Source organism: Dermacentor andersoni, chromosome 6 (assembly GCF_023375885.2).
Source record: "Dermacentor andersoni chromosome 6, qqDerAnde1_hic_scaffold, whole genome shotgun sequence".
Classification (NCBI taxonomy): Eukaryota; Metazoa; Arthropoda; class Arachnida; order Ixodida; family Ixodidae; genus Dermacentor; species Dermacentor andersoni.
Genome location: NC_092819.1, coordinates 133,115,378 through 133,187,466, shown reverse-complemented (window position 1 = coordinate 133,187,466; position 72,089 = coordinate 133,115,378). Strand labels below are relative to the sequence as shown.

General features: G+C 42.9%; 1 long non-coding RNA gene across 1 annotated transcript; it reads right to left on the bottom strand.

Annotated features, from left to right (window-relative positions):
* Positions 1-47,794: 47,794 nt before the first annotated feature.
* LOC140218807 (uncharacterized) lies at positions 47,795-60,357 on the bottom strand. The gene is made up of 2 exons (XR_011894998.1): positions 60,187-60,357; positions 47,795-49,404 (listed from the first exon to the last, which is right to left on the bottom strand). It is a non-coding gene; the product is annotated as an uncharacterized lncRNA (long non-coding RNA).
* Positions 60,358-72,089: the final 11,732 nt, after the last annotated feature.

Below are 72,089 nucleotides of genomic sequence, written 5' to 3'. Positions count from 1 at the left end.
TATGAATGGAACTCACTAACATTTAAGGCAGCATGCCCCATCCCAATGAGAATATCAATTTTACTTGAACGACTTTAAAAAATTTGCACTGGACTATCTTAAGTATATTATATGAGAAACCTCGGTAGGAATAGAGTTAAATTCCAGTCACAGCACTTAAAACATATAGCGTCACTTTTTTGGGATGATTTCAGTTTTGCAGATATATCTGTTAGCCGCGTTTACTGCAGACATCATCAGATGGAAGCGTTTCTACTGAAAACGATGGACGAGTGCATTGCAGCTGCCTACGTTACATATACGTCGAGTCTTGATATGGTAGTTTTATTCTGTCTGTCGTGATCGCAGCTAGAACAGCGAGCAGCTTGACAAGCTTGTCTCCGGTATTATTCAGTTGCCCACACACTAAGAAAAAAAAAAGAGTATCTCGTACTCTTTTCGGAGATTCTCGACTCGCCACAATACGACACACTTTGTGGGAGACACCCGAACTCTATTTCGGCAGACAGTCCCGAGACTATCTGTGCTCGATACAAGGTGGTTACGTGACTTCTCGCACCGTAGTCATGCACACTGTGTTGCAGTAGTCTCCTAACCCTCTCAAAAGGGCTACAAGACTAGTGCAGAGGGAGTCCGTTAACTATTCTACATGTGTCAGACGACTCAAGATTAAGAGTCACATGACCACTGCTGAAGGATTCGGGTAACTATTCTCGATGAGTCTGATGACTCCAGCGTTGTGTGTCAAGTTACCCTTAGTTCATGGTGCAGGACTCTTGCAAATAGAGTAAAATAACTAATCAATGTAAGTCTGTGTGGCACTTCTAACCTCTCGCTCACTTGCGTTAAATGCCTAGGATAAAACTGCATTCAGTTGCGCGCGTGTATTGACGCTTGTTGCTGCTGCTGCTGCTGCTGCTGCTGATGATGATGATGATGCCGATGATGGGAAGTGTTTAACGCCTGCTTCACCTCCGCCGCGGGTGAGCCGGGCATTGCATTATCTTCGGGATCGGCCCACGTATGAAAAATTGTCAGTCTCTGTCCACGGAGACGAGATCTGCCAGAACCTAGACATAAACAGCTTCGCTATAGAACAAAGTAATTGTTTCACCATAAAGGTGAAATGTTTAATGCGATAGCAACATGCTAGAGTATTACACGAAGTCCAAGAGTCGTAGCTGTAGTGGCACGTCGAAATGAAATGAACGCACGCTGCCTACCTAAAAACGACCTGTTGTGCTAGGGCTCCTCTGAAACCTGCCAGCGAACAATTTCATTAATCCTCAATAATAAAAGGCAATGTGTTTCTTGGTGACTTTACCACCATTTTCCCTATCGTGCTCGTTTATTGCCACTTTGCTTGGCCGATCCTGGATGAAGTGGATAGCTGCCACAACAGCACGCCTCCACCGCACGCGCAGCATCAGAAACGACAGCACAGTTCCACAATAAACAGACAGTCCGCTTTGGGTCGCTACACGCCACGCCCCATGATTCCGCTGTGGGAGCTAGTAACAATTTATGGCGCCGTCTATGATTTGGGCCCCAAGCAGCTGGCTCTCCTCGACAACAAGTTGAAGCGCCTTACCACAGATGTCGGCCTTCCTGCCCATATTATTCCGTGATACAGGGCGTCCGTGATGCCCTCTTCAGTTTCTGGATATGTTGATTCCCGAATAGTCGTCCGTGCTCGTGTCCATTAAAAAAGTGTTACGCTTTAAAATACCTTAATACTCTCAGAGGACCCTCGACCGGACGCCTGTCAGGTTCGGGTGACAAAGTGAATCTGCATAGGAAAGTGCGAGTAGACGCCTGAACCCTTATTGTTCAGCTGTTCCCGCCGAGGCTATTAGAAAAGTCAGCACAGCTCCTATAATTTACCAGTTCATCTATCATTTGCAACAGCTTGCAGAGATCACTGCCCGTGAAGGGGAACGTGCGCGTATTTCTGTTGGCGTTGACAGCGGATAAGCAGCAGGCGCTATGCGGCGCTTAACGGAACAGGCTAACGTGAGACTCTCGAAGAGCATGCTCGGTGCTCGTGCGCATGCTGTCACTACTTTCATAGCTGATCTGCGCGATATGGCGCTGACCGCCTTGTCGGTGGAGAAAAGAGAGTCGCGAAATTCATTTTGGTAACAGAGCACGGTACGTGCCAACCTAACGGCAACCATCAAAAAAAAAAAACGACAAAGGGAACGTCGAAATCTACACAAAGAAAAACTTCTGACGATATTTTATCTGATGATAAATCAAATTACTTACGCACTGCTGCTTCTACTTGTCAGGCTAAATCCGAGAACGATTCGAAGTTGCTTATAGCAGGATCAATGCTGTTCAATGAAGCTTCTCTGACTGGGAAGAAATAACATTGAAACGTCTGGTTGTGGTATGTGCATTCTACTAAAGTGTACGCATGTTTGTTACGTGTTTTGGAACCTCAGAGAATGAAACGAAAAAGCTGGATCAAGAACTTCAGGCGAGCGTGTTGGCTCTTGTAGATAGCGTTAGAAGATTAGTCGGTGAGTCAGCGAGTATATATTTATTGCGCATGCACCTCATGAGCATTCTTTCTATTGAGTATAATTTTGTTACGATAGTAATTGAATGAAGAAACCAGACCATGTTAGCCTATTCGACAACTGGCGTTACGAACGCCGTTGATTGTGCTAGTCACTCCTTTGATGGGGATGATAGCGTAAGGCTTCTTTTGAGGAATAATAATTTGCGTAACAATTGGTGCCGGTATTCGTAATATGTTTATCCCTCCTGAGATCGAAAGTCATTGAAACTCCTAAGTATTTATATTGTTAAACTTTAGTTAGCGGTATGCTGGTAATCTCATTCGTAAAATTACGTGGTCATGTTTTACAGCAAAGCTGTTTGTGGCTAGATTCTGGCGGATCTCGCTTCCGTGGACATAAACGAACAATTTTTATACGTTGGCCGATCTCGAAGATAGTGCAATACCGGACCCACCCGAGGGGAATGCGGGGAAGGTGGGGAAGGTTGTAAGCACTACCCGCACGTGGGCCGATCCCGACGATAGCGAAATACCGGGACGACCCGCGATGTAGGTGCAGTTCGCATTAAGAAACCCGAATTCCCAGCTTTGGTGTTTATCCGTCTTCACAGAGTGGAAAGGCAATGATCTTTTTTTTATGTTGCGGTCATGCTCGCAGATTTTTTTTACGTCAATTGACACTACGTGCGCATCATTGTTCTGTCTCCGCAAATGTAATGAGATAGAGAGCTAATTGTTATTTACACAGAGAACTCGTTGGCGGTATCGTATCTCTTCTTTTTTTGCATTTACACTTGAGGGGAGAGCAGCCTGCTTTTTTGAGGTAGAGAAATACAGTAAGTGTTGCGGTATCCTCAGTTTCTGGCTTTTCTTATGAGTGGCCCTCAAACAGTCTATAGTTGTATAGAATCTAGGTATAAGCACATTCTTAGTTCTCCAGTATTCCTAGCCAGTAGGACATCTGTGCGCTAAGAAATTCTTTTTTTTCCCAAGAGCTTACATGTGCGAACGTTACAAAGCGTTATATTATCGAGAGCAGGCGCATCCTCTCTTTCAGGGAAAGCAAGTCCTTGGTTCCGAATGTCAGAAAAGGCACTTCGGTGATACACGTAAATCCCTTTCCGTCTTGGAGTTAATCTACAACTCGTAGAAAGAGGCTTAAGATAATGTGTTTAGTATAGTTAGAAAATATTTTTTGAAACAAGTCATCTAACTTTTGCTTCTTGACTTTTCAATTTCAACAATAGTTTGACTTGCATCAAAGCGTTAGAAGCGAGAGCACAATTTCAGACACTTGAATATGTAAGATAGCTTGCACGCGAAGCTTAGTTTAGAATAGGAGCTCGTCAACAAGGTGTGCGATTTCGTTTAACAAATTCCTGCTTCACTAAAGTGTCATTCTTGCCAGAACATTGGGACTAAATAGCTAGTGGTGAGATTCACTCTTGTTTAAAAAAGTCAACGCGCATTTATACATGCCCATTAGTAAAGATGAATATGAACCAAGCGTAAAGCGCTTCCGTAGTACCACCCCACAACATTATCATATAAAGATAAAACGTGACTCCGGTATTTTTCACGGCTTCATTCACGAAGGCCTCCGCCGTCCCGTCCATAACGTCATCCCTCCATTGCCCACTCACTGACAGAATTTCCTATCCCGAGATGGAGAGCGATGAGGCTATCGTAAATTATAACCATTATGAGGGTACGCGTGCCCGGTGTCCACACAACGCCCTATATGCTAACACTCTGTACAAGAAACGTTACTTATAGCTTGTGTATGTACATAGGTCAGAAGACTTTTTTCTTTGTTGTACGATGAATAATTATTGTTTGGTATCTAAATTAAACATTCGAAGAAAATTTGTACGATGTAAAAGTCGCCCATAATGCATGGCTCAACAATAACGCTGAACGCTGTTCTTTGCTTTCGCCACAGATATTTAAAGCGATGGCGAATGCTTCTGGCGTCTTCATTTTCGTCGCTTCTGCAATTGGTAAGACGATTGTGTGAGCGATAAACCAGGCCTGGTTAAAAAGCATTCCATCAATGCCTGCAGAAATATACATTGTAACGTATGACCAATTTATTCAATTATATATGCATAAGCTTGAGATAAAGAGCAATGAGTAAATAAATTGCAACATTTGTAACGTTACCAATATTGCCTCCCTTATGCACTCTGCCTGTGCGAAAAAAAAATAACACTTCAGGAGGCAACAGCAAGCCTCAGCACGTTAATATCACCTCACATGCAAAAAAAAAAGAACGGTGCCCTATGGACGAAATTGTTCGTCTATATCCACGGAAACGAGATCCGTCAAAACCTAGCCATAAACAGCTTCACTGTAAAAAATATAACATCTCAATACTCAGTCGTCTTTCCTAATGAAGCCGAGATAGAAAATTAAGGAAGAGCTGCAAAGGAGAGCTTACTTTTTTATGGAAAATATTGAAACAAGTTGGTTTTTAGTCCACATTCGGGGAGTAATACATTTCTATGCTTGGTAAAGGCTGGTACTTTTGGAGAATAGGCTATCTTGCTCGTAAATTGTAGGCGCAAAGCAGGTATGTGAATCGTAAGTAATAGACAATTACTTCGCGTGTAATTTCATATAAGACAACAGTTTTCAAAGCGTTAAGTGCTTTAAAAAAAACACACAGCACATACACATTGAGGTCTCGTAGGACAAGCCGGACAATAGGTACAACGAAGACATTGCTCAACTTCCCGGCAATAGTAGTTCGCTCCTGCCTCTGCTAAGTTCATGAGAGCCTTCGGTAGATTTTAAGACATATCGCTTTTTCGCTCTGGCAGCCTGCGCCGTATAAATCTGTAATAAGACAAATTGTTGTTATAGAATGGTAGCTTAAACGCTAGATCGTCCAGCCCATGTTCACATCTTTTTACAACGATGTTGTTTATGGCTAGTATTCCATGCATCTTTCAAAAATTCAGTTCGCGAATTTGATGCAAAATCGGCTCCTTCTTTTCAAAAGCTTATACGTCTAATCCCTTGGATTTGTATACTTAGTAGACTAGTTATTAATAGTCTCCATTTTCAAGGTGAGTAGACTCTCGGGCAGATAAATGCTGTTGCTTGCTTACGGATGTTGGAGCGATTTTTCTTACGGTAGGCGGGATAATGGTTAGATGCAATTAGATAGAGTAACATACATACATACATACATACATACATACATACATACATACATACATACATACATACATACATACATACATACATACATACATACATACATACATACATACATACATACATACATACATGCATACATACATACATACATACATACATACATACATACATACATACATACATACATACATACATACATACATACATACATACATACATACATACATACATACATACATACATGTAGTTCAATACGGGGCTGACCAGCTGCGGAGGTGAAGCAGGCTTCATGCACTCCACCACTTGTGCTATTCTACTACTTAATAATAAATTCAATAAATCCATTAAGATACATTTTTTCAAGCTTATGGGTGTACTGGTGTACAGCTGCACACCACATGAACTAATTAGCAACGGGCATTGCAATATACGCAAAAGAGAAAATGCATGTAAACCATGCACCATTGACTCGGGAGAGCACAATGCCATCGGCTGTGGGGATGTATGTGGTGTAAAAAAACAAAAAAATGGGTTTGTGTTATCCACTTTGTAAATGTCTTGAGGCACACACAAGCGTGATATCGAGACACGTTGATGGCCACGCACTATGCATGGGTAAGCCCAGATGACACTACCCCTGTGATCATCGTTAGAGCCTTAGAAGAGGACATTTTAAAACCCGACAAGAAATTCTTCAATCTATTTGTGCTAAAAGAGTTTTTTTGAAGCGGGGTTCCAATCCAAGTTATTCAAGTACTCTACAACGGTCGTCTGTAGATTTAGCAATGGCCAAGGTTCTCTTTAAGGTTGTAACTGAAACAATCAGTGTATATCGCAATATTTACAAAGCTACCGTCACTATAATTATCAAATGATGGCAATATATACATTCACCCTTGCCTAAGCGTGCGCGATACGCTATACGTTCGTTGGTCATCTACATTCACAGAGTGGAATGGTTCCTAAATTTTTTACGGGCAGGTTTCTCTATGAGAAAAAGCCAGGTGTTTTATGCGCCAACACAGAGATCTCATTACGAGGCACGCCCTAGTGAGAAAGTACGCATGATATTGAGCAACTGAAGTTTTTAATAACATTCACCAAATTGAAGTAGACAGGGGCTTTTGTATTTCGCCCCGATCAAAATGCCGCCGTCACCGCAGCCAGGATCCAAACCGCTACTTCGAGCATCGCAACACAACGCTAACACCGAGCAAAACTATTCGTAATGCGGAACATCTTCTCACAAATAAAAAATTTTGAATAATATATAAATGAGCTACTTCCAAACGCGAAAGGTGCACTTAAAATATGCGACCTTTGCGCCATTCTCAACTCTTCGGAGGCTATGTTGAAGTAACGGCCGCATGTTTCGATGGTTACGCCCCTGTAAGTATGGTCAGCCTGTTTTGTACAGGCATGGCTATACAGCTTTACAGTGCCCGTACTTCACCTTCAAAACGAGCTGAATCTCAAGCCCGTCCTCTTTACTGAAAGTTTTGTCAGTGCAGTTACAAAATTCCATTATTGATTTAATATATTTCGACAAACGGTCGCGTTACGTACCAAGTTTTTCGTCGGGAGTAGGCAGGCGATATTAGTGTGCATGCCCGTCAACAGCGCAGCACCAAAACTTGCTCTTCTCGTCGAGATGTACGAGTGAGTTGTCCTCACTTATAGCAGTAACAGTATAGCCAGTCACCATCAGTGAACGTTTGCTAATGAAAAATGAATTGTGCGGAAATAATTGACCGGAACTGTTCATCCAGTCTCCATTGTGCATATCTTTCACAGAAATTGTCACTCTACGGAACACCTAAAATATTGTGAAGTCGTCTTGTTCCGAAGATTAAAAAAGCAAAAATGAATTTAGTTCTAGCACTGCCACATCTTCTGTCTTGAAATTTGGCATTAAAACCGAAAGGCTTGTACTCCCAGCAGTGCTATACTACTAAACATCGCATGTAATTTCCAATAAAAATTGTGTTATTGCCTAATGTTTCGATGCTTAATGTTTTGATGTTTTATGTGACCCATTAAATTCATATTGCGAATTTGAATAGCAATGATAAAACGCAGTTTTTTGAGCAGTTACGCCTGCATAAAGTGTTGGTAGACGTAGCGGTATCAAAACATCAGCATTAGTTGCTTAAAAAATATATTACTAGGTAAATAAAAGTTTCTTTTACCTGCAGGGACCGTTGGCAGTAATGCAACACAGGTAGCAAAATTTCGAACTCGACAGAGATTAACAAAGTGCAACGACATGACAATGGTGAATGTATACCCTTGAAAATAACAAAATTTTCTATGCCATTTCGCAGCTGCTCTGCTCCTGGGTGACCCTGTGAGCGCCACTGGAATTCCCTGACCATTTCCGCCTCCCCTCATGGGCCATTCCGATGTTCAGTCAAATGAAGACGCTTGAGACGAGCACATGAAACAACCGATGCGAATATAGGACTATACGGGATGACCTGGTTTGGGGAGGATTAATAGAACGAAATCCTTACATTTGTACCCCTGATTACGTAAGAATTCGGCCTGCACTATGTATGATAATAAGGCGATTCAGCAATAACTTGGTTCTTTACATATTCGGACAGACCAATATATCACAGCAGCTAGCTTCAACAAACACGCAGAGTCTATTTTGTGAAGGCATACCTCAAGTTCGTTCACCCGGAAAGGAAAGCTTTCTGGAATAAGGCTACGTGCTTTTCATCTAAGTCAAGTCAAAGATAAAACGAAGTTTCGAGGTGACCGCCAAAACGCTGTCGTTAGTGGCGTTCGGGTGGCTGCTTCAAGCCAATCCGAATTACAATAGACTTATGCAATATTATATGGTAGCGCCACTGACGCGCTTCCTGACGCAGTGGTTGTAGGCAGCGAGTAGCCTTGCTAAAGCCAGGAGAGAATAAAATTTCATTGGGCTCTAGAATAGGCTCACTTGGCCTCTTGTGTTTCCTATAGGCAAGTATCAGACCCACTGAAACTACATTCACTTGTGACTTAGTGACCACTCGTGTATCTATTAGGAGTGCGCTTATGGAGGACACGAGCACAACCTGTGATTGCCATGCTTTCTCAAATCGCGGTAGCTTCATGACCAGGAATCAGGAGGGATGGATAGATGGATGGATGGATGGATGGATGGGTGGATGGATGGATGTTGTGAGCGTCCCCTTTGGAACGGGGCGGTGGGTTGCACCACCAAGCTCTTCCTATTATACTGCCTAATGTCCTACCTAGGTTAAACAATAAAAAAAGAAGAAAACACTACGAACTTCCACAACCAAATTTTCTGATCCCCTATTGCAAACTGTGCTTTTGTACGTCTCCGTTTTTTGTGGTTTCCCTACTTTAATTCCACCAATCCTCCAATCGCCCCTTCCTAATCCCTATCGCGGACATGTTTACCTTTCCACTGCTCTCGCTGAACCCAAGGGCTTCAAGGAGGCCAATGGTGCCTAAATCGACCGCTGGGTGACGTCTGCACATTCTAATAAAACATGCTCCATAGTTTCCCTAGCTTTACCACAGCAAGTAAAGGCTTCTTCTTCGTTCTTATACCTCTCTTTATAGGTGCGTGTCCTAAGGCATCCTGATCTCGCTTCGAAAATTAATGAGCTTCCCTTTTAGTTATCATAAATTGTTTCTTTCCTGATTTCGTTTTTTTTTTTCAGTTAAGCAGTTACTCATGGCAGGTTTCTTTTCCATTGCCGCCACCCATAAGATTATTTCGGCCTCTCTGGGACATGGCCAAATAGCGCCTCTAGCCGACACATCTGGAAACATGCGCTATTTCTATGGGAGAGCGTTGTTTTCCACAAATAACTAATCATAGAAGCTATCTTTCAAAATATTCCCATGGAAATAAGCTCTGCGCGCCTATTTCGACATCTCAGGCAAGCGGTACCGTTACTTACGGCCGAAAACCCATTCCAAATTCGCGGCGAATTTTGAAGTATGCGAGTCTGTGTAAACGTTGAAATTTAGGAGGGTTTCTTGGATAGTAAAAAGCGATTCGAGCTGAAACAATCGCATTGCTTGGTAAATTCTCGGAGATTTATCAACTTCAATGACTGAGCGTTGAGCTGGTTGCAGCAGCAATTCTTGAAATGAGAAATAAGTAGTGCCAAAATCGCGGTTTCCTAAACAAGGTCGCGGAATTTATTTTGGTGTTAGATATAAACCTGGATTTTGCCTCAAGCAGCTGGTGGAAGTGAGAGCCGAGCTGACAGCCATGAAGGAATTTTAATTTGACAACGTCAGTCCTATGCGGACGGATGGCTTTGTTGCCCCCTTTCTTGCCTTTTTTTCCTTTGTGTGTGAAAGTTATATGTGCGATGTTATATAGAAACCGGCAGTAAATAAAAATAAAAATGAAGTCATAGCCGAGCGCTCTGAACAACGTCAGGTCAAAATCAGTCATACCGCGAGTGCGAGTTAGCAGGTTCGAAGCCAGCTTTCTCGCTGGCTTTTTCGCTTTGTCGCTGCTGAGTCTGGCAGTTTTCCGCCAGACGGCATATTACCAAATGCAGCTCATTTAGTTACGGTTCTTGTTTTCTTTCTGTCTAAATGCACGAACGTTTTGATAGAAAAGGATAGCTGGCTGCTTTCATGAACCTGCGAACGATCTTCCCAATTTCCTTTGCACCATCGGTGGCGCGAGTCTGACCGCGCATTACTAGCGCACGAAGCGGCAGACTGCGAAAGCAGCAACGCGACGATGCGAGACGGCACATTATCAAGTGTGCAGCCAGCTTTCGACTTCACTTGTCACATGCTGCCGATTTTTTTGGTGTGTGTGCAAGAGCACAGTATTGCAGACCACTCTGCCCCTAGGCACGTTTTGCGCTTTTGAAAAATGCAACCAGCTGTACCGAAACTCCTCTCATCATTGATTCCTCTTCTGGTTGCTATATGAAGGACAGCTTGGAAACCTGAAGACAGTCCAGTGAATATTTTTGCAGCGTGTCTAGCACCATTCAAATAGTTTGCACTCTCTTTGGCGCTATTGTAATGGAATTATCTTTGCAAATGTTGGTCATTTTGATTTATTCGACTCGATGATGTGTAGCAACTGGAAGTTTGTTTGCCTTTCCCCGCCACTCCCAACCACCCCATTGAGCTTCCCCTTGTATTTAGGCGGGGCCGCTGTGAAACTCACAATGCTACGCCCATCGAACCTCGGGTCGTCCTTGCGCATGATGCCTAAGCATGATCACCTCTAGGAATTCGAGGTCTTAATAACCTGGAAACAATGCTGACTAGAGTTTCTTAGCGTCGCCAAGACAAAAGAATTATGGCAGAACCCATCTTAATATTACTGTCGAAGTTCATGCGATCAGCATTCAGGCAATGTAGAGACAGCTGCGCCACACCGCATTGACTAAGATATCTTTCTTTAGAATGCGTATTGAACCTCCTGAGATTTCAAGTGATTCGGTTGTATGCGACATACACTTTATCCGCGACTGGCCCGCTTTGTTATCACCAACGCTCGCCTACCTTATCTCACGACGGTAGGCCGAGAACCACACGTCTATTGCGCATGCACTCATGACCATAGAATTACGAAGAAATAATGACCGCGATAGAACGACGAAGGTATTATGAGTACGAAGACATGACGACGATGGAAAGTTTCTGAAGTGATGAAAATAAGCAACCACGACACAATTACAATGCCATGGGCACGTTACAAGTGCTAGCCGGCGCCCTGTCTTTCGGACCCCTAGCGCCATCTGACGAATAGTTGCTCAAATGTGGTAGGAATACTCACGGCGTCAGCAGCTTGCGCTGCGGGTTTGGCGCCCTGTCAAACGGTTGTGATCGCGCGAAGCAGCGTTCCGATAATAATTCTAGCCGGGTTTTGGGAATCACAAGATCTTGCCAGCTTTTTTCAAGGAACGAACTTCGAGAAAGGAAGTCGTCAATTTGAAGCGGGGCACGTGTACGACGTGAGGGAATTGCTGAACTCGCACGGATCGGAAGTGACTGCTAGGTGTATTCCGCAAACGAAATTTAAATCACCGCATCAGCGAGATGCGTGAAGCTCAGCGTAAGTTACGTCGTTATATACGTTGTGGACGCATGAAATTATAGGTGACATTGATTCTTGCAGATCGGCGACAGGACACAAATCGTAGCGGGGAGCTGCGATTGCCCTGCCGACATTGTAGGGAAGAGCAAGCACGCCGCGGTAGTTGCCCTGTTCATACAGGACGGCTAATGCGACTCCAAAACATCTAAACCAAAAACGTGGTGCGTAACAACGTCTCGTAAGACCTAGCCGAGGTATTCTAACGTTGCTCTCCCCAAACACAAAAAAGTGAGGAGCTAACCAATTTTGTTAGGCTACGCTAGGAAAATATTTTCGCGCAGGTTACTGGAAGGCCGACACTTTTTATGTTGTTGCGATTTTTCAGGGCGTGCAAAGGAGATTCCAATAAACCACGTCGTCAAATATTTTGGTCATCTCAACTGCCCTCTAGTTGATATGCTGGGCGCAGAAGAGTGTATGCCAGCTGAGCCAGCTGCAACTCCTCCTCGTAGCTCTCAGCAAGCCCTGGCGCTGTTCGAATGGGAGAGGATTGGGAAAGAGATCCACAGCTTTACTTCGATAGAGTGTGGAAACAAACTACTTTGTTTGTTGCATATCCTAGTACGCACTACAGGTATCCCGTTGCTGCCATGGCTGCTCTAAAAGCAACGAATTCAGCGTTAACGCATTTGGCATAACGCCGGAATATAAAAGTCTGCCGTCGGAAAAGCCCGAGCCAGCATTGACGCCGTTCTACTTCATACGGTCGGCTCGGAAACTTGTAAAACTTTGTTCTTAGTGAGGTGGTGTACGTGCTGTTGCAGCCCACTACGCAACAGCTCGGGTTGCACTTCAACATTGCTCAGAAAAGGCAACAGCTAAGCGCGAAAGACTGCACAGACAGGCTTTCCGATCGCAAGCGGGCCCGTCGTATCCTGACAGTTGCGCGCTCGCCGCCGCGAGGGGTGTCCTAGTAGGCGCGGGAACTACGTTCGCAACCTGCCTATGATGACGGTGGCAAAATCCCCATTGATTGACGATTCCAGAATTATCACAGAATGAAGGAGAAATTATGTCGATAGAAAGACAGACGCGGTATGACGACGACAGGAGAACAATTGCATGAGATGTCTGTAATGATGACAACGGTGCGACAAGAGCGTGACTACGTTGGCCTGGCAACAATGTAATTAGAAATGGACGGGGATCACAGTGGAACGACGTTTGCAGGACGAAAATTGTGGGACGCTGATAGCATGATGATAATCAGATGACGAAGCTGGAATGACGACGATGTAACTACGACGATGGTATCACAACTACGGTATAACAACACATGCATGACACTACGCGTATGTTGACGACCCAATAACGATGATGGCCTGACAACAGCGACATAATCACAATTCTATGAAGACAGCATGATTACGATGGAGTGACATCGATGGAACTGCGAAGGTGGTATGTCGACGAGCGTATGAAGACAATTTCATGAAGTTTCTGAAATGACGATGGTGGTAGGATTGCGCTACAAGAACTACATGACTGAAACGGAATCATCGCATTCAAACGGAATCACCCCAACGCATTCTTATTCTTCTGATTATTTCCGTCTCATGATCCGGATCCGCCGTCACCACCTGCCCTAAGTAGATGTATTACCTTACCACTTCCAGTCCCTCGCTACCTATCGTAAACTGCTGTTCTCTTCCGATACTGTTAAACAATACTTTACTTTTCTGCACAACCTCCTATATGAACACAACAATCAAATCTCGGCCCTCAGTCCCCAGTAGCTGCGAAGCAACTGACCACGGCGGCGGTCAGACCTGCGACGCAGCAGAGGGTGCTAAGAATCCCTGGCCGCCATTGGAATATGAACCTGGCAAAGAAGCATATACACTGCTAAAAAGCGGGCACGTCCTGTGCTACCGGGGCTTAGCGGAGAGACGAGAACTAGGAGTCGGATTCCTGATTAATAAGAATATAGCTGGTAACACACAGGAATTCTATAGCATTAACGAGAGGGTGGCAGGTCTTGATCTGAAACTTAATAAGAGGTACAAAATGAAGGTTGTACAGGTCTACGCCCCTACATCCAGTCATGATGACCAGGAAGTCGAAAGCTTCTATGAAGACGTGGAATCGGCGATGGGCAGAGTGAAAACAAAATACACTATACTGATGGGCGACTTCAATGCAAAGGTAGGCAAGAAGCAAGCTGGAGACAAGGCAGTGGGGGAATATGGCATAGGTACTAGGAATAGCAGGGGAGAGTTATTAGTAGAGTTTGCGGAACAGAATAATATGCGGATAATTAATATCTTTCTCCGCAAGCGGGATAGCCGAAAGTGGAAGCGGAGGAGCCCGAACGGCGAGACTAGAAATGCAACAGACTTCATATTCTGCGCTAACCCTGGCATCATACAAGATGTGGACGTGTTCAGCAAGGTGCGCTGCAGTGACAATAGGATGGTAAGAACTCGCATTAGCCTATACCTGAGGAGGGAACGGAAGAAACTGGTACATAAGAAGCCGATCAATTAGTTAGCGGTAAGAGGGAAAATAGAGAAATTCCAGATCAAGTTACAGAACAGGTATTCGGCTTTAACTCAGGAAGAGGACCTTGGTGTCGAAGCAATGAACGACAATCTTGTGGGCATCATTAAGGAGTGTGCAATAGAAGTCGGTGGTAACTCCGTTAGACAAGATACCAGTAAGCTATCACAGGAGACGAAAGATCTGATCGAGAAACGTCGATGTATCAAAGCCTCTAACCCTACAGCTAGAACAGAACTGGCAGAACTTTCGAAGTTAATCAACAAGCGTAAGACAGCTAACATAAGGAAGTATAATATGAATAGAATTGGACATGCTCTAAGGAACGGAGGAAGCCTAAAAGTAGTGAAGAACAAACTAGGAATTGGCAAGAATCAGATGTATGCGTTAAGAGACAAAGCCGGCAATATCATTACTAATATGGATGACATAGTTCAAGTGCCGGAGGAGTTCTGTAGAAGTTTAAACAGTACGAGTGGCACCCACGACGATAATGGAAGAGAGAATAGTCTAGAGGAATTCGAAATACCACAGGTCACGCCGTAAGAAGGAAAGAAAGCCTTGGGAGCTATGCAAAGGGGGAAGGCAGCTGGGGAGGATCAGGTAACAGTAGATTTGTTGAAGGATGGTAGGGATTGTTCTAGAGAAACTGGCCACCCTGTATACGCAATGCCTGATGACCTGGAGCGTACCGGAATCTTGGAAGAACGCTAACATAATCCTTATTCATGAGAAAGGGGACGCCAAGACTTGAAAAATCATAGACTGGTTAGCTTACTGTCAGTTGCCTAGAAACTATTTACTAAGGTAATCGCAAATAGAATCAGGAACAGCTTAGACTTCTGTCAACCGAAGGACCAGGCAGAATTCCGTAAAGGCTACTCAACAATAGACCATATTCACACTATTAATCAGGTGATAGAGAAATGTGCGGAATATAACCAACCCTTATATATAGCTTTCATTGATTACGAGAAAGCGTTTCATTCTGTCGAAACCTCAGCAGTCATGGATGCATTACGGAATCAGGGTGCCGACGAGCCGTATGTAAAAACACTGAAAGATATCTATAGGGGCTCCACAGCCACCGTAGTCCTCCATAAAGAAAGCAACAAAATCCCACTAAAGAAAGACGTCAGGCAGGGAGATACAATCTCTCCAATGATATTCACAGCGTGTTTACAGGAGGTATTCAGAGAGCTGGATTGGGAAGGATTGGGGATAAAAGTTAATGGCGAATACCTTAGTAACTTGCGATTCGCTGATAATATTGTCTTGCTTAGTAACTCAGGGGACCAACTGCAATGCATGCTCACTGACCTGGAGAGGCAAAGCAGAAGGGTGGGTCTAGTTGGACGCGCCCAGCATCAATTGCAGTGGTCGGCCGATCATGCCGGCGTTCTGTGCAGCCTACGGTTGCACTAACACCAGCGGCCGCGACGATGTTCCATTACTCCCCGCAAGACAAGAAGCTTGCAGCTAAGTGGGAGGCTGCTGTGAATCTAAAGAATTTCAAGCACTCAAGAACAACAGTGCTGTGCTCTAACCACTTCCGTGACGACGATTACTACCAGAGTTTATCAATAAGGCGTGAATAAGGGAGAGTACGACTTTCTGCTTGCAGGCTTTCTAAACGCAGCGCGAAAAGGTTGTGGCAACGAACGCACAAAGGCGGGTCGGGTGCCGGCGGACGGATGGTAACTGGTCTTCAAAGACCTTATGAATACGCGAACTCGTCCAAACCTGGATTTTGATTTATTGCTAGCTCCTTCGTGTTAGCACGCTGAACGGAAGGTACATGTTCATCTCCCACCCTTGACGCAGGTTTGATCGCAAACCGCCGTTAATTTTCTATTCGCACGTGTATTGTGAAACAGCCAACATGCAGCTACCATAGTGCAGCGCAAGTGCAAAGTTTCCATGTGTTTGAAAGCCGGCGCACGCCAGGACGCTGCGCTCCCCCTCGCGTACAGAGAGAAAGCGGCTGTCTCACGTAGCCGACGGAATTCGCCGCCTTTACGGCTCCGGTTACGATAAGCGTGCGGATGGCGCGCTGATGAAGGCCACTACACGTGCTACAAGCGCCGGAAAACTTTTCCCGCATGTAAACCGTCTGTGTAGATTGCCGACAGCTTTGAGGCAGTGCACAAATGCCGACGATCACATCCCTCCTTACGTTCCACGAAGAGGCACGCAGGAACATAACAGTACAGTTGTTTGCCCGGATACGAACTCACTGGATCGCTGAATACAGCTTTGCAAAAACATACTCACCAAAGAACATTTCTAACACGAGGAGATGCTAACACTTCGCTTTCGTTCGCGTCGAAAGTACTGCTTGCTACCAGCACCTTTTGCTTCTTGGAGAGGCCGGCTATGTATGCATGTAGGGAGCAACGCCGAAGTCCTCAGAGAAACGCAAGCTCTCGAAATTTACCATTACCGTCTCACCAAACCACAGCGCCAAACCACCTTGCACCGTGCTTCATGTGTGGCGGCAGCGGCCGGTCCGGACGAACACCAATGTTGACGTCACGAGGCGCCCGACCAATCACAGGCGGAAACGAGGCGCTCGAGCTGCCAGACTCTGCTGTTGCACTTTTCGTCCAAATAAAAACCTGTTTGCACTTTCTTTGGCTCAATTTCGATGCGTTATTCGGATTCGGACGGTTGAAAACCATTACGTCAGCTCTTCACTCATTTTTTCTGGAAAACTCTTCATCTTCCTTTTAATAAATCATTGCGGTAGGGCGAACGACAATTATAGCGTACGTAAGCGAATAGGCCGAATGAACGAACGAAAGAGCGAGTGAGCGAACAACCCCCGCACCCGCATCCTCTTGCCCCTGCTCCCCACTAGCCCCACGCACGATAGTCCGGATGTTGTGGTAGAGTTGCAATAATATATGTCTTGTGCCGACATGTGTGGGTGGAAGACGAACATGGTGTCTGCAAAAGTGTTACGCTTTTTCAAATATTCTGAGAGCCTATTTCCACCATCGTCTCCATTAGTTTGCCCACACGATGTCAGCGAGATAGGTCTCAGGTTGTCCGTATTAATTACGTGAACGCGCGGCTCGGCTCGGCTCTCGCTGTTGATTGCTGGCGTCTTTTCGGACAGTGCTTTGGGCTGTATCGCCGTTCCCGGTCACTGTGCCTTTGCATAGGAAGCCGCAAATAAACCTCTTGTCAATTGGTGGAGGTCCTGGAAGTCAAACCCGGTCGGTTGAATCCTTGGAGCTCCGATCAATAACGCTATCGCCCGCCATGACCGAAAGCTCATCCCAAGCTGCGCCGACGCCACAGTCCGTCACCTGCACCGGCGTTCCACGACAACGGGACCCCAAGATCTTCAGCGTTGCAGACGACGAAGACGTAGATGACTAGTTTGCGTCATATGAACGGGTGAGTGCGCACAATAAGTGGGATGATCCAGCGAAGTTAACCCATGTTATTTTATATCTGTCTGGTGTTGCCCAACCCTGGTGTCACAACCACGAAAGTGACGTACCCACATGGTCAATCTTCAAGACAACCTTTGCGGAAGTGTTTGGCCAACCCGCTGTTCGCAAGCTGCGTCCTGGACCACGCTTGCGCGCCCGAGCACAGCAGACGGCAGAAACGTTCGCGAGCTACATTGAAGACGTCGTGGACCTTTGCAAACGAGTCAACGCCGCCATGGCCGAAGCTAAGCGAATTCACCATGTACTAAAAGGCATCGATGACGGTGTATTCCAGATGCTCTTAGCCAGGAATCCGCAGACCGTTTCCGAAGTCGCCAGCCTATGCCAAAGCTATGATGAGTTAAAGAAGCAAAGCGCTTCGACTCGGCGTGCTCCGGCAAGCGAAGACTCGTTCGCGAGCCTTGAGAGAAAGTACGACCCATCCTCATTCTTTCATCGGGTCAGGGACTTCGTGCGTGAGGAAGATGTCCGCCAACTTTGTTTAGTCCCCTTCACTCTGGAGCCCACCTGCCTTCTTCCGAATATGCTCCGCACCCTCATTTCTGAAGAGGTCGCCCGCGTCGTCCCTTCCGCACACAATCAGCCGCCTGCAGCCGCAAATCTCAACTCTGCGCTGGCAGTGCAGCCTTTCACCACACCTCTCAGCTATGCGCAGCCAGTCCTGCCTGTGGCCGCGCCTCTTACGTACGCGCAGGCAGTACGGAGGCCTCTGCCGGCTTCTTTCTCGACCCATTCCCAACCGGCGCCACCGGAAGACCATGCTACATCTTGGACCGCACCGAGAGCTAATCCTTGGACGACGCTTGACAACCGTCCCATCTGTTGCTGCACTCCCGGACACGTCGCCCGATATCATCAGTTGGCAGCAGTGGTCACGGCCACGTGCACACGTACTGAACCGCTTCTTTCCGCTTGTGCAGATCACAGCTGCAAGGAACTGCCGGCAAGAAGACTTCACGTACCCCGGCTGCGCCGCTTATCACCCCAAGAAAAAGCATCCTGGCCGTGGCCGTGTCTATCGCCTACCGTCTACCTTAACGCGCCTGCGCGGGGTCCCAAGGCCCTTGCTTTAAAAGCCCTGCAAGAAGCACGTTTGCATCAGTCGGCAGCAGCGGTTACGGCCACGTGCACGCATACTGAAGCGCTTCTTGCCGCCTGTACAGGTTGGCGATTTTTATGCTCCTCCTAAATAGTGGGATGCACATTCGGCCGTAGCTGCTTCCTGTTCCTGTTCCTGTTCATGCCACATTGCTGCCACATTCCTGTTCGAATAAACTGTTATTTCTGTTATTTAACTCGAGTTCTTGTTCGCTTATCTCCTTTTTGTCCCGCGCTCTGGTAGCAATGACAGGCAAGCAAGAGCTCTCTAAACTTTTCGAAGAACTTAAACGTGAGTTGAAGAATGAATTTCGAGAACTGCGCGAATGCCTGGAAATAGACTTAAGGAAATGAAGGGATTCTGGGAATTTGCGAACAAGAATTATGAGGAAACGAAAACATCTGTGAGTGAGCTGAAAAATGAAAACTTTGATCTAAGGAACACAGTGGAGGGTCTGGAAAAGGACCCAGATGCCCTACTCGCAAAACTCAAGGATCATGAAGTAAGACTCATGAAAAATGAACAGCATACCAGGTGTTTGAACGTCGAAATCAAAGGTGTACCAACGAAGCCAACAAAAAAAAATGGACATAACCAGAAAACTTGCAGGTGCACTTAATAATAAGCTTTATTTCCATCAAAACGATGGAGGGGCCGTGGGTAAAAGCTGCTGAACAGCTTGACTAGAGCCCACGGTCCCCTCTACAAGGCAGTACAGGAGCATACATGAAACATACAGGAATACAAACATACAGAAACGCAAAATTGATTCGATTCAATGTATCACAAGGAATCAATATTAGAATTGTTCAAAAACATGACATATCACGTGGCGCAGTTCGCGAACTGTAGTGCGACCTAAATCAATTCCACATTTATTCAGATCATTAAGAAGTTTAGGCAAAATATACGATAGTGTACCCATAGAATAGTTAGCACGGGGAGTGACCACCTTCCAGTAGTCAGACTGACGTATAGTATAGGATGTAGGCTTTATTTCTAGCTTGGCTAGGTTACGAAAGAAATTTCGATTTTCTTTTAATTCGCACTTAAAAGCAACAATTAGTCTATAGCTAAACAATTTCCAGACAGGCACTATATCTGCTTTAATGAACAGAGTATGTGTATGAGAATTGTAGGGGACATTGTAGGCTCCTGCTCTCTTGAATGATTTCGGCAAGATTTTCGCCTCTAATCTCCATCATGTTGTGACCAACGCACGTCCAAGGGGAAGAGGATCACATCGATATCGGACTTTCTCCGGTGGGTGGCCTCTTCCATTTTATCAACGTTTTTGTGCTCGGACTACGTCGCCGCCTTTCTGGCCCTAACGACAAGCCTAGCCTGGCGTAGCGCCCATTGGCGTCACCAAGTGTAGCTGGAGCAAGAATTCTGAGATCTCAGTAAATATGCAGATGACGGTTGAAGGGGTGGATCTTCCCCCTGAAGAATTTTCAGCAGAATTTGGATGGCAGTCGGCAGTTTCGAAGCGTATGTCCGCCAAGGCGGACTCTGCCAACCGGCCTAGCGGCGGCATATGGTGGAATAGGCGTAACGCCGGCGCACAAGTCGGAACTGCTACTTTATCGACCTAAGCGCAGAGGCCCGAAACCAAAGGGGTGGAAACCACTCGCCGAATGCGACATAAAACTGCGCACAAACGACGGAGGATATATTCCGAGGGTGGATGCTATCCGGATTCTCGGCATGATAGTGGAGTCGAATGGTTCAAACAACCAGACAGTGCTGCGACTCACTAAGAAGACGGACAATGCCATCAGACTAATCAGAAGAGTGGCCAACCGGCAGCAAGGCCTCGGAGAAGATAACCTCGTGAGATTGGTACATGCGTTCGTAATGTGTCATTTCACTTACGTCGCGGCTATGCACAACTGGCAAAGATCGGAGCGGGATAAGCTCAACGCATTAATCAGGAAGGCAATCAAGAGAGCTCTCGGCCTCCCCATATACACTCACACGGAACGCTTACTTCAGCTTGGCATGCATAACACGCTAGAGGAAATAGCGGAAGCACAGGAGAGGGCCCAGTTCGTCAGGCTATCTACCACACAAGCTGGAAGACACATTTTACAGGAGCTGGGCGTTCCCCCAACAGTAATCAAAACAAAGTTCTGTAGCATCCCTCGAGAGCAGCGGGACCGCATCATTGTCGCCCCGATCCCACGAAACGTCCATCCAGAGCACAACGTGGGAAGACGTCGGGCGCGCGCGAAGGCTCTCCTGGACAAGGCTCGTGAACGGGCTTCGGAGAACAGTTTCGTAGACGCAGCGCGCTACGCCGACGGACAGGCCTTCGCTGTAGTTAGCGTAGATCATGAAAGGCAGATAACGAACGCAATCTCGATTCGGACGACGTCCTCTGAGATTGCAGAGCAGGCTGCAATAGCGATGGCCTTATTGGACAACAAGAGGACATCAATCTACAGTGACTCCATATCAGCTGTTAGGGCATTTGCCAAAGGAACCATATCCGAGCTGGCCCTAAGGATACTAGGAAGCAAGGAGATCAAGCCACACACATTGATCTGGTTTCCAGCACACATGGGACAGATCGAGAGTGCCCCGCCCAACCTCAACGAGTCGGCACACGGAGCTGCGCGAGGGATCATCAACCGCGTAGCTACCGGGCAGCGTGACGCTGGGGGTACTGACAATCGGGACTCTCCTTCCACGTACACCGAAATTACTAAGCACTTTTACTTGGCTCGGAGGATCTACCCCCTCCCACATTGCAAACTCAATAGACCTCAGGCTTTGACACTAAGGCTTCTACAGACGGGGGCTTACCCAAACCCCCTACTTCTTCACCAGGTGTACCCCGAAATTCAGACAACAAATGCATGTGCACTATGCAATGATTTAGCGAATTTACCTCACATGCTCTGGCGATGTCCCGCGTTACACAGCGATGAAAACAACACTTCTTCACGTTGGGATGCGGTCCTACACAGCCCCAACCTCGAAGAACAGTTATGGGCTGTCCAACGGGCCCGCGACGCGGCGGAGAGACTCGGCCTCTCTGTCCCGACGTGGGAGCGGCCCGCTGCGCGCTAGTGCGCGCCCTAAAGGACCCTAATAAAGTTTTTCATCCATCCATCCATCAAAAATAAGCCTAATTATCTTTTTTTGTAGGACGTACACCTTTGTTAAGTTTGTTACTGTGGTAGATCCCCATACCAAAAAGCAGTAAGAGTGGTGAGAGTAAAAAAGAGAATAATATATCAGCTTTTTTACGCTGAAAGGTAATATAGACCTACATCTGGATAAAATACCAACGACACTTGACAGTTTAGTGCAAACAGAATCTACATTAATATCCCACAGCATATTTTGCGAAAACGTGACCCCAAGAATTTTAATACTACTTACTATTTCTATTTTTCTGGTGCCATAGATAAGATCTACGTTCATATTTACCTGCTTTGATTTCAGTCTAAATAGCACAGCCTTAGTTTTGTTGGTGTTAACCTCTAACTGATTTGCTACAGACCATTCCAGAAGTTTTACAAGGGCGGAGTTTGCTATATAGCTGATTTGCTCACAGTTTGTAGCGGAAAAAGATATGCTGGCATCGTCGGCGTACAATATATATTTGGCTTCAGCGCATATATTTACCAGATCATTTATATAGATATTAAAAAGAAAAGGTCCAAGAATGCTGCCTTGAGGCACTCCTCTTGCAATCGGTTTTTGGTCGGAACTGTGCTCACCTATTTGAACATACTGCCGCCGATAGCAAAGGTAAGATTTTATAAGATTCCAGCAATGGCCACGCACTCCATACAATTCAAGTTTTTTGAGTAAAATGGAATGAACAATGCAGTCAAATGCTTTCGTGAAGTCAATGTACAGGCTCAGTACAACCATCTTTCTTGAAAACTATGATAAAATAAACTCTTTTTGTTCTATCAAGGCTAGTTTCGTAGACCTATGCTTTCTAAATCCAAATTGAGCTGGGGTTAAAAGGTCATATTTCTGAAAAAAAATTGAAAGGCGCTCATGAATAATCTTTTCTAAACCCTTTGAAAATATTGGCAACACTGAGATAGGGCGATAATTCTTGATGTCATTTCGATCACCTTTCTTGAACAATACTGTAACCTTAGCCACCTGCATTCTTTGTGGGAAAACGGCACTTGAAAAACAAAGGTTAAATATATGGGTAAGAATCGGTGCGATAAGATCCATAATATGTTTAAGAGGTCGAATTTGCATACCTTCAACGTCACAACTAGAGCTGTTTTGAAGAGACATAAAAACAGACCGAACTTGTTCTTCGCTAACGGCCTCAAGAAAGAAAGTAGATTGGTTACTAGGGGGCATGAATCTTGAAAATTCAAACACTGGAAAATAATCACCACACTGCACTAAATAGTTATTAAATAAATTTGCCAGGGCGCAACCGGATATCTCGACTTCACCGATATTAAGTTTATCTGTTTTTGGGGACGAGTTACTGCGATTTAAAACAGTGTTCAACTTTTTCCACACAAGATCAGGCTTACGAGAGCAGGCGTCAAGTTCCGCATGAAAATAGTTTTGTCTGCTTAACTTTATTTCTTTATTTAGCTGATTTCGGTACATCTGAAACTCCTTGAGTTTTGGGGGATTTTTAGTTTTTATAAACTGATGGCACATAGTATTCTTCTCAGTGATCTTTTTAATGAGCCCTGGCGTGATCCAAGGCTTGCGTATTTTCCTACCAAGTTTCAGTTGCTTAAGCGGAAAATGTCGTTTATATATTTCATCGATGTGATCAACGAACATGTTATGCGCCTTGTCAGCGCAATTAATCGCAAGAAGATATTTGAAATTCGCATTTAGCACGTCATTCCGGAAGGCATCTAGGCGAGTAGGATTTATTATTTGAACATTTATAAATTGTTTTTTACTATGATGATTGTTTCTATCTAATATTATGAAGGTAGGAAGGTGATCACTCAAGTCGCAGGTCATCACACCCGCAATGTTATTTTCACTGACCGAGTTAGTAATAATTAGGTCTAACAAAGTTTCGCTATGTTCTGTGATCCTAGTAGGCAAACTGATTTGGTTTGAGCACCCGTTTGAAGTAATGAGCATATTCATAGTGGTTTTGGCTACTGAATCTCCTAAGGAATCAATATTAAAGTCGCCAGCAGATAGAACAAAGTAACCAGCCTCAGAAATAAACGATAAGAACTCTTCGTAGAACGCAAAAAAGTTTTCAACATTTCCATCGGGCGGGCGATAACATACAGAGAAAACAGAATTGTTCACTTTCGCAGTCAAAACCTCGTAATCACAGCAAGAAACAGAGAAACGAGAAAGCAGTTCACATTGCATCCCTTCCTTTAGTAGCATCATTACGCCTCCGCCACGACGACTTGGGCGATTTAAGGAGAATGACTGATAAGGTGTAAACCCGAAGTGACAATGATCATTTTTACACCACGTTTCAGTGAGCATTATCACATCAAACTGAAATGAAAAACTCGAAATAAAATGCTCGATAGAATCTTCTTTGTTACAAAGGGAACGAACATTTATATGAAGGCATTTCAAAGCGCTTATTTGATACCCCGAGACAACAGCATTGACATCATGTGGCAAGAGAAAGTTGTGACGTGTTGATGTACCTTGATGTACCTTTCGAGGATTCTGATGTTGAAGTTTGCCACCGAGTCAGGACAAGCGGTAGCGCTAATTGCCCTAATATTGTGGTGCAGTTCACACACAGGGCCAAGCGCGATTGTTTCGTAGAGAAAGCAAGGAAAATACAGCTGACAACAGAGGATATACAGTTGGAGCCCAGCACTCCGATTTACATTAATGAACACTTATTTCCTCCCATGAAACGCTTGTTTTGAGCGGTCAACAGCAAAAAGAAAGAACTCGTTTGGAAATATGCCTGGTATTGTAGTGGCAAGATTTTCGCCCGAAAGTCAGCCGGCAACTCCATTGTCCCCATTTGCCATCTTGATGACTTGCAGAAAATGACTCAGGAACAACAGTTGAGTCCGTTTTTTTCTGGTAGCTCCTTGTTTAAAATATGGGTTATTTTCCGTCCGACGTAAACTATTTCATATCAGATAAACAACCAGCAATGACATTTTTTCATCAAAATGTTCGATCGCTCGCAAATAAGATCACCGATTACAGTCATAATGTTTACCGAAACTTGCTTAACGCCCACATCACCAGCTATCTAGCTATCAGTCGTTCTTCTGTAAGTCGATAGGATAGGCGACGGGGCGGTGTAGCGCTTTTGCTCAAAGATAATATTTTTGCTGAACCAGTCGACGATTTCACTGGTATAACTTCTGATTATGAGGTACTAACACTGCAAAACCATAAAAACTTGTTTTCTGTTGTGTACAGGCCACCATCAGGCGATTCCACCCGCTTTCTTGCTTTTGTTGAAAAGCTTTTCAGTTATGCAAGAGAAGAAAAAATGAATCTTGTTTTAGGAGGTGACGTCAATATAAACGTGCTATCATCTTCTCCGCTGCACAATGATTGCCAGACTCTAATTATATCTTGCGCTTTTTCAAATAAACTTTCCACAGCAACACGCATAACTGTTGACAGCGCCTCCTTATTAGATGTGTTCATATCAAACTTAAATATTCGTTCATTAGAGGCCGACGTTTGGTACACTGATATCAGCGACCATCTAGGCATCATTCTACTAGTGAGTAAAATCAATCGTGTGACTCAGAATACTAGGAAACCAGTTTAAATCCAGTCAATTACGCCATCAAATCTGGAGGGTTTTCGCCATGCCATTGCTCAGCAAACTTGGGATAGCGTTTATTGTGCACAAGACAGCGACTCTGCATATTCCGCTTTTATTAATATCTTTAAACCATTATATGATACGCACTTTGCATGCAAAAAAATTGCGAGGCCACCTAAGGCGCGGAAACCTTGACTGATTCCTGAGCTTCTTGACATGATTAAACAAAAACATGTTTTATATGCCAAATTTGCGAAATCTAGGGATGAAGCCTTGCTTAAGAAGTTTAAGAAATACACAAACTGTTTAACGAATAAACTAAGAGCTCCCAAAGGTGCTTATTTTTTTAGGAATATTTAGTGACCCTGCTAACCAACGAAGTGATGTGCTTTGGCGCAAATTGAATGGCTTGTTACAGCCTAACTCCTACTCAGCTATTCCTGATATATTGGAACATGAAGGGCAGGAAATTTCTTCATATGCAATACCAAAGGTATTTAGTGAAGTCTTTACTCTACCATCACAACAGGACTTAGAACACAGCCTCACTAACTACGCTCACTTTCTTCCAGTAAATATGAATGAAGCATCGCTTTTTCTTGCTCCAACTACTTCTCGTAAAGTTTTTCATGTATCAGAGCTACAAGCAATAGCAAGTCACTAGACGCCGACGGTATCCAGATTCGCCCTGTAAAGTATGTGCTTCATATTATAAGCCCTATTCTAGCCCATGTTTATAACGTAATATTATCAACAAGTGCCTTGTCTAAGAGCATGCAAATTACCCGCGTTGTTCCCGTCTTCAAGCGCGGTGATAAAACTGCATAAAATAATTATCGGCCTATATAAATAATTTCAGTGTTTTCTAAGGGCATTGAGAAAATAGTGCACGTGCGATTACTCTCATTCTTTAACCGTCACCATTTGATTGGAGATTTTCAACATGGTTTTAGAAAGCACCGCTCTACGGAAACAGTCCTCCTGAGCCAAAAGAAATAATTTTATATGCATTTAGCTGTAAGCATATGGTACTAGGCATATACATAGATTTCTCTAAGGCTTTTGATTTAATTAATCATTCCATCCCTCTTAACAAATTACAAATGTATGGTGTAGATAAAACCGCACAGTGGCTTATGACATCTCATCTGTCCCACAGATAACAGTTCGTGTATGCCAGTAACGCATTATCTTCAAGGAAGCCATTTATCACTGGTGTGCCGCAAGGAAGCACTTTGGGCGCACTTTTATTTTTTATTTACATAAATGACATTGTACGCTGAACAGATAACGCTACATTTGTTTCGTATGCCGATGACACAACCGTTTTTATTACAGGCAATGTGGAAACAGATATAGAAATAAAGTCTAATAAGACGCTGTTTGACTTAGAAGGCTGGTCCGCGATAAACTGCTTAAAAATCAACCCCAAGAAAGCAAAAGTAATCTTCTACACGCCTAGAGGAAAGTTGTTGACAATTAATATGAATTTCTGTCTGGGCAGTGAGCAGTTAGAGATAGTGGATTCCGTTAATATCTTTCGGGTGCGTTTTACAAAGCCTTACCTGGAATGAGCATGTTGATCATCTCCAATCAATATTGTCATCTGCCTTTGGTGTTATTGCTCGTCTGCGTCGCTTACTACCGACCAAGGTAAAAATAATGCTATACAATGCTCTGGTGGTATCTGTCATGCAGTACTGCATCATGGTGTGGGTAACAACTGGTGTGACAAACTTGTACAAACTACATTTGCTACACAAAAAAGAGTTGTGCGTTGCATAGCTGATGTCCATTATACGCACTCTGCAGAACCACTTTTTTCTAAATATGAAATTCTTCCTGTGTTTTGTTTTTACAATTATAGGTTGATGTTCTGCTACAAAGGTTTCGTAAAATTTGGCATTCATGCTTTAATTCATCTGGGAAAACTTCGAGAGAATACAAATATTTGTCAGACCCGATATAAAGAAATGTGGTTCGTACCCACCCCGAGAACCTCCTACGATGTGCAATTTTTATTTTAAACATTACCTTCGCTGTTAAACTTATTAGACTGACAAAATTTTAATCCCTCCAGAAAGCGAAACTCTCGCATTAAACGTTTTTGTCAACATATTTATTTGCAAGACTAGACCATGCGTTCTTATTCTCCTAATTTTATCCCCCACTGTTGTTTATGTGTGTTGATTATTTCTTGCCGTCGTGTTTCACTTGATTACCCGTTGCTTTGTGATGCTTTTTTCATTTGTTGTGTATGACTGGCTGTCATCTGATTGCTGTTATGCCAACTTACAAGGGGTCGAGAACTCGTCAAGCTGTCCAAGCATTTAGACCTGTACTCCTCGTGTTTAATCAAATCGATCGATCGATTGATTGATTGATTGATTGATTGATTGATTGATTGATTGATTGATATTACCGCCGTCGTCCTCAAGCGTTCGGTGACGCCTCTCTGCCATACCAGTACGGCAGCCAACACTTTCGCCAATACGCTGCTTCTTCCCACCAACTGAATCCTCGTTCTGACCACCCAGAATTTCCGTCACGTCGCTCGCCATCCACTCGCCGGCGCTCGCTCTCCCCAATGCGTCGGTGACCCATATCATCTGACCAGAAAACTGAACGTCGCAGTTTAGGAGGCAAAAACTGCGTGCCATTTGAACTGTCTAAATCCTCACGCCTGTCGTGCTAACGTGGTAGAAATTTCTGTAGAATGTGTTCCTGCGTTCGATCTTGTCGATACCAGCGTATCCCATGGACCGAAAACTTTTCGTGCGCCATGAGTGGCGGAAATATTGACAAAGACAGTGTGATACTGAAGTGTCAAATAGCTACATATGATAAAACCAAGAATAGGGAAAGCAACATCTAGAAAAGAACAAGACACAAGGAAGTGCTGCTTTCCAGACTAAGCTATGGAGCACACTTTTACTGCATTACTTGCCGTGATCCGTCGACATGTGATAGGTGTGGCGACAATCGTACAGTCCTCAATGCTCTTATCTTGTGTCCTGAAATAGAAGCCCAACATTAAATGTACTTTTATCCCACATATTGTGAGCACATCCCTCTTCACCGAATATCCTTTCTGAACCATGAGCTGCTTTTTGTTTCTAAAACAGAATGGACAGACGACTTCTAACACAGCAGCTCCCACTTTAACGTTTAAACCTTTAAGCTTTAACCTTTATATAAAGGGCGTACGCCCTTGACGGTCCCATCTGGCTGTGTTTTCAAAAGAAAGTAAGTTGCGTGCCAAACTTCTTTCTTGCAATGTCCCGCGTTCTTGCACTAAACCAGCAAACGACGCTTGCCCCTGACATTGGGTGTTAAGAAATTAAGAAACGTTGCAAGCGCCGATAGCCACAGATTCTTCAATCTCTAATAACATTTCAAATTGCTACGCTCGATAATGCTAACAAGGTTACTCTTTCTTATTGGCGATGCTGCCGGTGACGCTACATCATAGACATAGCGAGCACTGTTCTGTCTCTTATTGGCCAAGTCGCTGTGTGTCATTAGTCACCAGCAAGTCCTGTGCGATAATGTGAAAAAGACAAAGATGCCGGCCGACCAAGCAGATAGGGGGCGCGCAAGCGGGATGCTTTGAAGCGCGAGAAAAAAGAAGAAATGAACAAAAGGGAGACGGCAGGCGGAGATGAGCTGGCATGGCTGACGTGGTCGAGAAGCAAGACAGTGGCATCTCCAGCTGGGCTCTGGAGACGGGAGGCAGCAGCTTCGGGGACCAAGGACCGAAGAAGGGACGTTCGTCAGTTGGCGAGCCACAACTCCAGCTCCTCATCCTCGATTGCCTAGCCGTGGCTATGTTCCGCGGCCCCGGTCCAACCCCACGCTGACGCAGCCGGTTGCTGTCCCGTGCCACGAAGGCAATCGCCTAGCCACGTCAGCAGCACAACGGCCGACTGGCCCAGACCGCGTCCCGTGCCACGCCGGTCTCTGCGGAAAACCACAACATCATAGCTCTCGTCAAAGGTCGACGCCCACGTTGCGTAGGAACCACGCAGGCCAACGTCCTTTGCCACGCTGGGCCGGAGTCCGTCATGACTGACGACGGTTAGATCGTTCGTTTACTCGTCATGTCGCATTCGTTAGTCGAGTGGAGGAACAAAATGTAGTTGACGGCTTGTTTGTTTTTGTGTGTATAGCTAGTTTTTATAGTGTCTCGTGTGTGTATACTGTTTATAGAGTGACGGGGTAGTTTGTTGTTTATTTTTGTTTCGTGACATTCTTTATGTAAATGTTCTTTACCATATTAGAACTGTGTCTCTGTCCAGTGCTGGAGCGCTGAATTCGGGACACTATGCGGTTTCCTAAAAATTGGTGCCGGACCCATCATTTGTGCAGTAGAAAGTGGGCGCTATTTGTTAACGAAGTCGACGTTGGCCGGCGCACTGTAAACGGAAAGGGGTTTGCAAAGGGTTGCCATGGTGCTACCGTAGACTGACTGTATATCGTACAATTAATAAATAATTGTGGTAGGACAAGCGACAATTGTAGCGTACATAAGCGAATAGGCCAAATGAACGAACAGACAAGCCAGTGAGCGAACAGCCCCCCCCCCCCCCCGCCCACCCTCTCAACCTCTTCCCTCTGCTCCCCACTAGCCCCACACACGATACTCCACCCCCTTAGCATAGCAAATCTGTGTAACAAGGTTTTGCTTGAGCGTGCGTTCTTCCCTACGACATCTTCATTTCGCCGATCCCAACACCGAGCATCAGCCACTACCAACTGTAGAGAAAATACAGCCACAAATAAAGAAGTCAAACGAAAGAAGACAACAAATCTACTCGCAATAAAATTATACAAGAAAGCAAGACGTGAAAGAGTCGACAACAAAATAACTGCGAGGAGAGAGAACCGCAGGAAAGAAAGATGGTACTAGAGCCTGCATCGAGATTGGAGCGTTCAGCTACCGACGAGTAACAAAGGCTGCAACGCAAAATAGAATTGTGATATAGAGAATTGTGCTATGCAACCGAATCAGCGAAGTATGTAGCTATATATAAGTGAAGAGATTTAGGTAATCATAAAAAAATTGTTTGTTTAGCAACACTCAATATGCACAGATATTCCTTTGTTTTGTTTTTTTTACATTCATTTGGGATGTAGGGCAATACAAGATGCGCAATAAAATGGGAAAAAATACAAGTACTGGCAGCACAGATGAAGTTCAATTCAAACGGTACTACTTAATAATTTATGAAAGAAACGCTGATTTTCAATTTGGTTTTCTAACAGTATGTAAACCTGTGCATAGCAGTACTTAGGGTGGAGTGCACGAATGGGAATGAAAAGAAAAAGGGCATTGAGCACAAAGCACAACGTTTGTCTCCATAGATAGGCAGTTGTTTATTCACTCCAGACCATTTGTTTATTTATTTTATTGAATGCGAAGCTGCCTTCGTGAATGCCACGTAGATCGTACACACTGTATCAGGACTGATGAGACTACTTGGAATTTTCTTCATTATGTACAACGGTTTTTCCGATAGCGTCAATCATTCCAGGTGACATTGCCTCTCTTTCTCTTGGGGCAATAATCAGTGTCGCTGAAGAGGGACAAATCAACAGTGGTATTTGCTTGTTTCTTGCGATTAGGGAGGATAAATAAAGTTCATGCACTCGAATCGATAATTATTTATAGTTACAGCCTCCATCTTCAACTGTGATACCTGAAGTATATAGCCGAGCAACTTATTTTCGAAAATTACAGCAAACCAAGATGTTCGTTCAATGTCAACTGACATTATGTGTGGTACCAAGACAGAAGATCACCTTGTAGGTTGAATGCCTGCAATTTGCTGCTTTTCACATGCGTGTCATATGATCTGAAAGGCAGATACCTTGATTGATTAATTGTAGTGTAACAAAGTATTCTCCAGCCGTTTAACAACGGATAAGGAGAACATATGTACTTTCGGTCTTATATGAGGACGTTGTATCCTGCTTCAGGGTTCCCTTCATCGACCATCGTAAAAAAGTGACAGGCCTCTAATCATACTTACCTTAATTGAATGCGAATGCATAAAGAGTTCTCAAAGTTATTTACTATGGCCATAATACGTGATGTACATTGTCAGGTGCCCTTCAAAAATCTACTCAAATGCGCCTAATCCACCGTGCTCTAACTTTTACCATTCTTAATGTACCCTAATCTACTTTGTCGTAATTTTCCATGAACATTACTGCATGCTTCATCCACTAAATTAATCCACATTAATCCACTTTCTACTAAGTTGTACACAACCTATCGCGCTGTACTTCACTTCATATAATCTGATTTCACCGTATTTCATGTTAACCACTCTTCCAATTATTTGTTTCAACCTTAACTCGCCTTATTCAAATATATCCCCATGAATTCATCTTAATGCTCTTTATTTCAACATTTTCCACTCCACTCTGGCTTACTTAACACTACTCCACCTTAAGTCACCTTTCTCTAACTTGTTTCTCACTTTAATTCCCTATTACTATTGAAAGTGCTGATAATTTTTGTTACCGCTCGTTGTGGCGAACGCCAAATTTTCTGCTTCATGAAACATATAATGCTTTCGAAAGAAGACTCAGTGAAAGTGGTGCCCAGAAAAATGCAACTACCTCTTACACATGGATGGATGGATGGATGGCTGGATGTATGTATGTATGTATGTATGTATGTATGTATGTATGTATGTATGTATGTATGTATGTATGTATGTATGTATGTATGTTTGTATGTATGTATGTATGTATGTATGTATGTGTGTGTGTATGTATGTATGTATGTATGTGTGTGTGTATGTATGTACGTATGTATGTATGTATGTATGTATGTATGTATGTATGTATGTATGTACGTACGTATGTATGTACGTATGTATGTAATGAGCGTCCCCTTTGGAACGGGGCGGTGGGTTGCGCCACCCAGCTCTTGCTATTATACTGCCTAAAGTCCTACTTAGGATAAACAACACAAAAAAACACTATGAACTACCACATTCAAATTTTCTGAACGCCTATTGCGAACTGTGTTGTTGTAGGTCTCCGTATTTTGTCGTTTCCTTACTTTTCTTCAACCAATCCTCCGATGGCCTCTTGATAATGCCTATTGCGGACATGTTTACTTTACCACTGCTACCGCTGAACCCAAGGGCTTCAAGGAGGCCTGTGGTGCCTAAATCGACCACTGGGTAGACGTGTTCACATTCTAAGAAAACGTGCTACATATATACGCATAGTAGGGCGCACCCTAGTGGACACCAAGCGCAGTCGGCTGCCTAACCTTATCTCTGCCAGTGCAGGCGCGTTGCTTGGGTATGCGCATAATATAAGTAAAGCCCCGTGTGCCTCTGGGGGTTGTGATTGTTGTGTAGCCGGCTGTGTGGTAGCCCCTGATACGTTAATAAAGCACCTTATGTTCGTTTTACTGAGCTTTGATGCTTCAGGCTACAGAGGGATACAAAGGAAGCTGTACCCATATTATGCAATCAAGGGGGTTAAACTCCAGGTTTACCCTTTGAGTAGGATCAGACCAAATATTTAAAATGTGACATGCATTGAATAGCGTATATTTGCTGATGAAATGCCATGTGATTTCTTAGTTTATTGCTCCCCATTGTAGCTGAAGCTGAGTAGTTTCTCAATACACACGCACACATAGCAAAGCTTTATCGCATTGCAAACAAATAATACATAAAGAAACACCACTAGTTGTTGGTACACAATCATTCAAGGCACTCAGCGAAAAAGCAAATCTTCCAGAATGGTTAAATTGGGTTTCACCAAAAGCACCTGAACTAATATTCGCTGAGCCATTTATTTGGAACGCGTAAGATATTCAAAATGCATTATATCGATATCAAATAAAAGTGAAACTTGGTGAATATCGCGGGAAGCCCCGTTTTGCTTGACAATCTGACCCGAAATTTATTTGTCATCTCTATGCTCCTATATCACCAGGAACTCAAATTAAATGAAGCTTTCCTACGACCGATTTACCAAAGCCTGTCGCGGTCACCTTTCCCGTGGGTGCCGAACCATGTCCTGTTGAAGCAATACATTTTTTGGCGGAGTAATCTTACCGAGTGCGGCAGCAACCACAACGAGGAGAAACTTTCCAAGGAATCCATCCATGTCTTCGACTATATATAGAGCGTTGGACTGAAAAAGTCTCTGTACTTCGTCAAAATAGTGTTCGTGTGACTGCAATTAACGCATATTTTACAAATATCTTGATTTGGTCATCAGCTTTCGCATTTGAATATGAGTCGTAAAATTTAAGGGCGAACTGTAATGATATCGAAGTTATTAATGGAAAATGTTATTAGAGGTTTTCGATTTCCCTCAGGAAGTTTTGAAGTCTCCTCAATATTTTCTGAAGAACTATTGAATACAACCACTATACGCATACAAAATGACGAGACTGTCCCAGTGGTCAGGTTGCATATTGTAAGTAGCTTACAATTCTTTAGTGTGCATGTTTTTTAATTGAAACTAATGTTTCCCAGAGGAACCCGCTAGAAGAGCCTAACTAAAGTCATTCTTTAAAATATAGTTAAATATTGTCCATTTCTTCCTAACTGAGCATATGCACTATTCCGGCGTTTTCTGCTCTTTGCTTCAAGCGTTTTGAGCCTTTCATCAGAATCGCGGTAAAGGGATCCTCATTGAAGATCAAACAAAATTAGCCAATAGCAATATATATAAAGTAAAGAACACTCTATTTATGCGTGCGTGCAACACATTTAAATTCTTACGGCAATACAAGAAAAAGACATACACCACCGCAATCTGAACACAAACGATAACATTGAAACATGGCGACATTTTCTTCGGACATTTCTTTCAATGTGAGCCTCAGCCAATTCCAAAGGTGCTTGATCTGCTGATTCTGTCATTGCTTTTCACCAGAAGCTGCCATCGTTTGACAGAAACTGCGCCTTCTGTATCTTAAGTATTTTTGATGCTCTCGCTAATTCTATTGCTCAACAGTCTTATCTAATCTCACGACGCGTGTGACACGGATACGGTGGTACATGACAGGTCATTACTGATATATTTAGACTGATATATGTACAACATAGAAGGCATGTATGGGTAGCGCTTGGTATATGTTGCATATTACTTATCTATTCACGCCGCATTTTAGATGAGTTCTGCCGCTTGAATGCATGGGACAAGTTTAAGTTTGCGCTACTGGTTTCCAATACGTTTTTCTTTTTTTTTTGATGCTGCTTCACCGGTAGCTAGGCCGGGCGCAGAAGAAGCCAAGGCAGTACTGACCTATGCGCCAGTTTTCGCCGTGCTTGACACTGATGTTAGCATTCGCTTGTGGCGCGCGATTGTAAATCTATATCTACCGAAAAAAAATCTCCGGCATGCTGGCATGCTTGGGTAGTCTCTGGCATCCAGCACATAGTTAAGAGGAAGAACAAAAGTTGCCAAAGAGCCATGTATTCGAACTGCCGTGGAAAGCAACAAAGCGCCTACAAACGCGACAAGGCAGGTTACTTTAAGATATTTCAGTCGATGGCACTTTGTGCGCCATCGAGCCACCTAAAGGAAATAGAAACCTGAGTATTTCCCTCCCATGACTGCAGCGCTGATCGTTTCATTTGCGGGAAGATTTTACATAGACTTTCGCATCCTATCTGGACAAAGTGGCTGTGCGCCCATACGCGTTTGCGTGCCCGCTGTTGTCATTTCGGCTTGAATAAAATTTTCTAATTTTCGCAAACAACTTAGGCAAAAATGTGTTTGTTGACCGCAACAATAGCCTCGAAAACCCGAAACACCCTGACCCTAAGCAATTTGGAATATAAATTTGTAAGTTGACTATCCTGGTTAAAGATCTCCTGCAGGAGGTAACGGCGAGACATAACTTGTTTAGACTTGTTTTATATCCAGCACAGAAAAGATTCTGCCGGAAGACGCATGTCAGAAGAAAGGCCGCAATGATTGGGGACCACTTTCGTGATATAAAACGATAAACAGAAAGGGTCTCACATTTGCGCGTGCTAAGGAAAAGGTGCCTGATTCCAAATGAGCAATGTATTTCATGCAGTTACTTGTAGATATGTTTTCTTTAAAGAGCACGTCGAAAGTCTAGAAAAGCCAAGTAAAATCAAAGCTGCCTACTGCAATATCCGGGTGCCGTGAAAGAGAAGCCAGGTAGCGCTGGCAAGAAATAAAATATAAGTAGTACTTGGCTAAATGTCAGCATGTTCAAACAAATATTATATGGTTCGACAAATATAAATATTTGGTTGCCTTTTCTTGCAATACAATGGAATGGAATTTTCCACTTCCGTTTGTATACATAACATAGGCAAGTGTAAGTGGACAATACACCCATATCAGGCACACCTTGCTGCATTAAGAGCATATCAGTAGTGGGCAAGCATATCTTAATTTCATGGTGTTTATAATAATGGCGCATGGGATGCAACAAGAAAATGACTGTTTGCGAACCTAATTTTATATGAAGACCGAAAGTTTGCGTGTTGGTGCTCAAAATGGTCATTCCCAGCACCTCGACAGTAAAGAACAGAAAGAAAAGAACTCGACAGCAAAGCTCAAAGGAGCTGTGCTAATAATCATTGCATAGCCCTTATGAAAATGGTTATGTCCTTTATGTTTACTGTATGTTTCCCGCAGTTCACATGAGGAAATGTCCTTTATGTTTCCTCCATGTTGAAATTCGGCCACTGCTTTTATGTTTCCTTCATATGTCCTCCCTTTATGTATCCCTTATGTTACCGTACTTTATGTTTCCTCCATGTTGAAATTTGGCCACTGCTTTTATGTTTCCTTCATGTGTCCTCCCTTTATGTATCCCTTATGTTAAGGTACTTTATGTTTCCTCCATGTTGAAATTTGGCCACTGCTTTTATGTTTCCTTCGTGTGTTCTACCTTTATGCATCCTTTATATGGCCGCAGTGACTAAATCCTGTATTTTACGTAGACATGCATAGATGAAGAGTTCCGTGTACACATTTTATATTTATAAATTTTTCCTGAGTTAAAAAGTTTTGCATTGGTTTTCATTGTAAGATTACTATTCCCTACATGATGCAGCGCACGGATTGAAACTCTGCTATGGCACAGAAATTCATTCCAATTTGTTCTAAAATTACAAACTAATTAGACTTCATAGATTATTTCAGTATAACACTTGGAGTACCACTGTACGTTCCTCACTGCAGTGATGCGGTTCTAGTTGTCATTGTGACTAATATAAAATGTAATGTTTGGATGGAAAGATCAGGTTGGATCAGTGATTGCACTTTTAAAAGAAAGTTTTGACTATACTTTGCAAAGGTTTGTCTGAAACTACAAACAGTTTATTGGACTATCTGGATGTTACTTCAATTTGGCAGGTCTGCTCACAGAAGACCTCTGGAATGTGGTGCTTGGGTGAGAGCTCACAAGGTACCTGAAAAACAAAACAAAAGCCAATCTTTTTCGCTTATTCAAAAATATTCATATAAGCAAGAACAGCCCGGCCTGTATGCACACAGCTAAGAAACGTGTAGCAGTCAAAAACATATCATAAAAACATCAGGGCAACACAGAAGCTTTTAACTAATTGTTGTTTGAAACACACTGAGCTGCCAGTCCACTCAGGTATTAAACTGCTCACACATTTTTTTAAACATTATTGCAGCAGCTGCTAAGTAGTACATGACCTTTAGAAGTGGGCAACTGGCCAATAAACCTTTGTGTGCTTGCTTGTACAGATGTCTCGTAGTTATATCTCAAGTGGTTACACTGTTATGTGGCAAAATTCAGGCGGGAATAAAACCAGCTGCAAACATCAGACTACCTGGGAAATTATCACCAAAACTTAGATATCTAGTAAATAAAATGAACAATCGATTACGAAGGGTCTAAAACCTAGACCGCGATTTTGTAGCGATCCCTTTTTCGATGCTACTCCTTTTGCTCATTGATCTGACCGCCATTCCGCTATCGTTATTAACTAGAACAGCCAGCCGTGGAAGGTGGGTTATAAGAGTGGCAAACATCGAGCGCAAAGCATCGCAAGAAAATTGCATCCCTTATTAGGCAGTGCTACAAGCCACTGTCTTTAACAATCGCAGGAACTCACATCCTGTTTTTCGGATGAAAATATTAATGAAAACGAGCATCTGATTGACGTGCCTCGATTAAAAAGCAATTTCGCTGTTGTATTGTCGGTCTATATTTGCCCTACAATATAAAAGACAAATACACGAGCACGTCGAAGAACACAAACAATGCAGACAAGTTCTCGCGAAGCTGGACTTCAATCTGAACACAATCAATAAAGTAATCTTCACACAAGCTAATATCTGTTCAAGTGTCAAACATCGCAGTCGCGTGCCAACTCGCGATGCCCGTGAGACATCGACATGCATTACACACGTAACTTGCGGAAATTCATATCTACGGAAGAATTTCTTGCCGGGAAACTACCGAGAAAACAGTAACTTTCAGCGTTTACGTAAATATTTGCCCATTAAGTCCCAACAATCAGCGGTGGTAGCACATCACTGCATACAGCAAGTAAGCGGTAAGAAATAATACATTTCACGGAAACTCCCCTCGTGAAACGCTTTGCTAAATGTACACAGCAACGTGGCCAACATACGCTCCGAAAGTGTTCTGTTGTCGTTCCACAAAGCTTACTACATGAACCATAAGCTACGAGAATGCGCGCAAGCGTCAGACCTGCTTACCTTCAATGTGGTCGGCAAACGGCTCCTTCGTCTCGCAGGCACCACGCGACGATGCTCTTTCCGGCGCGAACACTGTCGAATTGCCGATGAACACCAGCGCACGAAAGCACAACTTTCAACAAATTCTTCCACGCACCATAATTCGAAGCCACAGTACCAGGTATTTCACGAGCGAACGCGGACAGGCGAGAACAAAGGCAGCTCGGACGGGCGCTGTAGTACACATAGGACACTGGCGTATCACAGGAAACATAAGGCGAAGTAATGGCGTTACACGAGTCCAGAGGTTTCCTGATGGTTAATGCACACGATACGGATCACAGTTTGTTTAGGCACTTCGAATATATGATTCAATTACCGTGTAACAGCAACGAGCACTCTCGCCGCGCACACCAACACAACGTGGCCCAGCTCAACCGTCACACTGCGGCAGCGCCGCACTGCGGTTAACAAGTGAATTTAGCCTCCGAGATCTACATTTTCTTTTAGGGCGTGCATTTTGTAAAGGCACGGCCTTCGAGATTTAAAAAACGTCTTAGCTGGAAGGAAGGCTGGTATTTAAACACAAATTATTGAGTTTAAAGTGTCTTGGTACGCTGTCTTGTTTTTTAAAGTATACACAGAGATTTCAGACGAACTGTGCGCGAACTTTTGCCGACGGACACGAGCCAATCAGCGCGCATATTGTGCCAACATGCTTGGGATGGCGGACGGTGTGCGGGCAGCCGCGATAGCTGTGAGACCCACCAATCGAAAATTCGGAATCACCACACATATACAAGCTTCTTATGGCGCCCAGTGGCGTGTTATTGAGAATGTCAGGCCTTATCTTGAATAGGTGGAACCATATTTCCTCGTAGCGTAAGGAATAAAGACGACAAAATGTGGCGATGGCTGGCCTGCAGCCGCAGCTGGAGCTTTGGCCAAAGTGAAACAGGCGCACTGCTTGCATGCTCGCATAATCAAAGACGGCCATACTCCGCAGACAACTTTCATACTCAGCCAACTCACAATTATAAATTGTTCAGTTGTACGCCCAAGCAAGCATTTACGGGATCCGCGCTGCCCTACTTCTACGCGTGCTAATATCGACACAGCAGTTAATCGTACTTGTGGTCAGCGAGGCACGGACAAAAGGAAGAAACACAACAACACGGCGCTGTTTCTTCGGAGTGTTTGTTCCTTGTTTCCGCGTTGCTTTTGCGCTGTTGCTAAAGGTACGATGAATCGTAACCAACTCGCCCACTTTGCTATCCGCTACAGCAATCACACGCAGTTTTGAAAAGAAAGGCACTTTTAGTGACTTTCTTTTCAAAAGTTTGGTTAGTGACCAAACTTTTGTGTATAATCTGTGTGAGTAGTAGAGAAAAGGTATCATGACAAGGCCGAGGGCTGAAAGAAAATAGGGTAGAAAAAGCAACATGTCAAAAAGTGCTTCGAAGACCACGGTTTTGAGGTGGAGCAGTGGCAGCGTCTCCCAATGTTCGAGCTTTCTTTTTTTCAGCTTAGAGCATCAGAAACGTTATAGATATTCAATTTCACTACATTCTTTCGAACTAGGCGTTCTGAAAGTTAGCGGCAGCTCCAGTTGAGCTTTGGAGGTGGCAGCGCTTGCATTTCCCGCTGATGGCTGCAAAGAAATCTTACGAGCGTAATATAGAGACAGTCGTAATGTACGTATTAGATATTTATGTGTAATGAGGCTATCATGAAACCACTATAACACCGCGAACAGCTACTTAAATGGTTGTATAATCATATCCGCTCACAGCAAAGCGGCGGACTGGCCGCGGAGGCGTTCGCCTCTATTGCGGTTCATGTAGCGCAAGCCATCGAACACTGCGCGTCGTGCTACCGCGTCTCTAGCCGCCGCGCAATTGTTATTTCTCTTGAGGGATTATTCGCTGCATGAGGCTTTGATGTACGTATGTACTGCTGATGGCGCGTGGTGATCAATACGGCCAAGATATATAGGGAGGGCAGGCAGGCGCACCCCCCCATGTTTTTTTTTTTTTACTTTGATACGCCAGTAGTTAAAGTGAATACATCTTTCAGGTAGACGCGACCTATCTGTAGCATGTGTAAAAAGATAATCACTGGGCGCACTCTATGTTACCTGGATGTGCACTCGAGGGAGTACACAGCCAGGTAACATAGAGTGCCCACACAGGTAACATAGTGCCCATATATATATATATATATATATATATATATATATATATATATATATATAGAAGTCAGATATGTAAATTAAGTAGATTACTTCCCAAACTGGAGGCGAAGCGGAGCATCTGCAAGACGCCTGCTATGAGAACCATCTTAAACATTCAATCAACTATATTTGATAGCCTAGCTGGCACAAAACTTTCATGAAAGTCTTGCATATTAGGTTAAATACTGCCGATTTCTGCATCTGACTTGCTACTGGAGAATAGCAGGTTGAAAAAGTAAGAAATACTTTATATATTAAGAGAATGCATAGCATAAATCATTTGTATACATCATCCTATTTCATGGCATGCTCAATTTTCCGCACAATATAGCCACAATTAGTGCCGGTCGGTATGTCTAGTGTGAGGGGGGCAAGCAGTGCCTTTTCCCTGAATCGGCCAGTGACTAACATACAGTACAGATAGCTCTAACTGTACTATTTGCAAAAGATGCTCACTGCGCACATTATGTTACCTACATGTGCACTCAAGTGCACATGTAGGTAACATATAAAGAGTGCATGCACCATATATAGATTAATGCTCTATGTTACCTACGTGTGCACTGAAGTGCACACCTAGGTAACATCCCACCGTAAACACAAAGGGCACTTCCTACAATAATTATAATAAGGGTTGTTTTCTTGGGGCAGTTGTTATGCGCACTCTATGTCACCTACATGTGCACTCAAGTGTACACTCAGGTAACACATAGCACACACCCAGTTAACATCCTGCCGTAAACATAAAGGACACATCCTAGAGGCATGATAAAGGTCACTTCCTCGAGGTATACGTTAGGATGAGTAAACATGTGGTACACACAAAGTTGGCGTCCCGGAGGTCACACAAAGGACAAGGAATCATAAAGGTCACATAGGGTACAAGAAGGAAACATAAAGGAAACATAAAGGCAATGACCATTTTCATAGGGGAGGGGCTTGAGGTATAGATATAAACAATAAAAATCGTTGCGCGACAACGTAGGCAAATCATTATTTGGGTAATGGTGGAGAGAAGGCAGTTACTGCGTGCAGGCCAAAGTCTACAAGATATTGAAAAAAAATACATGGAATAGGAAGTTCACCCGTCACGTCGGTAATAAAAAAACATAATCCGCTCTCACGTGAAGCTTGAGAGCATACCCTATTCTAGCTACTACAATATTTATTAAGTACTTTGTATACGGAGACGTAGTAAAGTCACTTCTAACTCTACAATGTTCATAAACTATTTCATATTTTACAATGTAACTGTTTGTTTGACTGAAACGTTCGAAAACGAAGTGCTATATTGGGTGCAGGGAGAACTGACATATGCACTGGATGTAAATTTGGGGAGAATAAGGACCATTTTAGGGGAAATGTGCAGGAAAACCTTGAAATATGTGGGTTAATTCTGAAACATACAAAAATTAGTTACATCTCAATTTTCTGTATAATAGGAGGCTTTCTATAGAAGCATAGAAAGTGAAAGGGCTTTCACGTGAGAAACGAATAATGTTTTATGGTGCACGCAATAGTTGAGACCACCGCATACATTGATCTCGTTGCGTTGTTGAACGTGGAAAGAAATTTTCAGTACAGGGCGTTTCTTGAATTTCGGCACCACTGAAACGTTGTTGCCTGCGCAAGCATCGAACACGTGACCTCTAGCTGTAACACTCAATGCCATAGCCCCAAGGATACCAAGGGGGTCGTTGAAAGTTCACCAGGCATTTAGAAACAAATGCATGTAATTACGTTTCGCCCGGAAACTAGACCTATCAACATATAGAAGAATATTCTTCTTTTTCTTTTTACTCGAATGTCACATCCGTAGTAGGTTCTAGGACGCGATTGTGATCGATAATTGACATCCAGGAAATTCCGGTCAACTGAGGCTAGTGTCCTTTGTATGTGCTTTGCTTTATCGTATGCGTAAATAGGCTTTCCTTTCTTTATATAAATATGAAAGCAAAATGCTTCGATTCACATCGACCAGTTCACCTACGAGGACACTCCAAAGTGACGCATCCGCCGACAGGTGAGGTAGTGCTGAATATCACACGTATTTCCTGCATTGCAATACACCGAGTCGTGCAGTACTACAGAGCCTAACCTTGAATAGTGGTATTTTAAATGTATCAAAGTACTGTGTCGTGCAGTTTTGTTCTCGAATGGTAAATTTATAATATGCTTGGGGGCAGGGAAGTGTTGTGTAGAAAGTAGGAGAGGAATCGGAAAATGTAAACATGCTCTATTGGTATACTTCACGGAGTAATGACGTTTCGAAAACGCATGCTCTATGCGCAGGTTTCAAAGATTGTTTTCAGTTATATAGCTTATCAAGTTGAGCTTGCGGAAACTATAGACGGAGAAACTTTTCAAAGCGACCTTGTGCTCCGTTATTCACGGAAAAATATTCACACATATACGAAAGTGCTTTCAGCCCTTAGTGTAGGGGGAAATAACGTGTAAGCCTGAACAGTTTATTTGTGGTACTAATGTGCTTCCGCATTATATTTTTCTGCAGCAAAAATCATCATGAACCGCCTGTTTGGAATGGACCTGCTGGTGGTGGTTGCCATCGCAATAGGTAGATATATGTAATTGCATCCTAGAGAAGGCTAAATTTTACGCTGTATGTAAATGCAAACCATCCATTAAATGGAAGAAGTTGCACGATTTATCAATCATTATAATTTAGTGTCAACAAAAGAAAATATTTCTTCCCGGAGCTGCTCTATGTTTATCATGCATTTTTATCTTTGCAGTCCACGAAATAATAAAGTAGTTTAGCAAGTTCTGTTCTGTTGTTATTCGTAGGAATAATTCGCTTAACGTTCTCTCAGAATTAAAGCGAAAAATACATTCTTTTCAATGCCCACGTTGACAACATTGCCGTTTAAATTAAGCTACTCTCAAACAACCGGGTTACCCATAATACTTCCGCTCGAATTCCTCGCTGAGACGTTCGCGATCGTCTCTTAAAGATATATTTAACTAAAGAGGGTTTGAACGCTAGCTTATTGGTATGAAATATTCGAAAACAGCGCTAAAAGCACAGATAGAAATGAGGAAGACAGGTCGAGCATTGACTGCCAGTAATTGGTTTTGGTGTACACGGGCAAATATGCAGCTTGAAAAAGAAGGCAATCTAGGACGAAGGAAAAGAGAAGGAGAATGAAAATCTTAGTTGCCAAATGGGTCTTAATATAAAGGCGAATGAATACATCACGATTAGCGTCGGCGAAATTTGTACTCCTTGTTTCTGATGGCGAGCGCAGACGCGAGTGCAGGCGCTGATGGTGCGGATGCATTACGGGCCTTCGCACTTCATTCTAAAGATTCCATAGATTTCACGAGCGCGACTGTCTCGATGCCTGCCCACATCATTGAACGTTCATTCTGCCCATCTTCCACTTCGCCGCAACTCCCTTTCCTTTGCACAAATTTACAAGTGCACGCAAAATAGTACGAACTGTTGGCAGTCAGCACTCGTACTATCTTCTTACACTCTCGTCCGCGTTTGTAACGCTCTTTTCCTCGACAGATATATTTACCAGCACTACGTATGCTCCGCGTATGCTACGTATGTTAATAAATTCTGATCGTTCAGATGAAATGAATACTGGGGCAAAAACAGTGCGCCGGCGCTTTCCTTTCTAATATTTCTTCACAACTCTCTCGAGGAAAATATAGTTTTGTTGTCGGTTACCCCAAAATAAAACAAGGATTTAGTGTTTGCGTCCTAGGAATCAAAAACGTGACACCCGCCCATGCAACAGAATACGTATCTTTCGATAAAGACGTAGTCATCATAGTTACCGATGGGTTAAGTAGGGCTAAATTTGCTTTCTTGTGCGTTTCAGTTGTGATCATCATGGCTCCAAATGAAGCTCTTGCCCTTGGCGGAGCTGTCGGAGGCACCGACGGTATTGGTCTTGCTTCCAAGAAATGAAGTATCGGCGATCCTGATTCCAACCATGGCTCTGATCTTCTCGGAAAGACCGGCTCATATGCAATAAAGAGCGAAGGGTGAAAACATTGCTTCTGTTTTTTTTTTTTTTTTTTTATTTTGAGCTGCTCAGATTCGGCAGATGTTATCACGCACGTTGTTCCGTAGGCAATTACGACGAGATTATCACATGATCATTGTGCATGTTCGTCAAACTCATTTTCTGAAGAGGGAACCAGCCAGAAATCCGGCAAGGCACGAAGAAAATTAAAGTCTTTCCACTCACTCCTCTTTCCCATTTCCATGTTATTTGAACTTTTAACTAAGATTGCGCCTATTTCCTATTTATTTCGTGAGCTTCAAAGCTTTTAGGCTATACCTTGTGTTAAGTTGTGACTGAATAATGGGAGAGGCGGCCAAACGGCATGGCTTCGCCGGTAGTCCAACCAATTTGTCACTGCTGTCGAGTTGCGGGCACGTTGTGCAGTGTTCCAGCATTGTTGTCGAGGCCTACGCCACCTCTCCGCTGTGTGTGACAGTAGGTAGTCGGGGCCGTTGCGAGCATTCAGGCTGTACTTTTACGACTCCGGCGTTTTAAAAGGGACTTCACGGCATAGTGTCACACACTAGAAAGGCACGAAATGACGTTGTTTAGTTTCTGTTGCTTAAAACATAGTGCTAGCGTGGATTTGCTCATGCAGCGTATCAGTAAACCTGCCGCTCGCGCCGTAGTGGTTGTGTGCTTATTTTAGTTTATTTGTTTGCCTGGACGGAGACTAGGGGCTAAATTATGTGCAAAATTCCAATAGTGCCAATGTTTTAAATCAATAATTTTTTACATGTTGATGACCAAGCGCATCTTTGATATCAATGCTAAACAGTCCTCTGCTGTTTACGAGAAACTTCAGTATTAACGTCTGTTAACCATATTATTATCATTATTCATAATATTAACAACATTATTAGTAGTAATGCTATTATTGGTACGTCTTTATTGAAGTCACTGTTTGGGTTCCTGTGCGAGCGATCAAAAGTGCTAGAAAATATAAAGCACATCGTGATTCCAACGCTGATTGTTAGTGAGCGCGGCCGACATTCACGCTTACTTGGTTTCCTTTCAAGCAGGGAGCTTACGACTAAATAGAAAATATTGCACGGTTACATGGCTCATATGGACATGCAATTGAAGGACTTTGTGGTATATTCATGGCTATTGATTATCTCCGGCAACCGGCAAGGAAAATTCTCTTCTACAGTAACCGTGATAGCCACGCATATATCCATGATTGCAAGGGAACCATCATATATGTATAGCTAACTTGCGCAACGTTCAACAGCTCCTAAGAATATGCCAGTATGCAAAAATCGAAAAGTGGACTATAATACCAAACAACATGAATTAACATAAGTAAGCGGTCAAAACTAGCATTGCTTTTTGCTTCTGTAGCAAAAGGCGCAGCAGCTTCGTGTTCATTTACTTTCGTGCGCTTAGTCGCTGCTTCGTTACATCCGGTCCAGTGTTTTCATTTTGTACTGTAATCCTGAACAGTTATTCACATTCTAGCTTATTCTAAGTTCGCTCGCAAGATAAAATCCGTGTGGCCAAGAAAATCGTTCGGTTCCTATATTTTAGGAGATGCTTTTCCTTTACAATAGGCAGCTTAAATATATTGAAGCAACGCTGACCGCCCACCGAGCAATTAGCGATCACTTGCTGCGCAATGTATCTTAATTTCAGTGTTCATAAGCTTAATACTATGCCCAATATTACGTATAAGCAAAGGGCGTTTTTGTCTCTACACGAGGAAGTAGGAATTTTCACGCTTGAGGAAAAAAGAAGACATGCGTCGATCACAATCGGCAAACAATGCCAGAATAGTGCCATGATCTCCCACTCATACATATTTATTACTGAGCATTACACAGCCCAGTACACTTATGTTGGCGCACACCTCTAAACGCGAGAAACTTGCCAAGCGATTGTCTGCGGCTGCAAGAGAACTTCGCCGCCTGGCGAGGTTGTCATACAAAAGCACAATTTAGTCAATGACCACAAGGATGCCCACTTGTGGCCATAGACTACGTTTTTTTTTCTATTTTTACACACACAATATATATATATATATATATATATATATATATATATATATATATATATATCAGTTTCACAGGGGGGTTGAAAAGGGGGACGGTCGCGGTTTGAAGCTAAGGTCATCAACTATATTTAGGCTGTTCAAGCGTGTATATATTTACGAGACATTACGGCTTCCTGAATGCGTAAAGGAACGGGTGCGCCCCCTTCCGCCAGTGTGGCTTTTGTAACGACCCTCAACACGGAACGGATGAGGTGAAAATTTTTCTGCGCAAACAATACTGGAAATTACTGGAAGGAACCATTCGCATGCAAGTACAAAGGACACGTCCAAGTTAGTCCTGTGCTCTTGAATTTTCTCCTGCGCGAACACTAGCTGAGACGCATCTACACTGTAAACAGGTTTGACCCTTTTAGGGAGTTTTGGCCTCGTTGCATAACTTCAGCCCTTAAGGGAGGACAATATCCTCCATTCGAACGGAGTTTTTTTTCACACCCTTGTGTTTGGTGGTGTTATGGGGAATTATGGGAGTTTTTCAATTCTCCTTTGAACACCAACCCCTGAGTGGTTGCAGGAGTCTATATGGAGAATTATGGGAGGTTTTTAATTCTCCTTTGAACACCAACCCCCGAGTGGTTGCAGGAGTCTATATGGGGAACGTTGGGAGTTTTTCATTCCTCTTTTGAACACCAGAACTATGGAAGTTCTTATGAGGAGCTTTGGGAGCTTTTACAAGTTGACATGGGTATTTTATTTTGCTTCTTATGGGAATTTATAGGAGAAGCGATGGGAGTTCTTACGTACATATTTTCGGAAACGTTTGGCTTCTTAAGGGCGTTTTGAAGGATACCTTTGGGAAATTATTTTACCTCCTTGTAGGAGTGCTTAGGTGTAAACCTGGGAGCAACCGTTCCCATATTTTGGGAGCTCTGCTTAAGGGAGCACTTATGGATAGTTTTGAGAGTTCGATTTTTGCTTTTTATGGGAACATATACGAGAATGCTTGGGAGTGAATTTTTACAGCTTTAGGGAGCTGTTTTACTAAGGGAGTTTTAAACAAATGTTTTGGGAGTGCATTTTAGCTCCTTATTAGGGCTTTTACAGGTAGGTCTGGGAGTTTATTATGCACTTTTTGGGAATTTTACGAGGTTGAAGGGAGTTCTTTTTGTGTGTGTGTTTAGTAGATTGTGTCTGACGAGTGCAAAAACCATGACAAAGCAATAAAATGTCTGGAAATTTATTGCAGTTCCAGAATCAAATGTGCCAGCATGATAGTACAATCAATGACTATTAGCATAATGAAAGTGAAATAATTCAATAAATTGGATACAAACAAGCAAACCAGTTTGACAGGAAATTCAAGCATATTGCAAGCTTCAGTACAGTTGAAAATCCACAAGTGCAGCCAAGACTGAAATTCAGCGGCTCAAAACATCATGAGCTATTGGGCAGTCCTTGCATGCATTAGAACAGGCCACATTTGTTTTTGCATGTAAAAAGCATGCTACAAAAAATGATGCAAAGGAGGCCAGACAGCACCAATGACCTAGAACATAATGAAAGTACCTTTGAATACCTATGCTATTTCTAATAGACATCTACGTACAACTTATTCTCTCATGTAACACACAGCTGCGAAGAAAAAGCAGAAGTGGTACCACCCACTCTGAATCAATTTCCTTAGCGTGCAGCACCTGAAATTCAAGCTTGCCAGCTAGAAAACATGACAAGTTCACAGCAAAATGGGCATAATGTGATAACAGTAGACAAACAGGTGATATCTCAGGCTGAAGTTAATTCAACAAGGGGACTAGTCATCAGGGAAAGAAAATCCAAGCAGACAATTCCAGCTCACACTTGCATACACAGATGTCGCTACATAGGTTTGTGTTGTGATGCCCCATGACCTAAGTCAGCATCAAAGAGGTTCATTAAAGAGTGGCACATGTGCAGTGGCACACACCCAGTGTACATACACAAGTTTGTGTCAAAAAAGTTCATTGGAGAGCTGCATCTACCCAGTGGCCCCAAGTGCTCGTAGTAGCCCCAGGGGCACATACTGAATTTCCACAAATATAAGTTTTTTTTTTTCAAAATTTCTGGCGTCAGAAGACGCCTCGCATTATATAACTGACATAGACACAAACAACAAGATCACTCATAGAAATTGGTGCCAGCAACCTGCCAAACTCCCATACTTCTACACACCTTGCTACCCCAACTAAACCCCCATGGTGAGCATTTAAACTTACCTCACCTTCTCTATGCACTCACTCATTTTGCTGGATATCCATGGAGTGGAGAAACGTGAACTATATAAATACTGCCAAGGAAAACGGTTGTTACCCTAACGAAGAAGTCCACTTCTCAAAAAAATTTCTCCACCTGACATAACACTTGTTCGACCTCTGCTGATCACCTTCAGCTGAATATTGCATATCACACAAAGCAGCAATTCAACTATAATTTTTAGTTTTATAATGAAACAAAAATTTCTTAGGATGTGAAAGAAAATATGATACAGGAACCTTTAACAGTATCCATAAGTGTGAAATTTTTACACAGGCAAAGAGGCAAACACTTTGCCACCAGGGCACACATAAGGCGTCATTACATTTTCTCTGCAAAAAGCCTTAACACCCCGACGACAGGTGGTGTTGCATGAAGCCATGCATGCATTTCAAAAAATAGGCATTTTGTATTTTCTTCTTCCGCAAGATCAAGGCAGGCAGGCTGTGATGCTGTGCAAACAGTGGTGGCCTTCAAAAGGGAAGGAATCCACACAAAAAGCCATGGTACTGTTGAGATGGCAGTGCATGATGGGGAGCATTCTGGAAAACCAAACAAAATAGATTATGTACTATTGTATTGCAAACAGACACCACATGAATATTTAAACATAGCATCCCCAATTATTCAACAGTGCTGGGCCATTAAATGCTACCACTCCAAGTGCATCTTGGCCACCTCAGATTTTAGGAAAAATTACAGCCCATTGTACAGTTGCAGACTGGATGAAGTGGAGAGTATGACGAAAGCCCGTCTGGTCGGGATGATGCATACTAAAAGGAAGAGGTCCAGACACCGACCAAAATGTTTAAAATAGTTTTTACATTTTCAAATTCAAATAAATTCAAATAACTTCAAAAATTCAAATAAGTACTTTAAACCATTTTGGTCAGTGTCCAGACCTCTTCCTTTTAAGTCGCAGAATGCACAAACAGACTACTTCGCGAAAATTTCACATGGTGTGAGTATCGTTATCTTGTAGGCTAAGGTTGAAACATCACGGCACTGACAAAGCTACAAACAAGTGTTTCTACGAATGACCACAAGGCCTTCCAGAATGTTTCATTATGTGAGATAGACCATTAATGTTTTTTATCTGCAAAGAGTATCTTCTTATTCTGACTTAAGTATAATAGACCTTCGAGCAATTTCTGAAAAGTATTTTCATCCAGCTCGGGTGGTTTATAGGCGCAAATAACCAATTTAGGAACCCCCATTTTGTAGTGAAGAAAGCTTATATTAAAAAAACCTATAGCTGCAGTGATTAAAAGCTTCTGAAATTTTGAATCAACTCTTTATGTCTGCAGAAGCTCTTTAATTAGGTATTAGGACGCCTTGCAGCACTGACAATGAAAGGAAATCATGACAACATATTACAAAAACTAATAAAATGAATGTGTTCTTGATAATATATGTTGTTGTATTATACACAGATTATACAAAACACCAGCAGTAATGTGCATATCTTCAGAGTGCACACACAGTTCACCAACGTAATAATAAATACAGGTCAACATCATAAAGCAACACATAGGTACTGGCGTTTTTCTTTCACATTGGCCTAAAAACCAATCACATGAGCATTCAGCCATCATATAAGCAGCACCTGCTTGCATGAATTCAAGGAACTTTCAGATGTGCAAAATCGTTTAGGAGCTTTTAAGCAATAGGCATGACACTACTATTATGATTAATTTGTTGCCTGTAAGTGGTAAATCAAGTGAACTGCTAGTTGTCCTTCCGGTGAAGGATATTGCAGAAAATATGAGGACAAAAAGATTATAGTAGCTATTTGGAACTCATGAATGTTAAGAAGATAATATGCAATGTTACCATGCTGACAGACAGTCAGATAAAAGATACAAAGAAAATATTATATATAGATTACACAGATGCAAGCATTCTGCTTCTTTATTGCTGCAAAACTCTGTAGTTATAGAAGTGCTTCATCCCCTGAAAAATATTTTTAGCAATACATTCACTATGGAGTTCTATTGAGGATGCATCAGATTTGCATGCTACAAGTGGTTTGAGCTGTTCACAGACAGACATCTGGCTTGTAAACGCAAGAGCATGACGAAATACTGCAAGTGCTCCAGAAAAATGCTTGCATGGCAAGGGAAATGACAAAAACAAGAATGTGGATGAAAAGACCAAACTGCCCCAAAGTCTAATTTTAGCAATGTAAGGTTTTATGAAACATAATTACAGTTCTAAGACAAAACAAAATACCAACATGATATGCAGAGAATGGGTGCTGGACATCAAGCAACCTCACTAAACAATGATTACATACATAAAAACGACACATTCGCAGGAAATTTCACAATACACGACATATAAACTATGTGATTCATGATGCACCCATGTCATACATCGTATTGTTCAAGTAACCAACTTCTTTATTCAAGACCCCTGTAGAAGGTTTGTTAATGCAGTTATTGGTTTCTTGGATGGAAAAGACCTAGTATACAAATCTGCACTTCCCTGCCTTATATTTGCAAACTGCATGTGTACAGTCACAGTTTGGCATGTTTTGCAATGTTTTGTGAGATATCCAGATGCTGTTACCACCTACATCTGTGCACAATGCTCCTGCAGCCTGCCATTACCACAAATCCTGGTCTATCCTACATAATACCCCAGTCACACGGGCACTTTCAAAGTCCTTTGAACCAAAGATTCTTTACTTCAAGGGAGAATGTGCACTGTCACACAGGCACAGCAAAGGAGCCCTACTGGAAGGGGGCTTTGAGTCAAAGGAGTGCGCGTTCGTCCTTTGAAACCTCAAGGGAATACTCCCAAGCCTAGAGGGCGTCTGACAGTGGAAAACATAATCTAAAGATATGGAAGTTCAATTTTTACCTCTTCAGAACAAGCTTATAAGTACTGAATACTGTTACTAAAGTACTAAACACTTTCGGGACACCCGCAATCTCCATCATGAAAGCGCCGGTACAGCAACACCGGTACGGCCTGTCGTCAGCAGCAACCTCGACACAACACGGTTGCCATGTGCGATTTGGTTCTTTGGTTAGTGGCTGCTAGGCATCCCAGTCTCCTTGGCTTTTTTCTGCACATCTTTCCTTGTCACTTTTGTTTTTTAGTTTTTACAGCGTTTACGTGTACCTACCGCTACCTAGCCACAACGAACGAAACAAAGCAGCTGAAGCAAAGGCAACAATGAATAATCGACGCCAATGTGTGGTGTACGAAGCGGTACACATGGTGGCCATCATTACAATAAATACATCTGTTTGTGATAAAGTAATGCCTTTACTACGTGTGCATTTTGTTTTGATGTTTCTATGTATTAGGAAAAATAAATGTTGCTGAAAAAAATGTGACAAACTTATTATAAGACGCATTGGGCCATATTTTTTTTATTACTTTCAAGGTGATGGTAGCGCTAAGGATACATTGCGGTCTCTGTTAAAAGCTTCAACGGAGACTACCTGGAGACCATGTAGCACCGACATATATCCGTTGAACTAATGTCTTTGAAAGCTCAATGCTCCTTAACTTCAAAGGACCTTTGGCATGCTCGTGTGACGGGTATAACACTTGCTGCTGAAGGCATTAAAGGCACTCAAAGGTGCCTCAAAGACAGGCTGAGCATTCTGCGCAGGTTAGCGTGTCAGCAAGGCCTGAAACACTTGCAGGAGATTGTAAAAGATGTCAATACATGGCAAAATACAACAGCACAACATACTCAGAAAATGTAAGGCTAAAATTCCACACTGATATATAAGGGCCTTCCCAGACAAACCGATAAATGCAATAGCACACCTTCTATTGAAATCTCGAATATAAAAATTGATTACTTGAAAAAGATGTACGGTACATGCAAAATAGAATGAGTGATGTATGTTATATGTCACGTATAGTCAAATTTTGCTGCAAATTTGAGCATTTCATGCATGCATATAATCGCACTCATGTACTAAAACAAGTTCATGTGTAGTGCTCATCCTGTGCATTTCATGTGTTTCATCTTATAGTGTAGTAACTATGTTTCCTAATGCCAGTAACCAACTCTCCCAGCTTTCAGCAATAGTATGCAAGATTATTTATTCTTAGAAGTATGATAGCAGGAAGAAACAAGGATAAAGACCTGTCAACAGGACTAGCATCAACTACAAGCTGATTTGGCTCCTGGATGGAAACGAGTATTAGTAATCGTAATCATTATCAATGTTTCAATGAGGGAGTGGGTGAACCCAGAACTTGCACAAATAACTACAGTAGCCACATGGCTGAACATATGAGCCGTGGGTGTTTCCCTATCTTCCAGCACATGAGGTTAGTTGCAGAGCCCCGAGAGAGCTGAGAGGGAAGTGATTGTGGTTTTCCACATTAGCAAATAAAGATCGACATGTGTCGGAAAATAATCACCATCTCTAATCGAAAACATGTAATTGTTTATAGAGCACTTATCCTCAATTCATTACACAGATTGCGTTAGGTGACTAATTTGTTTTACTACTGTTCTTAGTGCCCCATACAAGATTAACCTTTTCCATGCCAATTTTATTTTCAGAAAACCACTGAAATTTCTAAAATATTTTTATTAGCTATTCTTTGTGAAGAGTTTTTATTACTGCAATATCAGCAGTTCGTTTAAAATTTTCTGCTGCCTTTTATTAGCTGTTTTTCATGTTTTTAGGTTGCAAACAGACAAGGACGCAGAAACTGTCTACATGAAGCATATTTTTTTAAAGAAAGTCAAGCGTGCTTTTGTTATCCTCCATGAAAAATGTTATTGCAGGAAGAAAGGTGGTTAACCGAGGGCCCCTATTTTTATTATTCATATCATAAGAAGCCAACAAACACCAAGGACAACATAGGGGAAATTACTTGAGCTTAATAAATGAAATAATGAAATGATAAATTAATCGAAATGAAAGTGGATGAAAAAACAACTTGCCACAGGTGGAGAACGATCCCACAAGTTCACTTTCTTTTTTTGGGGTGGGGGCAAAAACTGAACACATAACTAATCACTGATCTATCATGCAAGTGGTGTTTGCCTATCTCAATAGTCTATATAAAGACAGAAAACTAGGCTCAGGTGTTTTTATCTCTAAAAGAAAAGACAAGCTTTTATACGGCAACCTATCAACTTGAAGCCCACGGTAGTAGTTCTCTTCTACGGCATCTAGCTGTTGAGCACGAGTCAAATAAAAATTAATGCAAATGTATTAGTGTTCCATGCTTTTAATGCATGGAAAAGGGACACTAAAGGAAATTAATGAGTTAAGTTAGATTAAAGGTTAGCCTTTTGTAATAACAAATTCATCATTTATACCAAGAACAGAGCTTTTATAAGCAAGAAAATTAGAGAACTGGAACATCAAAGGGCACCAACTAATATATTGAACCAATTTCTGTAGTTTTATTTGCCAAAACCACAATATGATTATGAGGCATGAAGTACGAGGGATTCTGGAATAATTTTGACCCCCTTGGTTACTCTACTGTGCATACAGTGCAAAACACACATGCATTTTTGCATTTCACACCTATCAAAATGCAGCTGCCACAGCTACAATTTGATTATCCACCATCAGGCTTGGCAGCGCAACACCAAACAGCCCAACTCAGAGCCCATGCTTGTCAGCAACCTTCTGCAGTGAGTGCATCACTTGGTGCTCATGAGGCAGTACTTCCAGCTGCTTCAGCTGCTTTAAAGTGTGCGCACTGCTGGCTTTTGCTGTTTTACAGCCCTTAAAGCCCAACCACAACAAAAGTTAGGGCTGCATAAAAAAATGATTCAAACAGTGTAAATACAAAACAGCATTCTAGCAATCTTGATACCGAGACTGAAATGAATGCTACAATTACCAGTAACTGGCAGTGAGGCATGACTCAGATGGCAGGGCACCTCAGTGTGGCCTACGAGATAAGGGACCACCTGCAGCTGCCTGCAGTGATAAAAACCTGGAGGCGATGTGGACTCTCGTCATAGCCACTAACCACCAGGTTCATGTGTCGTCTGCTAATACAGTATTAAAAGAATATCAAAAAGAAAATTAGATACCAGCCCCGCAGCTTTGCCAAGATGACTACAGTAGTATTTACTACTAATTTATTACCAATATAGCCAAAGTGAAATTTCATTGCATTTGGAATTTAAGCTTTTGCAGTAGGGGTTTTGAGATGTGATAATCGCAATGCTCCTGTGCTTTGTGACATTACATCACTAGATATTTGACAACGCCGTGGTTCTAAGTGTTTTTACATACATCGATATCTTGATTCTTTTACAACCTAACTCTAATATGACACATGAGAATACGGTAGATAACATTTGAAATGTCTTTAATGGGCACGGAAAAGGACTAACCTTTACACATGAGACACGCATGGTGAAAGCATTGTAAGCAAGGCTCCCACGTGTCTTTAAATAATTTTTCACCTTGGTCGGTGTCAGTTCTGTTTTTTCCCTTGACTCTTCCTAACCGGACAAGACTTCGTCAGACTCAACTTCATTAACCCATTGACAATATGCTGCATATCTTAGGTAAACATTTGATGCTCACCCTAACGCATGTTTCATGAAGTTACCAACTAAGAGCAAAGAAAGGTTAGCTACTGTATGAACCAGCCTAAATCCATGTTAAGCCCACAATTGCCCAATGTGCCTTGAATAGGCTCTAAAAATGTGTATTAACACAAGGCGCAATAGATTTTGTGCTCACGTTGGCATGTTCATAACAGCTGGCCTCCCTCACTCTCATCATCGGAATCTCAGAATCCCTACTGCGAAAACTTCAGGAGTGGAAAGCAGCAAAGGTAACAGTGCGCAGTTTGAAGCAGCCAGAGGCACTGCCTCATGAGCACAGCAGTTGCACTCACTGAAGAAGGTTAATGACAAATATGGGGCCCCATTCGTGCTGCTGGTTCCGAAGAAGCCATCTAAGCTTTTTTTCCCACGCTTGAGTGTAAAAATACAGCTGCTTTTAACAAAAGGCATGCAACACCGTTCATGAATTGTGCCATTGGAATGGTTTACCAAATAACCTCTTACTTCTGGTAAGCTCTACACAAGCCAAATTGGACGCTGCACTGATGAAAGGGCAAGAGAACATTTGCAGAATATAAAAACAAAGTAAGACCAATGTAGGTGAGCATTGTAACACATGCACTTGTCATCCACAACTTGAAATATATTCTTGGCAGAAGTAGAAACATGAATTCACAACTGATATCAGAAGCTCTTTTAATATCAAAGAATGACGTGTAATTATTCTTTTTTTTTCTATTTCTCACAAGTATGTGTATGAATGTTTTTTGCTTTCGGTTTACACAGGTTGCTACACCTCAATTTGTTTGACCCTGTTCCCTTCTTTGCAATCTTTCCTCCCTCCCCCTCTTTTATGAACTTCCAGAGAGATTATATGAATAGTTCCTGCTTTCTTAGAAAACATGGCACACACGCGGTGGATGTGGAACATCCTTTCTGCTGCAGGCATCACAAGTACGTGATCTTTTTGGGTGAAGGCAACTGGTCAATAAAGCCCCACATGCCAACTGAAGGCATCAATGTTGCTGGAATCGAGACCCTTGTTATGTAATGAACGAGAAGAAAGCAGGTTAACCGAGGGGCCCGATTTTTATTAATCATAAGACGCCAACAAACAAAGGCACCAAGGACAACACAGGAAAAATTACTTGTACTTACTAATTGAAATAAAGAAATTATAACTTAACGGAACTGAAAGTGGATGAAGAAACAACTTCCCGCAGGTGGGGAACGATTCCACATCTACGCATTACGTGTGTGATGCTCTACCGATCGAGCTAACACAGCACCGTCTTCCTATCTATTTTCTGGGGTATTTATGTTACTACTAGAACTAACCCTGGGATTGTTAGCCAGTGCCACCACTCACAAACCTTGGCGATATGTAGAGCATCCTTTCTGTCGCAGGCATCACGAGTATGTGATCTTTTTGGGTGAAGGCAATTGGTCAATAAACCCACACGTAGTACCTGAAGGCACCAATGTTGCCAGATTCGAGACCCTCGTTATGTAATGAACGAGAAGGGGGTTAACCAAGGGGCCCGATTTTTTACTGCTGGTGTAGTACACACTTTCCTGCGTTTAGGGTGATGCCAGCTTCTTGCAGGTGCTGAAGTACTTTGTGCAGTCGTGCATCATGTTCTGTCTTCGTGCGGCCAAACACTATTATGTCGTCTTGCAGACATGCTTGGCCGTCCAGGCCTTCTAGCAGTCTTAGCATTTCCCAGTGGAAAAATTCAGTTGCTGTGGAAATTCTGAAGGACAATCACAGGAACTTAAAATGGCCAAGTGGCATCAGGAAAGTGTTGTACCTCTGGGACTCAGGTAACCAGTAACCAATATCCGGCTATAGCATCAAGTTTGCTAAACCAGGCAGCTCCGGTGAGTTTGGCCAGGAAATCATTGATGGTGGGCACTAAGACTCATTCTCACAGAATGTTCTATTTTAACCCTCCAAAGTCACTGCAGATTTGAAGCTCGCCTCCTTTATTTTTAGCCACTACCATAGGTGCATGCCACTCTGTGGTTTCTTCGACCTTTATGATGACGCCCAGGCTCTCCGTTCTCTCCAACTCACATTTGGACACTCGGCAACATGGGCAGAGGTACTCGCCCCGAGTACATAATAGCACACCGCTTGGCATCAGGGAGTAGCGATATATTGTAATCGGTCCTGAGAAGGTAGGCTCAGGTCTGTAGCCAGGTAGAGGTAGTGGCATAAAATGTTGGCTGGGTCGCTGACCTTGCCTTTTGACTCCGCTACTTCTAGGAGACTTGGTTGGACATTGAAGGATTTGATTGCGGGGTGACGTCAAAAAGTGCGTCATGCAGCTTGTCTATTACATAAATTTGTTCTTGACACAACCAGCCATTTCAGCACACGGTAGCAGTCTAACCGTTGCTTTTTTTGGTCCTGCCGGGTCCGAGCAGCTGTTCTTTTGCTTGCTTCAGGTTTCCCGTGACTTGTTCGTCGTAGAGGCTTGTTGGCATGGCAGTCACATCTGCACCAGTGTCTACCGTGAAGCCATTGACCATCACATTGATTTTTCATGGCCCAGGATCCTGTTGGTCAGTTAATTGTCCAAGTAAACCTCTTCCAAAACAGCTTGGTATGTGCATTTTGTTCTGCTTTTTGGAAGCGGAAAAGCATATGGCAGCTGTGTTCCTTTTTACTGCAGGCACTGCATGTTTTGCCATTCGCCGTGCACATAGTGTGTGATGGTGAACCATAGGTGTCTTGTTGAGCCATACCACTTGCATGTCAGCGCAGTTTGGTCACGCTGGTTTTTACGAGAATTATTTGACTTTCCTTTGCTCTTCGAGAAGCTGTGCATGGTGTCTACAGCTTCAAGTGATTGTAGCTGTGGCCGTAGGTCCTTTTGCTGCTGTTTGATTGTTGCCGCCATGTTGCGAGCAGCGTTGACAGCGGCTTCCAGAGTAAGCTCAGCATTAAGTTGCAGCTTCTCACCTACGTGTCTGTGGGACCGACCACGAGTCTATCACAGATCAGTTCCTCTTTCAGGGCACTGTACTCAGAGGCTTCAGCTAGCCTGAAGAGTTCGGTGATGAACATATCGGCTGTCTCATGCACGTCTTGCTTCTGGCTGTTGAACTTTGCACACTCGTATATCATGTTCATCCGTGTCAGGAAATTTTTTATGAACAGTTGCATTACTGTGTTGTAGTCGAGTTTCTCAGCATCACAGAGCCTGAGCAAGGCTAGGACGTCTTTGGCTTCATGACCCATGGCATAAATGAGTGTGTTCACCTGCGTCTCGTCGTCGTCTCTAGTCTGGAGATAGCTCTATAGCCCTCCCTTCTTGTGAGCCACCGTTTCTACTCCTCAAGCTGCCGAAAATCAAGTTTTTCCGGCAGTTTGACGACGAACGAGTTTAGTGGAGCTGCGTGCTGGGCTGTGGACACTGTAGGTGAAGCCATGGGTAGCAAAGTTTCGTATTCACCGCAGTGCGCTGTGATGTAGACTTCTACTTGCGTGGTGCATTTCTCACAGCGTTGTCGAGTATCCCACCGTTGCCTCCATGTCATGGTCGGGTGACGAGCATACGTGATTGACAAAACGTAAGTGTTAACTGGAACTGTTTACTAGGTTGTGTATGCAAAACAAGCACGGCTACATGCCGGCTCGGCTTACACGGTCTGGTCCGCTCTCCCAGAGGCGTTGTTCCGCATCTTACATGACCGTGTACATAGCGCCATCTCGTTGCGGTAGCTCGCATGACACAGTGCACCAGTGTAACTCAATGGACAGCAACTTCAAAAAAAGTATATTTCGGAAGGCTGCCCAAGTTTAAACAACTGTCAGTTAATGTTAAGGCGATTTGCCCTCTTATTAACATGCACATTTACGCCACTAGACCATAACCTCATTGCTACATTATAGCACAGTTTTGGTCCGAATTAAAACACTGATATAACACAGCGGAAAAGTTACGAATAAGTGCCATAAATACGAAGAATATTAGAAGGGCATACACTATCATTCTTGCTAACTGCTCATTTGTTGAAATTCTGGCAGTCTTCTGAATTATAATTTTTAAACGTGCTGCCCATTGAGTTATGATAATGCATTGCGGTGAAATTTGATAGATGGCCGCAGAGCCAATTCAACATTTCAGTTTCAACCACAGCTAGTTACCCCTATGCTTTTCTTGGCTTCATATGGTCGTGATTTTAAAAAAATGAAGCCCGTTTTCCTTCTCATTCATTCATGCGAGGGTTTGAAACCTCATAGCTTTGATGCCTTTAGGTAGCATGCATGGGTTTATTAACCACATGCCTGCTCTCTTCAGTTCAGGTGTTACGCGACACCATTGTGCAAAAAAAGATGTTCCACATCTGCCCACCATGGCTCTAAATGGCGCTGGCTAACACTCCCAGGGCATAAATACCATAAATACCCAAGTTAGCACAATTGGTAGTGCATCGCGTGTGTACTGCAAAGGTTGTGGGTTCAGTCACCACCACAGACAAGGTCCTTTCGTCTGCTTTCATGACTTTCTTTCAATATTTTCTACATTTCAATTTCAACCACAGCTAATTACACCAACGCTTTTCTTGGCTTAATTGCCTGCGACCTTTATATAATCAGCAAAAATAAGGTTACAAGAAAATTAAAATAAATAAGTGGAGGACAGGGTCATCGGTGTTCAAAGAAGCACCTTCCTTTTTGTATCGTTAACCAACATGTGCGCCCAATAGGTAACTCCTCTACCTGCACATCGAATGACAATGCAAGAGATGCAGCTGGAACCCACAGTCAAATATATGTACAGCATACCAATGCATCTCTCCTCCGAAGGTAGTGAAGAGCACAGGTGCCTGTAGAGTTGCGTGCCACGGTTCCTCTTGCCAACCCATGGAAAGGAGCATAAGTGATGCTGTAGAGCTTGCTCCTTCAAGCAGTGTTCAGGTATCCATTCATAATCCTGCATGTAGTGTCCAATGTATTGTAGATATCAAGACAGCTTCAGTCCTGCAGCAAATAAAGTGATCAGTTCTAACCAAAATGTTGAGATGTAGGCACTTTGGCAGGCGGATGTTACATGTTGAAGTTTCTGGGATGCCAGTGATAATTTCATTAAACATTATATGGGCCACTCATACAGGGATGGAAGCAGTCAAAGAAGTTTTGGAGCAGCTCTGGGAGGTGGCAAATTTGACACACTGGAGCATGAATTGCCCGTTTTCGAGCAGTAAATACATGTTTACATGAGTAGCTTGGTAGAGGTCAATGAGTGAAATACAGGTATATGAAGAAAAGGTGTTCCTTATTTTACTTTACAGAGCACTATTTGATTATGGCAGATCAGTTCTGTGGAAGCCTGCAAGGCAAGTAAAATTCATGACAGGAAAAATTTTCACCCACCCTACTTTAGCATGAAGCTACGAAGGAGACCTGTACAGGTTTCTCGGAAACCACCACTAAATTACATACTGGATATGACAACTAACTGTGGCCAAGAAAAAAATTGAGTGCTTTCCGTGAACATCACCCACTCTATGTTGATAGGTTTATGTTTGTGCTACTCAAGTTTTTTTTTCCATTGTGAACAAGCAATTAATATGTACTTGTAATGAATGTTTATTTCCTTACTTATCGAATATGGTGCCAATGCAAAGGTTATGGAATACGCCGAGAAATGACCGATAACAGCGTTACGACCTAGTTCATGTGTGGTCTTTTTTTTTCCGACAAAAAAAAACAAACAAACAAGCGAATTTTTCTTTACAAATTCACGTGACAATGCGCTCCGCATCAGTAATATAAGTGGTCTCAGACAGAAACAGTGTCATCAGTGCACTGCATATATTATGAATGTGCAAACCTGGGGCACAGTCTTGTAAAGGTTCGCAAAGCGAACTGTTACCAAGATCGCGCTACTTCGCATTTGGTAGGGATTGTACTTGCACGCCAAAAACTGCTGACATGTCGAGAAAAAACTGCAGCTGCTCTTTCCCAGTGCACCTATTTGACAAAGTTTTTGTAAAGATTGATGCAATAGTGCGCAGAAGCATTGTCATGGTAAGGGCAGTTTATTTTCACCTTTTATTTATTTCACGGGCTTTCATTCTCGTGCCTTCACAAATCCTAGGCTGTCTTAAATGCTGTTACCGGCCATTTGTAACCATCATACAAAGCTTTTCACTGACATCTCATCGATTAGGTAAATCAAGACACTCATCAGATACAGTGAACACCATTCGAGTAGCGCACTCTGGTAATTTTTCATTCTTGGCAACCTGCAGTTGAGATAGCAGAATATTGCAGAATAAATGTGAAGTGACGTAGTGGTCATTGCATATTTGCGAGTATTTTATATCTGTTTTGACACACTGGTTGGAAAAAAGACATGAACGGGCATGTTAATTGCACTTGAGCTATGGTATACAAGTTTCCCTTGTTGTGCAAGGGCGTCTACATTAGACAGACGGGAAGGGATATCAATGATTCATAATAAGGTTAGTTACAGCGCAACCTAAGACAAGGACAACAGAAGGTACAAAATGACGACACGGCGCTGTTTTGTACCTTCTGTTGTCCTTGTCTTAGGTTGCGCTGTAACAAACCTTAGTATGAATCCCAACCAACTGGCCCAACTTGCCGTTCTGATGCAGTATCAACGATTGCTTGGGCGAGCATAGTTACAACCTTCATAAAAGTTAACGAAGTAGGCCCCTTGCGATGCATTGCAAGACTTGTGGATGCAAACTAGTTTTTTTAAAGAATGTGTCATCATAGGATGCAGTAACATTCAACTGATGCGCGAGATTACTGATCAGGCTAATGCCATTGCCAAATACGTTAGGGTGTGCGTGAGTACACCCTCCTTATCTTTATCAGGCAAGGAACTTTACTTTCTAAGTTGGTCGGCACGTTTTCAGTGAACTGCAGCCGTCTGCTTCTTGTAAGGTTGTTGTTTCAGTTGTTTTTCTCATGTGTGCTATGAGCAGCGCATATAATGTGCAGTAGGGTCGTGGAATAAGACCAGTTAGAAGTTAGTGCTCATCCTGTCACCTGTACTTTTTCTTCCATACTCAAACTGAGTTATGCTAAAGCAAGACAAGAATCCATTCAGTCAGTTTGTGCCTTCGAACCAGTTCATCTCCACAGTGCACAATGATGCTATTATAAAGGGACATTGAAAATATTGTTTATTTTCTTTGAATAAATAAAGTTTAGTATGAAGTTTCACACTGCATTTTGCAAGTTTTAATTACCCTAGTATAAATTTGTATTCTAGAATGTGAAGGATGAAAACAAGCATTTCCAACCTTACACATTTCCAATGACATCTAATCACTACAACTTAGAGGAAAGGCGCTACGATCTCAAACTACGGTAAAGGCTTGTACCAACACGCTTAAACAAGGGAGAACATTTCAAAACACATAGTGCGGAGGTAAAAAAATAGATCATGGAGTTTTACTTGCCAAAACTACAATCTGATTATGAGGCACGCCATAGTGGGGGGACTCCGAAATAATTTTGACCACCTGAGGTTCTTTAACGTGCACCTAAATCAAAGTACACGGGTGTTTCTGCATTCTGCCCCCATCAAAATGCGGCCGCCGTGGCCGGGAATCGATCCCACGACCTCGTGCTTAGCAGCCCAACACCATAACCCCTAAGCAACCACGGTGGGTACAGTGCACAGCTGTGAAAATTTTTCCTATACCAGAAATAAGTTTTTGGCCAGGGGCTCAAGAACCGGGGGAATCGCGCCCTGTCTGGCGCTGTTCACAGTGCCACCTCAGCCAACTGGCACATTTGCACGCGAGAACGAGAGCACCAAGTCCGGCCATGGCTGGTAAACCCATATGACGATACATTACCAAAATATACAGTAACTAAAACAAAAGGACGCGTACAAACGAGATGTGTCCTTTTTATTCAAGTGACATATAATCTTCGCGCCTTCTCCCCCTTGTACGATATAGAGGTTACACAGTTCTGCTTATTCTATCGTCTTACATCATGCATGCGCACTGAGCACATCAATACGTTCTGGATATCGCAGAAGCCGTTGTTCACGGCGTGAGACTCACGATAGCGAAGTCAAATGCGATCCTTCTAGAAATAAAGAAATTGTTTGCCTGCGACAAACTTTGCAAACAAGAAATAAAATACGAGCTTACCAAAATGCTTCGTCCTGGTTGGTGGCGGCACGCAGTTCGTTGGCGTTCACCGTTGCGCATTACGCTGTGTTGTTAATCACGCCGCCATCGCTTGTAGGCGTGAGAAGAGCATCAAAGTATTATTCTTTTCTGTCAAATACTGCTGCTTCGTAAGTACAAATAGAAAATTTTGAGTTGTCAAGCCTACCCCAGCATACTGGCACATAACAGCTTCCCGCGCTCAAATCTCGCTGTGGATTCGAATTCGCGCTGCGTGCATTTCGATGAGCTGTTGGGGCGCCACCTAGAAGAGTTTGAATATGGACAAAACAAAACAAAGTTCTAACATATGTCCGTCTAGATTATTTTATATTTATTTATTTAAGATATGAGGCACATGCTGTTTAGAAAATACTCACGGCAAACAATGTTTCAGTTTAGTTTCTTTGGCCCCTCGGCCCCTCCGATTTATGTCCATTATCAGCTGGCCTGCGGCCTTTAAACGATATTCCTTACATATTGTGGCTCAATGTCGAGGACATTAAACCTGGTTGAATGGGGTTTAAATGGAGGGACAATATTTCGTTTTGTAGAGTATTGCTGCTGGGGATAAAGCGAGAAATATAGGCTGCTTCTCGTCGGCAAAAGGAGCCGGACGAGCAAGTCACGAAATGCAAGAAAACGAACGGCTTGCATGATTACTAGTACAGTCTCGCTTGGTTGACCAGTGAGAACCAGCATAATTAACAACCTAACAAATACAATGGACAGCCGCCAAATCGTTTGTCAATTAGACATGTTAATGATGAGTCAGAGTAGTTGTTATTTCGTGTTTGTCCGTTTGTAAACGTGTTGTGCAAAGCTTCGTTTATTCGATGTTGTGCCCCATTTCCACCAGAAAAAGAAAGAAAGAAAAGCGGCGTGTTTCTGTTGACGCGGCACGCGCAAGTGAAACGGATTTACGGGCAAGCCGCGCGTGTCACGTTCACACATATATCGCTCAATAAGGCATTCCGGCGGTATCGATCGACATACCGGCCGCACCACTGGTGGTAACGGCTATAGTGGTACCGGTGGTAATAAGGGGAGCCGAAAGGACCTAGAACCTCAGGGCACTACAAGAATATATTTCATGGTTTCACACCTGCTTACTGCAAAAGTGTACAAAGTACATGCATGGTATAGCACTGTACTCGTAATGCAAAAATAAACGAATTAAAATTAATTTGTAAACTAAGAAACCAAGGTGAACCTTCAATAATTCACGAACAGGTAGGTTCACACTCAACTGACTCATGAAACAGTATGCTAGCTGTGCCAAGAATCTTAATTAGTCGAGCAATTAAGGGTGGTGACTGTCATGTGCAATGCCTTGGGGAAATGCATGCAGAAGTAGGACAATAGCTGCTGCTCTGTCTTTGCTCATGCCCTATCAACTGATTAATCACTTATTTATTTATTTTTATTTTCACATACTGTAGTCCAATTGGGCTATCGCAGGAGTGGGTTTGTACATTGCATATAACAAAATATTTTTCTGCACAAATCAACTTCAATGCCTTAAAAAACATGATAACTTCAATATAAAAGATACAATCAGTATAATAAACGCAGCATGAATCAAGTAAATACAATGATTTTTCTAATTTACCTAGTTTCACCTGGGAGTAAGTTCCATTTTTCAATTGTATGAGGAAAGCTATACTTAAACAGGTTAGTATGCAGTTGAAATGGTGCAAGGTTAAGTTTGTGGCTATTCCTAGTAGGTTTCAAATTATCAGGAGACAGATAGTTGTTCTTTAATGAGTAGTGTGGGGTGTTATTTGAATTATGCAACAATTTAAGGCATTCATAATCACGCCGCTTGGACAGAGGTAGTAAACCGATTTGTTGTTTATTTAAGTCAATATTCCAAAAAATTGGAGAGTTGGAATTTCCCCTCACAAGGCACTATTGGCAATAAAATCACCTACAGTGCTTGTCGAATGGGTGCCGCAGTGCTACAGTTGACCTGCAAAGACGGGGCCGAACCCCTGCTTAGAAAATGGAAGAGAGGCCGAACTCTCTCGAGCCCTGGCTAACTTTGAGCACTGACTGTGTTGAGTGGTATACTATATATTGTACTACCACACAGTACAATGATGTATATTAATGATTAATACAGTAATATTATGTATATAATAATAATAATAATAATAATAATAATAATGATTCAGATCTGCTACCATATCTGCATCTCCTTCCTTCATGCTACAGAAAATGTCTATGGAATTCTTGCTGTCAAATCAATAAATATATACTTCAGAGCATTGTTGCGTTGTTGTGACATCACTGGAAACATCACTTCACAGCATTAAATCTTTATCGGTCAAACCTGTGCTCAGAAAAACATGTGGCACTCAAAGCACAACAACCCAGCGGCGAGCATGGTGTGTCAAGCGCGTCACATGACTCGTCAAAGGTCGTAACATAATTGCTGGTGCTATATATATATATATATATATATCTATATATATACATACCTTCTGCAAAGTACAACACTATTTGCATCTCACGTTGACTGATATCTTTCAATTGTTAGTAGGTGAAATGCAATCCACAGAAAAAGGATAAACAATTGTATGCATATCTATCAGTATAATCACGGAGTATCAGGCTGGGCATCAACCAAATTGATTCTTAATATCTGTAACTGTGGCGAGGAAAGCATATGTCGCCTTGAAGAAGACAAGTCCACTTGTTGAAACGTTGGCTTCTGCTTTCATCTTGTTCTCGGTTTGCTCATCGTCTTGAATTTCCATTTCCCGCCTTCCCCATGTTTTCCCTGGGTTTGTATACATGGCATTTTAACATGCAGCCTAAAAGATTGCAGATTCTTCTCCTATATGCATAGTTGGTATATAATTGTGAATCAGCAACACACTAAAAAAACGTTTTCTTCTAGCATAACACTGAAGCATACAAAGTTGAAAATTTACTGTGCCTACCTGGGCGTCATTTCACATATTTAAGAGGTGAATCATTTTCCTTTGTGTACATGTGCATTGGGCTAGCTCCCAGATCAAACTATATGTCATCAATCTGCACAGTTGGCACAGTAGGAATTCACAAGACAAATTTTAGCACAGTGCACCTTGTTTACACTTTTCTGCATTTCTCTATGCAAGATATAACACTACAATTTCCGCTGAAGATACTGTGCTTGTTGTGCAGGCCATGTTTTGATGCTAATGGATGGCACCTGTATAATCATGTAAGACTTTTGTGAATATATTGGCACAGCAGCACCTTCTGTTATTTTGTATGTATATTTCTGACCAGCAACACAACCAAGCAGAGGTATATTGTGCTGTAGGCAAAACAAGTGGCCACTTAGATTTGGCAGCTCTAGATGGGCACATCGCATCTAGTCGTTCCTCACCCCACTTTAACATTTACATTTCACCAATGGCAAAGGACAATGTTGGATTCCGTAAAATATCCAATTTCAAATGCACTATGGATGACTGACTTTTGAAAGAACAATGAAGTGATGCCTGGAAACCTGTGTACCAACTTTCTTCCCATATTAGTTACTATAATGCCTTACAATGTGTCTTAAAATTCTTCACATGGTGCACCTAAATTTGGTGCTAGAGTGGAGAGGAGTGCAGTAGTTTGACTTTACCTAGGGTAGCAAAATGCCTCACAACACTGCTACATCAAAGTAGCAGTGTTGCAGCGCTCAACGGTGCCCTTAAAGGCATCAGTTGCGCCCATCACATAACAGGGGCAGGGGGAGTACAAACATAAATGAGATTACAAAGAAATAGTTACAACAAATAATAGGACAAAGTACAGAACAAAGGTATGCTAACATTGTTTAGGTATTAAGAAACAGAATGTAAGAAATCATAAGAATTGCAAAACAAAAGTTATGCACACAGCAAAATAAAATGTTGAAAATATGCATGCACACATAAACTACGGTATTAATACAGGTATTTATTAGTAACTCACAAAAACAACTAAACAAGAATGTAATAAAAAAGGCAACTAATTAACAGTGCGTAGCACGTCGTAAAATTTTAATGTCAGATTCTGTGGCAATATCAGAGGGAAAGCAGTTCCCTTCAGTGATGGTGCAGGGTATAAAGGAGCATGCATATTGTAACGTGCGAGATGGTGTACGCTTGAATATGAGGTGGTGATCCCGGCATGAAAATACGACAGGTGGTGACTGAAAGAAATCATTGTGAAGAGAAGTACGATTATAAAGTTTGTCAAGCAGGCAAAGACGCACTGATTTGTGGCGAAGGGATAGTGCTTGTAAATCAGTACGTGCTTTTAATGATGACACGGAAGTGTAAGATGAATAGTCGGAAAATATGAAGGTGAGCAGCCCAGTTTTGAACAAATGCAATCTCGTCAACAATGTTTACCTGCCAGAGTGCTATATTAGCGATGCGTATTCGAGCTTTGTGTGGATTAGTGTAGTGTAAGCAAGTTTATGTATGTTGACAAAAGCATGCTTTAGGTTTAATTTGATGATGCCAAGAGAGTGGTGAGCTGCTGCAAAGATGGAGTAAATGTGGTGGTTTCATGCTAAGTCGTAATGTAAATGAAAACCTGTGCTGGTAGCTGAATGTTAAACTGGGATCTTCGAAATAGTCGATGACTTGTGAATTAATAATGTGTTCCATAAGTTTGCGAATTGTACTGGTTAATAATATTCATTGGTAGTTAAAGGGTGACAAACACTCGCTGGATTTGTAGAATGGGATGACTTTAGCCACTCACCAGTCTTAAGAATGAACCCAGGGGGTATGTTGCGACACTAGCTGGGACACATTCTTGAGTAGCTTGTTATTAAATTTGCTGTGACCTGTTGTAGATGAAGTTTTTAATCTGTTTAGTAAGGTAAAAATGCCCGACCCACTAATAACAATTTCAGACATGTCAGATTGCATGGGGAAGTCAGGGCATGCAGTGATGTCTTCACATTTGGACACTCAACAAAACATGTCATTTAGTAACTGCACACACTATAACTCAGGAACTACATCACCACCAGAATTAGGATTATGTCAGGCTGTGAATAGGGGTTTATTACGTGCCATAATCACTGTTATTCATAATAAATCATAGCTGTAAACCTGTTGACGTGTGGATTTTAGTAGCATCTGGCATTCTTTGTCACATAATATGTATCTTTGCCATGTCTTGGCTTTTTTTTTTATTTGCCATTCTATAGAGTGCTTCATTTTATTTATGAGGTGCTGCAGGCGTTTATTGAATGTTTTGTTGCATCTAATGCTGAGAAAAAGGACGAACATTTTGATAAGATTTGCAAAGGTGGCTCTAAACATAACCAGTTCTCTTCAATAGCTCGACTGTGTCTGCAAAGGTGGCTAATTAACGATTATGCCGAGTAATGTTGGCCCTATTGTAGCACCTAATGTGTTTAGTAGTGTTTTCTTTTTTGTTAAAGAGAAGTTAAGCAGACCTACTATAACTGCATGATCAGACAGCCCGTCCAGGTGAGTAATGCCGGAACAGATTAGAGGATCGCTGGTCGAGATGAGGAGGAGGAGGAATAAACATTTATTTTTGAAACAGTATCCTGGGTTAAGCCCCAGTTCTACTCTAGGTGGGAGGTCTCCTCATTCCAGGAATCCTCTGGCCTTCGCTGCCTCCTTGGCCCTGGCGACGAGGTGTCATTGTTGCTCCAGGCCCTCGGAGACGAGCTTGGCCTCTCACGTTTCAATGAGGTCTTCGCTTTCTTGTCTGGCGTTATATTCTTTCGGTGAAGGCGATGCGTCTGTATCTAGATGCCATGGACACTCGAGGATCAGGTGCGCCAAGGTGTATGGTAAGCCGCACATTGGGCAGCGGTATCTTTGTAGCATTGGGCATAGTCTGTGCATGAGTATTTCCTTGTAGCATTTGGTATAGTCTGTGCATGAGTATTCCGTGGGTGTAAGTGTTACTCTGTAGTCTTCTGAGTGTGGTACTTTCTTCTTCGGTGAGCTTTGGGTGAGGTGGTGGGTGCAGCCTGCGTTCCAGCCTGTGATATTGAAGGATCGCTGAGTAGGTGATGGGTACGGTCTCTGCCCCTGCTGACGCAGCCCGGCATATTGAGAGTAGGAAGGGTTGGCCCGGCAGGTGTGGCCTCGGGCCACGGCGTGTGCTGATTCGTTCCCCTCCAGCACGTCATGCCCAGGAACCCAGGTCACGCAGGTGTAGCAGATCGAAGCGCTGTCGTGCTTCAATATCTTTAGTGCTTCTGTCGACACTAGACCCTTAGCATAGTTCCTGACAGCTGCTTCAGAATCGGAAAGAACTACAGCTGCGTCTGCACATGGTAGTTGCTAGGGCGATCGCCGTCTCTTCTGCAGTCTCAGAATTTTGCGCACGGACTGTGGCAGACGCTAGCTCTCTGCCCTTAGAATCTGTGACGTTCAGGGCGTAAGCATTTCTTTGCGGGTATTTGACTGTGTCGGTGTATCTGGCATCTGGACCTTGCCTGTGTCTTTGCCGTAGGGCATCCACTTGGGCTTGTCTTCTTTCCTTGTGGTACAATTGGTGCTATGCACAGGGATTTGCAGATGTTTGGAGGAATTCTTTCTTTTCAGTCCGTGGTGGCCTATAAAGGTTTCACTGTAGCTCAGCCGTTGCAGCACTGATCTCCCGGTGGGCATGAGCTTAAGTCATTCTAACTGACTGGCTTTACGAGCTTCGGCTAATTCTTGCCAGGTGTTGTGTATGCCCGTCTTGAGAAGTCTCGTAGTCAAAGCCGTAGATGGTAGGCCCAGGGCAGTTCTGATGGCTTTGCATATTTCAATGTTAATTTTTTTCTACCTCTGATGAGATCTAGAATATTGGCCAGTGTACATGATGAACAGGTTGGGAGAGTAATGAGTTGAGGTAACATGAAGTGTAGACAGGAATGAAGGAAAATATGCCATTGAGCGTGAGCAGCTGTGACAGATTCTGTTGTCCAGTTAATAATGGAGAAATTAAAATTGCCATAAATGATCACAGTAGAATGCCAAAATAGCATATGCACTTCATTTAGAATGTTTTGAAACTCGCTTGAAAATGCACAATTTACATCCGGAGGGCAGTAGTATGCACTTATGAGAACATTCTGCTTGAGCATTGAAGTGAAATGAAACTGTGCTCTAGGAATGAACGAATGCCAGTTGGAACTGCAAGAATTTATTTTTTTAAAGCTATGAGCATGCCACCTTCTACGCAGTTGCATCATTCACAACAAAAAGTGTTGCATGCAGATGTGAAAAGAAAAATTTTATAGGAGATGGTATCGTTTAGCCACGTCTTGATTAGTACAAGAAGAGATGTCACGCATGAATCAATGAGTGATGAAAGTGACATATATTTTGACATCAAACTTCAACCTCTAGTGCATAAGAATGACAGGTTTGTAGACGTGTTATGGGTGTGTGGTTGCATAAACTGTCAGTTTCCACACTTGCATAAGATGAAGGTTTGGCTTGTCATTCTTAAAGCATGCTGAGACAGACGCACTGCACAGTTTATTTCCGAGTCCCAAACGTATGTGTCGTTGTTGACCAAGAGCTTGTTAAAAACCAAGCAAGCTTAGTGTGAGCTGTCTCATACTGACTACAAATTTCAAAAAATTAATAAGAAAATAAATATATCTGTCATCCTGATTGCTGATTTGCTGTTCCTAAGTGATGGAGTAGTGCGAAAGTGACATATTTTATTTGTACATATTGTACTCAACCCACTGCAACAGTAAAAAAAAAGGAAAGAAAGGAAGGAAAATGTAATTTTGTGAAATTATACAGATGGAGCATCCTTCTTTTTTTTATGCTGAAGTAAACAATCAATATATGCACATGTGAATACGGTATATGTGCATGCACTAGAATAACTTTCACCAGTCATATTATGTCAGCAAGACAGCAAGGTGGGCGAATTGGTTAGGATTTATCTTAGTTTTGGTAACAGCTGGCGCAAAGGTACGATGAGTAGAAAACGTTATTAAATACACGAGCAGGGCTGTTAATGGTTTGTGAACACTTTTCTGTAACGCTATGTGTTATATCCGCTTCCACAGCGACCAGGCCGGCATGGATAAGCGTAGTTTATGATTGAGCTCTTCCTTGTCATTTGACGCGCTGATAACCACGACTTATTACAATACGGCAGTTTCTTAACGTTTGCTAATCCGGCTTGGGCAAAGCTCCCGTCGTTGTGTGCCACCTCACGTCCGCCGTACGCGGTGCCGGCCGGGCAATAATAGATTGACTTTTGGATGGTAGTACGCTCGCTGCGTGAGGGCACCCCGCAGGTGAAGGGCATGGGAAAATAGCCCATTCTTACGACGCGGGGTTCGGTATGTGACCTGTGATTAGCCCGAGGGTTCAGATTAACTGCGTAGCTGTTGCGCGGCCCAATGCTTCGCGCTGCCCGATTGCAGACGGTGGACATTGTAACATATTTTAATTTCGCTTGCGTTTCGCTCGCGCAAGAACTTTCCACGACTCGCTGACTTCCCGTCTGTTGCCAATGAATGTTCCCCGGCCAGACGCTCCT